At 46.9% G+C, this 71309-nt stretch overlaps 1 protein-coding gene across 1 annotated transcript; it reads left to right on the top strand.

Moving 5' to 3' along the window:
- The first annotated feature begins 31297 nt into the window (after positions 1–31297).
- Positions 31298–59578, top strand: LOC130153710 (heat shock factor protein 5-like). The gene is given in 9 exon segments (XM_056348955.1): positions 31298–31509; positions 32189–32862; positions 35600–35974; positions 39217–39314; positions 44318–44585; positions 44588–44835; positions 49546–49705; positions 55613–55790; positions 56545–59578. Coding segments are annotated over 9 exon segments (2253 nt in total). The 3' UTR covers positions 56585–59578.
- The last annotated feature ends 11731 nt before the right edge of the window (positions 59579–71309 follow it).

Genomic DNA, 71309 nt, shown 5'->3' with positions numbered 1-71309 from the left:
TGGGTATGGTGTGCGTAGGGTTGTATTTTGTATCCTATGGTACGTCTTGTGTTTTCTGCTGGGCTGTTTGTAATACGTGGTATGACGTATTGTATTTCAAGTCTGTTCTTTCCAGCGTGGTATGAGTCGTGTTGCATTGCGCTCGCACCACCCCAGAGGAGATGCTGATAGCGTTGCTCCTGGAGAGCCCCCAGTGGCGCCGCCCCGGAGCAGCCCTGTAGCGCAGCGCCGCAGGGGAGCGATTGGTGGCAAAGCGCCTCGGGAGCCCCTCGTCGTGCCGCAGTGGAGCAGCCCTTTGTTACGCTGCCGAGGAGGAGCCGATGGTGGCAGCACCCTGGAGGAGCCATTTGTTGCTTTGCGCTGGAGGAGCCCGTGCTAGTGCCGTTGCGCAGGCGTCCTTGTTGTCGCCCCGTCGGAGGAGCATGTCTTGGCGCCTCCCCAGAGGTTGGCTTTGTGCCGCCGCAGCAGAGCAGCGGTTAGCAGGGAGCGCCGGAGGAGCAGTTTGTTTGATGCCCAGCTCTTCTTGGAGCCCCTTTGGTGCAGCGGAGCAGCTGTTGGTGGTGCCATGCTGGTGGGGCCCTTGGTGGTGCAGCATTGGAGGAGCCCCTGATGGCTTGGCGGCAGAGGAGCCCTTTTGTCTTTCCGCTCTGGAGGAGTCCTTGGTTGCGCAGCCCTGGAGGAGCCTTTCTTTGTGCCGCCCCGCAGGAGCCGCTTCTCGTGCGGCCTGCTAGGGCACCTGTGTCAACTTATGTTGGAGGAGCCCTGCATCGCAGTGCCCCACGGGAGATCTTCCTGACGCTGGTGATTTGGTACGTACCCTAGGGTAGGTACTGTGGGTCTGGTCCCTGCCTGTGGTATCTCCTGTCCGGTCTGGGATGGTGTCGCATTGTAGTTGGCCTGTATTTTTCTACTGTGGTACTTGTATTTTGTATTGTAGCATATGTATTGTGTGTATGGAGTCGTAGTTCTTGTACAGTGTGTGCTGTATGGTATACATTGCATGGGATGGATTTTGTTTTCTGTAGAGTATTTTTTACTGTCTGTTCAGTATTCTGTGTATTCTTTGTGCTGTCTTTTATTGTGCAGGATGATTTTGATGGTATGTATTCGTGTTTTGTTTTCTGTTGTATGTTATATGTATTGCATAGTACCTTCTGTTGTGTGTCGTTTACTGGGTTTTGTCTTGTTTTGCCTGTATTTTCTGGTACGTATTGTCTTTTGCGGTATTTCCCGCCCAGATTCTGTTTCCTGTCTTGTCTTTTGCGTCTGGTTTTGTGCGCTGTTTCTGGAAGTGTCTTGTGACATGCGCTATGGTTTGTAATGTACTGGCTCCTGCGATTTCTTCGGTGGTGTGTGTCTCGAGGAGAGGCTGAGGGAGCTGGGGTTGTTTAGCCTGGGGAGCCCTGCATCGTGCCAGCCCCAGAGGACATGTTCATCACACAGCCCAGGCCGTCTCTGTGGAGCCTTTTGTCGCCCTGCGCTGAAGGAGCCCTGAATGGCGGCACCCCGGAGGAGCCCTTTGCCAGATGTCACCGGAGGAGCCTGTCATCGCCGCATCATTGCGTTTGCTCTTTTGTATGGCGTTTGGTTTGGTGTATTTGATTGTACGGCATCTTCTGTGTCTCTTAAGTGGTCTGTACAATGTCCTTTGTCGGGGATGGGCTGTAGCAAGGGCGGGGGGTACATGGTGGAGCGTACTGTAGTTGGTTTTGTGTTCCGTAGTGCGTCGTCCTGTGTCTACTGAGTATTGCATGATCTGATCTGGACTGTATTTTGTGCTGTATGTATTGTTTTGGTTTTGCGTGGTTTAGTGCTTATTGTACTGAGGGTCTCTTGAGCTGTATCTTGTATTTCCGGCCTAGTGGGTATGGTGTGCGTAGGGTTGTATTTTGTATCCTATGGTACGTCTTGTGTTTTCTGCTGGGCTGTTTGTACTACGTGGTATGACGTATTGTATTTCAAGTCTGTTCTTTCCAGCGTGGTATGAGTCGTGTTGCATTGCGCTCGCACCACCCCAGAGGAGATGCTGATAGCGTTGCTCCTGGAGAGCCCTCAGTGGCGCCGCCCCGGAGCAGCCCTGTAGCGCAGCGCCGCAGGGGAGCGATTGGTGGCAAAGCGGCTCGGGAGCCCCTCGTCGTGCCGCAGAGGAGCAGCCCTTTGTTACGCTGCCGCGGAGGAGCCGATGGTGGCAGCACCCTGGAGGAGCCATTTGTTGCTTTGAGCTGGAGGAGCCCGTGCTAGTGCCGTTGCGCAGGCGTCCTTGTTGTCACCCCGTCGGAGGAGCGTGTCTTGGCGCCTCCCCAGAGGTTGGCTTTGTGCCGCCGCAGCAGAGCAGTGGTTAGCAGGGAGCGCCGGAGGAGCAGTTTGTTTGATGCCCAGCTCTTCTTGGAGCCCCTTTGGTGCAGCGGAGCAGCTGTTGGTGGTGCCATGCTGGAGGGGCCCTTGGTGGTGCAGCATTGGAGGAGCCCCTGATGGCTTGGCGGCAGAGGAGCCCTTTTGTCTTTCCGCTCTGGAGGAGTCCTTGGTTGCGCAGCCCTGGAGGAGCCTTTCTTTGTGCCGCCCCGCAGGAGCCGCTTCTAGTGCTGCCTGCTAGGGCACCTGTGTCAACTTATGTTGGAGGAGCCCTGCATCGCAGTGCCCCACGGGAGATCTTCCTGACGCTGGTGATTTGGTACGTACCCTAGGGTAGGTACTGTGGGTCTGGTCCCTGCCTGTGGTATCTCCTGTCCGGTCTGGGATGGTGTCGCATTGTAGTTGGCCTGTATTTTTCTACTGTGGTACTTGTATTTTGTATTGTAGCATATGTATTGTGTGTATGGAGTCGTAGTTCTTGTACAGTGTGTGCTGTATGGTATACATTGCATGGGATGGATTTTGTTTTCTGTAGAGTATTTTTTATTGTCTGTTCAGTATTCTGTGTATTCTTTGTGCTGTCTTTTATTGTGCAGGATGATTTTGATGGTATGTATTCGTGTTTTGTTTTCTGTTGTATGTTATATGTATTGCATAGTACCTTCTGTTGTGTGTCGTTTACTGGGTTTTGTCTTGTTTTGCCTGTATTTTCTGGTACGTATTGTCTTTTGCGGTATTTCCCGCCCAGATTCTGTTTCCTGTCTTGTCTTTTGCGTCTGGTTTTGTGCGCTGTTTCTGGAAGTGTCTTGTGACATGCGCTATGGTTTGTAATGTACTGGCTCCTGCGATTTCTTCGGTGGTGTGTGTCTCGAGGAGAGGCTGAGGGAGCTGGGGTTGTTTAGCCTGGGGAGCCCTGCATCGTGCCAGCCCCAGAGGACATGTTCATCACACAGCCCAGGCCGTCTCTGTGGAGCCTTTCGTCGCCCCGCGCTGAAGGAGCCCTGAATGGCGGCACCCCGGAGGAGCCCTTTGCCAGATGTCACCGGAGGAGCCTGTCATCGCCGCATCATTGCGTTTGCTCTTTTGTATGGCGTTTGGTTTGGTGTATTTGATTGTACGGCATCTTCTGTGTCTCTTAAGTGGTCTGTACAATGTCCTTTGTCGGGGATGGGCTGTAGCAAGGGCGGGGGGTACATGGTGGAGCGTACTGTAGTTGGTTTTGTGTTCCGTATTGCGTCGTCCTGTGTCTACTGAGTATTGCATGATCTGATCTGGACTGTATTTTGTGCTGTATGTATTGTTTTGGTTTAGCGTGGTTTAGTGCTTATTGTACTGAGGGTCTCTTGAGCTGTATCTTGTATTTCCGGCCTAGTGGGTATGGTGTGCGTAGGGTTGTATTTTGTATCCTATGGTACGTCTTGTGTTTTCTGCTGGGCTGTTTGTACTACGTGGTATGACGTATTGTATTTCAAGTCTGTTCTTTCCAGCGTGGTATGAGTCGTGTTGCATTGCGCTCGCACCACCCCAGAGGAGATGCTGATAGCGTTGCTCCTGGAGAGCCCCCAGTGGCGCCGCCCCGGAGCAGCCCTGTAGCGCAGCGCCGCAGGGGAGCGATTGGTGGCAAAGCGCCTCGGGAGCCCCTCGTCGTGCCGCAGAGGAGCAGCCCTTTGTTACGCTGCCGCGGAGGAGCCGATGGTGGCAGCGCCCTGGAGGAGCCATTTGTTGCTTTGCGCTGGAGGAGCCCGTGCTAGTGCCGTTGCGCAGGCGTCCTTGTTGTCGCCCCGTCGGAGGAGCGTGTCTTGGCGCCTCCCCAGAGGTTGGCTTTGTGCCGCCGCAGCAGAGCAGTGGTTAGCAGGGAGCGCCGGAGGAGCAGTTTGTTTGATGCCCAGCTCTTCTTGGAGCCCCTTTGGTGCAGCGGAGCAGCTGTTGGTGGTGCCATGCTGGTGGGGCCCTTGGTGGTGCAGCATTGGAGGAGCCCCTGATGGCTTGGCGGCAGAGGAGCCCTTTTGTCTTTCCGCTCTGGAGGAGTCCTTGGTTGCGCAGCCCTGGAGGAGCCTTTCTTTGTGCCGCCCCGCAGGAGCCGCTTCTCGTGCGGCCTGCTAGGGCACCTGTGTCAACTTATGTTGGAGGAGCCCTGCATCGCAGTGCCCCACGGGAGATCTTCCTGACGCTGGTGATTTGGTACGTACCCTAGGGTAGGTACTGTGGGTCTGGTCCCTGCCTGTGGTATCTCCTGTCCGGTCTGGGATGGTGTCGCATTGTAGTTGGCCTGTATTTTTCTACTGTGGTACTTGTATTTTGTATTGTAGCATATGTATTGTGTGTATGGAGTCGTAGTTCTTGTACAGTGTGTGCTGTATGGTATACATTGCATGGGATGGATTTTGTTTTCTGTAGAGTATTTTTTATTGTCTGTTCAGTATTCTGTGTATTCTTTGTGCTGTCTTTTATTGTGCAGGATGATTTTGATGGTATGTATTCGTGTTTTGTTTTCTGTTGTATGTTATATGTATTGCATAGTACCTTCTGTTGTGTGTCGTTTACTGGGTTTTGTCTTGTTTTGCCTGTATTTTCTGGTACGTATTGTCTTTTGCGGTATTTCCCGCCCAGATTCTGTTTCCTGTCTTGTCTTTTGCGTCTGGTTTTGTGCGCTGTTTCTGGAAGTGTCTTGTGACATGCGCTATGGTTTGTAATGTACTGGCTCCTGCGATTTCTTCGGTGGTGTGTGTCTCGAGGAGAGGCTGAGGGAGCTGGGGTTGTTTAGCCTGGGGAGCCCTGCATCGTGCCAGCCCCAGAGGACATGTTCATCACACAGCCCAGGCCGTCTCTGTGGAGCCTTTCGTCGCCCCGCGCTGAAGGAGCCCTGAATGGCGGCACCCCGGAGGAGCCCTTTGCCAGATGTCACCGGAGGAGCCTGTCATCGCCGCATCATTGCGTTTGCTCTTTTGTATGGCGTTTGGTTTGGTGTATTTGATTGTACGGCATCTTCTGTGTCTCTTAAGTGGTCTGTACAATGTCCTTTGTCGGGGATGGGCTGTAGCAAGGGCGGGGGGTACATGGTGGAGCGTACTGTAGTTGGTTTTGTGTTCCGTAGTGCGTCGTCCTGTGTCTACTGAGTATTGCATGATCTGATCTGGACTGTATTTTGTGCTGTATGTATTGTTTTGGTTTTGCGTGGTTTAGTGCTTATTGTACTGAGGGTCTCTTGAGCTGTATCTTGTATTTCCGGCCTAGTGGGTATGGTGTGCGTAGGGTTGTATTTTGTATCCTATGGTACGTCTTGTGTTTTCTGCTGGGCTGTTTGTACTACGTGGTATGACGTATTGTATTTCAAGTCTGTTCTTTCCAGCGTGGTATGAGTCGTGTTGCATTGCGCTCGCACCACCCCAGAGGAGATGCTGATAGCGTTGCTCCTGGAGAGCCCCCAGTGGCGCCGCCCCGGAGCAGCCCTGTAGCGCAGCGCCGCAGGGGAGCGATTGGTGGCAAAGCGCCTCGGGAGCCCCTCGTCGTGCCGCAGAGGAGCAGCCCTTTGTTACGCTGCCGAGGAGGAGCCGATGGTGGCAGCGCCCTGGAGGAGCCATTTGTTGCTTTGCGCTGGAGGAGCCCGTGCTAGTGCCGTTGCGCAGGCGTCCTTGTTGTCGCCCCGTCGGAGGAGCATGTCTTGGCGCCTCCCCAGAGGTTGGCTTTGTGCCGCCGCAGCAGAGCAGTGGTTAGCAGGGAGCGCCGGAGGAGCAGTTTGTTTGATGCCCAGCTCTTCTTGGAGCCCCTTTGGTGCAGCGGAGCAGCTGTTGGTGGTGCCATGCTGGTGGGGCCCTTGGTGGTGCAGCATTGGAGGAGCCCCTGATGGCTTGGCGGCAGAGGAGCCCTTTTGTCTTTCCGCTCTGGAGGAGTCCTTGGTTGCGCAGCCCTGGAGGAGCCTTTCTTTGTGCCGCCCCGCAGGAGCCGCTTCTCGTGCGGCCTGCTAGGGCACCTGTGTCAACTTATGTTGGAGGAGCCCTGCATCGCAGTGCCCCACGGGAGATCTTCCTGACGCTGGTGATTTGGTACGTACCCTAGGGTAGGTACTGTGGGTCTGGTCCCTGCCTGTGGTATCTCCTGTCCGGTCTGGGATGGTGTCGCATTGTAGTTGGCCTGTATTTTTCTACTGTGGTACTTGTATTTTGTATTGTAGCATATGTATTGTGTGTATGGAGTCGTAGTTCTTGTACAGTGTGTGCTGTATGGTATACATTGCATGGGATGGATTTTGTTTTCTGTAGAGTATTTTTTATTGTCTGTTCAGTATTCTGTGTATTCTTTGTGCTTTCTTTTATTGTGCAGGATGATTTTGATGGTATGTATTCGTGTTTTGTTTTCTGTTGTATGTTATATGTATTGCATAGTACCTTCTGTTGTGTGTCGTTTACTGGGTTTTGTCTTGTTTTGCCTGTATTTTCTGGTACGTATTGTCTTTTGCGGTATTTCCCGCCCAGATTCTGTTTCCTGTCTTGTCTTTTGCGTCTGGTTTTGTGCGCTGTTTCTGGAAGTGTCTTGTGACATGCGCTATGGTTTGTAATGTACTGGCTCCTGCGATTTCTTCGGTGGTGTGTGTCTCGAGGAGAGGCTGAGGGAGCTGGGGTTGTTTAGCCTGGGGAGCCCTGCATCGTGCCAGCCCCAGAGGACATGTTCATCACACAGCCCAGGCCGTCTCTGTGGAGCCTTTCGTCGCCCCGCGCTGAAGGAGCCCTGAATGGCGGCACCCCGGAGGAGCCCTTTGCCAGATGTCACCGGAGGAGCCTGTCATCGCCGCATCATTGCGTTTGCTCTTTTGTATGGCGTTTGGTTTGGTGTATTTGATTGTACGGCATCTTCTGTGTCTCTTAAGTGGTCTGTACAATGTCCTTTGTCGGGGATGGGCTGTAGCAAGGGCGGGGGGTACATGGTGGAGCGTACTGTAGTTGGTTTTGTGTTCCGTAGTGCGTCGTCCTGTGTCTACTGAGTATTGCATGATCTGATCTGGACTGTATTTTGTGCTGTATGTATTGTTTTGGTTTTGCGTGGTTTAGTGCTTATTGTACTGAGGGTCTCTTGAGCTGTATCTTGTATTTCCGGCCTAGTGGGTATGGTGTGCGTAGGGTTGTATTTTGTATCCTATGGTACGTCTTGTGTTTTCTGCTGGGCTGTTTGTACTACGTGGTATGACGTATTGTATTTCAAGTCTGTTCTTTCCAGCGTGGTATGAGTCGTGTTGCATTGCGCTCGCACCACCCCAGAGGAGATGCTGATAGCGTTGCTCCTGGAGAGCCCCCAGTGGCGCCGCCCCGGAGCAGCCCTGTAGCGCAGCGCCGCAGGGGAGCGATTGGTGGCAAAGCGCCTCGGGAGCCCCTCGTCGTGCCGCAGAGGAGCAGCCCTTTGTTACGCTGCCGCGGAGGAGCCGATGGTGGCAGCGCCCTGGAGGAGCCATTTGTTGCTTTGCGCTGGAGGAGCCCGTGCTAGTGCCGTTGCGCAGGCGTCCTTGTTGTTGCCCCGTCGGAGGAGCGTGTCTTGGCGCCTCCCCAGAGGTTGGCTTTGTGCCGCCGCAGCAGAGCAGTGGTTAGCAGGGAGCGCCGGAGGAGCAGTTTGTTTGATGCCCAGCTCTTCTTGGAGCCCCTTTGGTGCAGCGGAGCAGCTGTTGGTGGTGCCATGCTGGTGGGGCCCTTGGTGGTGCAGCATTGGAGGAGCCCCTGATGGCTTGGCGGCAGAGGAGCCCTTTTGTCTTTCCGCTCTGGAGGAGTCCTTGGTTGCGCAGCCCTGGAGGAGCCTTTCTTTGTGCCGCCCCGCAGGAGCCGCTTCTCGTGCGGCCTGCTAGGGCACCTGTGTCAACTTATGTTGGAGGAGCCCTGCATCGCAGTGCCCCACGGGAGATCTTCCTGACGCTGGTGATTTGGTACGTACCCTAGGGTAGGTACTGTGGGTCTGGTCCCTGCCTGTGGTATCTCCTGTCCGGTCTGGGATGGTGTCGCATTGTAGTTGGCCTGTATTTTTCTACTGTGGTACTTGTATTTTGTATTGTAGCATATGTATTGTGTGTATGGAGTCGTAGTTCTTGTACAGTGTGTGCTGTATGGTATACATTGCATGGGATGGATTTTGTTTTCTGTAGAGTATTTTTTACTGTCTGTTCAGTATTCTGTGTATTCTTTGTGCTGTCTTTTATTGTGCAGGATGATTTTGATGGTATGTATTCGTGTTTTGTTTTCTGTTGTATGTTATATGTATTGCATAGTACCTTCTGTTGTGTGTCGTTTACTGGGTTTTGTCTTGTTTTGCCTGTATTTTCTGGTACGTATTGTCTTTTGAGGTATTTCCCGCCCAGATTCTGTTTCCTGTCTTGTCTTTTGCGTCTGGTTTTGTGCGCTGTTTCTGGAAGTGTCTTGTGACATGCGCTATGGTTTGTAATGTACTGGCTCCTGCGATTTCTTCGGTGGTGTGTGTCTCGAGGAGAGGCTGAGGGAGCTGGGGTTGTTTAGCCTGGGGAGCCCTGCATCGTGCCAGCCCCAGAGGACATGTTCATCACACAGCCCAGGCCGTCTCTGTGGAGCCTTTCGTCGCCCCGCGCTGAAGGAGCCCTGAATGGCGGCACCCCGGAGGAGCCCTTTGCCAGATGTCACCGGAGGAGCCTGTCATCGCCGCATCATTGCGTTTGCTCTTTTGTATGGCGTTTGGTTTGGTGTATTTGATTGTACGGCATCTTCTGTGTCTCTTAAGTGGTCTGTACAATGTCCTTTGTCGGGGATGGGCTGTAGCAAGGGCGGGGGGTACATGGTGGAGCGTACTGTAGTTGGTTTTGTGTTCCGTAGTGCGTCGTCCTGTGTCTACTGAGTATTGCATGATCTGATCTGGACTGTATTTTGTGCTGTATGTATTGTTTTGGTTTAGCGTGGTTTAGTGCTTATTGTACTGAGGGTCTCTTGAGCTGTATCTTGTATTTCCGGCCTAGTGGGTATGGTGTGCGTAGGGTTGTATTTTGTATCCTATGGTACGTCTTGTGTTTTCTGCTGGGCTGTTTGTAATACGTGGTATGACGTATTGTATTTCAAGTCTGTTCTTTCCAGCGTGGTATGAGTCGTGTTGCATTGCGCTCGCACCACCCCAGAGGAGATGCTGATAGCGTTGCTCCTGGAGAGCCCCCAGTGGCGCCGCCCCGGAGCAGCCCTGTAGCGCAGCGCCACAGGGGAGCGATTGGTGGCAAAGCGCCTCGGGAGCCCCTCGTCGTGCCGCAGAGGAGCAGCCCTTTGTTACGCTGCCGAGGAGGAGCCGATGGTGGCAGCGCCCTGGAGGAGCCATTTGTTGCTTTGCGCTGGAGGAGCCCGTGCTAGTGCCGGCGCGCATGAGTCGTTGTTGTCTCCATGTCGGAGGATCATGAAAATTCCTTCAGTATCACAGTCATTTCTTGGCATGCAGCCAATGGAAGACCTGTTTCATGTAGTTTTCTAAGCAATAGGGAAATATACCTTTCATTATAAGTACCTTAAAAATAAATGCAACAGTGTGTACAAAATCCACCTTCTTGTGTTCGTATTTTGGCCAGAAAAAATCAACCCGAAATCACAATAAAGCAATTTTTTTCTCACTTGTCATTGAACTGCCCCACTGAAATGCTGCTTATTTTCACAATCTGTACATGCCTCTGACTTTTTCACCCACTGGCAACAGCTGGGTCACTTGTCTAGTTGCTGAGTCTTTTCAGACTTTGTTTGGATTTGGCCCTTAGTTACTGACCCTCAATGGCTTCACTCCAGCTGGTGGCCTAGAAAAGGACACCTGCTAAGCTCCTTTGATATGTTGAGCCTTTTCGACACAAAACTGGGGGGGGGGCAGCAAAGGTTCCTGTTTACCCTGTCTACTCTTTCAAATACTTTGTTGACGTAAATCTTAACTAAGCTTAATTAATTCAATAGTATGTCCTGTTAATTTGGTTTTTTTACAGATTTGTTTGGGGGCATTTTTCCCCAGGTGCTTCTGAATTTTCTAACTGATGTTTTGACATTGGATCTGTGTGAATCTCGGCATTGGCCCCGATAGCTTTACATTCTCACATCAGAGCCAGTTTTGTTCTGCTGTAACATTTGGTTTCCCTCAGTGCTGGCATTCCCACTTCCCCGGCTGCACTGACACTGAAGTGCTGGTTGTCTGCAGAGGCACACTGGTGATAACAAGGAGGGGCTTTTTCATTTTGTACTAATGTCATGTTTACATTGGTAGCAGGAACATGGCCAGTCCAAACCTGTTACGCTGACAAAGCAGGTTGCAGTAACACAAAATGTCTGGAATTTGTAAGTTCACCATGCATCTAGGAGACCATAAGGCTGCTATGATGATACGCCAAAACTACACCTTGCCTTTTTTGCAGAAGAGGAAGATCAGGACTCATGTGCTGCTGCTCTCCTAGAAGAACCCTCTGAGAAAGAGGGACTACTTGAGAACCTTGGCACTGAGGCCAAGCCTTGCACATCTGGCCTCCCGGGAAACATAAATATGAGGTCCCGAAGAGCAGTCGGAAAGCTTTAACCAAAATACAACACAATGCAAGAAGTCTTGGCAGGGCAGGCAAGTGACAGGGGAGCCACCTGAGCCGTGCCAGCAGCAGCTGCTCAAGGTAGCCCCAGAGGCTGCTCAGGAAACCACGGCCCCAGCATGGTGGGAGACAGCCATGAGGCCCGCTGTCCTGGTGGGGTAGTGTCCGTGCTGAAGTTGGAGTTACGGGATAGCATTTTTAAGCTGGCACTGTGGTGATTCCCCACTCTTGGAGAGAGTCTCGCCACCAAGTGTCCTCAAGGGTAGCACAGACCTTATCTCAGATAAAACATAATGTAAGAAAAGGATTCTGTAATACTTCTTATGGAGGATCAACATTTTAACAAATTCTTTCTCCTAGTTGTCATTTTTTTTTACTGGCTTTTCATTTTCTTCGTGTAAGTAGAACAGTAACAACCCCACCGAGTTCTGCTGGTCCATAGGTGCTGGTGATGATTTTGTACAGAGCTCTCTTGCTTTAGATGGCTTTTGTTTCAAGTAGTAGGAGCTGGTGATCTGGGTGGGTGCTTTCCTTCTGCAAGCCCCATCTCCAATATCTCCCCGTGCAGACGCCTTCAAGGGCCACAGTCCTGGCAGTCTGTCAAGAACACTTCTTAAAATTGCTCCAGTGAGTTAAAACAGATGGCATGGGCAGATGCGGTGATATTCCCCAAAAAGGGGAAACCTTGTGCCTGTAAGACAGCCAGTTTGGGAATCTGTGTGAAGGGCTAGGGTCTTTTTTAACATACCAGGCTATATTCATCCACATCTTTTTTTTTAAAAAAAAAGCACCACTTTTTATTACTTAATAATAGTAATAAAAACTCTAGCAAGCAGCAACAAAACAATCCACTGCGTTTTATTCTGAGCCTAATGCAGCTGGTCAGGGCTGGGGACTCTGCAATCCTGGCACACAGCACCCTGTGCATCACTCAGCAGAGTACAGAGCTGGCTGTTTGGAGGAGCCCAGCCTTGCGTGCCTGGCTTCTTCCCCTAACACAGTAAGAATGATTCCAGTATCGCCTGGGCCTCCTTAGGCACCCAAGGATCTCAACTCAGCTCAGTTAATCACACCATTCACAGCAAAACTTTCTAGAAAGTGTCTCCCTTGGATCTGGGAGAAATAATCCCCAAATGGCAGTGTGTAAAGGATTAATTTAACTTCCAGATTCCATTTTCCTCGCATTAGCAAAAATAAAGCTTTTGTGTTGTTTCTCTTAACAGTTAAAAATTAGATGCAGGAAAAATAAAGAGAAACGTTAAGCTCTGAATTTTTTTTTTTTCCTCCGTTTACATTTTGGAAAGACAGAACTAATTTGCTCTCCTATCTGCTGTGTATCCTGCGGCTGAACTAATCTTTTCTATGCCCTAGATTGTTTTTAGCCTTGCTTGCTTATTACTGAAAGATTTACTTTCTAGGACTCCTTTTAATTCCATTTGCTACTACACTGCCTTTTCTCTTAAATGTAGGTTTTTTGTAGTGTCCTTTAAAGATTCTTGGCCTTTTCTAACCTGAGGCAAATTTATAGTAGCCTAATCATTAATATAATAGCCTAATATAGTAGCCTAATCATATAGTTTTCCTAATCATTAATGATCTTCCCAGCAGGATATGTTCTTTGTCTTCTTCCTAACATGATTCAGGACACATTCCGATTTAAAGTGCCCTTACGCTCTCACCTATTGCAGAAAAGCTGAGCACAGCCCTTTGCTGACGCCCAGCAGCTTGTGCTCCCTGCTGTGCCCCTCTGATTTTTTTTGGTTGATTGTCATTTCATGGAGAGCTCTATTGTCCCCCCAGCCAGGGATACTGCAGCAATAGCAAACCAGGGCTTCTAGTTACTCCCGGACGCCTGCCTTCCTGCCCCCTCTGCATCTCCCCAGCTCTCACAGAGGAGGGGTTGCCAGTGGTACCTTCTTCAGGCAGGGCACATCTGCAGCTTCCCATTGAATACCCTCCTTTCCTTTGAAAGCCCTGCCTCTTTCTGGCGGGTGGGGTTTGCTCATTTCCGTGAGCGCTTTTACAGGTGGTGGTGACATGGGAAGGAAAGGGACATACAGTGCTGGAGGTAAAGAGCTGCTCTGCTTCTGTTTACACCGTGTTTGTACAGCTGAGGTGGATACAAATCATGGGCGGTTTTGCTGGAGAACTTTGCCAGGGATCTAACTGACCGCCTGTTTGGGAGTCCCAGAGCAGCACGTTCAGTAACAGGAGATCGCTGCGCTGCCTGCCCTTGCCGTTGCTCTTGTGCATGCGGCAGTAAATACCTCCTCTGCACAAACACTCCTGGGATGGGAGTGCAAATACGAACTGAGATGGTGGTGGCAGTTTGATGTCATTCGTGTACAGCTGCCCAGTGTCAGATGTACTGTGTAACACCAATGGTACCCTGGGGCTGGGTGCAGCGTGGTCCTCGCTGGCATGTGGGTCAGGCAGCTGTGTTGGACAGACACACGGCATCCCAGCCTGTGCCCCGGAGTGCCTGCTGCCCTGCGTGCCACCGTGCAGTTTGGTTTGGCTCTTCAGTGGCAGGGCATTGAAGAGCTCTTGCTGGACTCTACCTATTTTAATTGCTGTGCCTTGTAGTTGTTACTGATTTGCAGTTTGTAATGTGCAGCAGAAAGGCTTCATGTAACTGGGCTGTTTGTCCCAGACAACCTACTGTTTTCTGTTAGTGCATTGATTTTCAAAGATGTGTTAGAGGGTGCTGTCAAATAGGGTTCTGTGTTCTAAACCAGAATTTTCCAATCTCTCTAATGCTTTTGAAAGCATTCAGAAAGCACACTGTTTTACTGTAGTCACCATTTAGTTTAATATCAGATAGCTGCTCGGCTGTCTCCGAGGGGGTGAGGCAGCTCTTCCAGCAGAGCAGAGCATGAGAGCCAAACTCCTTACAAAGCGGTCACGTGTGCCAGTGCATCCCAATCTCCCTCGTATCTCCTTGCAGTGAAGGGCAAAATTGCCAAGTGAAGGCTGTGATCCTGGCTTGCCAGCATTTCTCACTTGAGCTGCTCACCTCAAGCTGTTTGGCGTGCCAGCGTACTGAACTTCTGTCACTAGAGCCTCCTCTTGATTTTACTTTGTCAAGCCTTCAAAATCCCACCTGAGGTTCTTCTTACAGCCAGAAATGACCATGACACAGAATAAGTGAGTTGAACAAGCCTATAGGGTAAGTCAGGGGTGAAGCTGGAATGAATACCCAAGCGATCTGCTTCCCAGTGCCAAGTATACTATCTCCTGTGAAAAACTGCAGACCGAGAGGTCACACTGGAATGTTAGAAAGAGTCATTTAGGATGTGGGTATGAAACACACAGAAGACAGAAAAATCCCTGCAGACCATATGGAATTGGAACATATGGAATTGGCTTTATAGTTAAATAACCTGCCAAAGATGGTGGCAGTAAAAGGAAACCCCTTCACCTTCTGAAGGTGTTGGAGTTGAGCATAATCATTCCTTTGGGGTGCTGCTCAGCTGAGAAGCAATTAGTGTCTGAATAAAGACTTAAGCAAGGGTGAGGTAAAGAACACGGCAATGCTCATGAGGTTTCAGCACACAGACATCATGGACAAGGAGATCATGCTCTGGGAAAAGTCAGGTGATAGTCCCTATCCCATTGGTAGCCCGTTGAGTCAGCCCCTCCTTTCCCTGCTCTTTCATGCAGTACAGCAGCAGGCTGAGTCCCCATTGTTTTGCAAAGGGTTCTTCACCACTGGGTTGTCTCCCGCATCATTATGAAAAACAGTTTGGATAATTTTACATTTCATGTTAAATGCCTGCCTTTCATTCTAAGAGCACGCTTTCTCCAGTACAGCTGGAAATTTTGGTTCTGGTGGGTCATCTAACACATATGTTTGACAGTTAAATACAGTGAAATAACCTTTATTCCAGTCAAGACATGCTCAGCTGCAGTAACTTTCTACCATTATTTAACATAAGAGTGAGATAAAGTCAAGTCAATTTGCAACAAACAACTGTTTCCTTGTAAAAGTAAAATAGTTTGATCCTCTGCATTGCCAGATATCACAGATAATGTGTTGAATGTAGGGAAGAAGATCGCTGTGATTATAAAACCCAGAAAAGCAAACTTACGAATTGCACTTGGAAACTGCTCTGGACCACTGACTTAACCAGATTAACCGTTTCTGACTGGATTTTCTTTAACGAAACATGTCAAAGCACCATCATGAGGGATCTTGCTTTGCCTTTAGCCAAGTCTAGTAGCAAACAATGTACTGAAGGAGTCCCAAACCTAGCAGGGGCACAGGAACACAGGCTGCCCACAGCCCTCTTCCAACAGCATCCCCTGCTCCCATGATGGGTGTGTGCCGTGTGCCGTGTGCTGTGTGGTTCAGTTTGTTGGGCAGTTTGTGGCAGCAGGACCTCTCTCAGCCTCCAATGTGAGATTGGAAAAAGGTTTTGTGGCTTCACTATTATCTTTCATACTTTCACACCAACCTGAAAACTCTGGTGTCTACACTCAAAAAAGTGCTGTCCTATCTTTCATCGGCTTACTGGGTGTGGACTAAAAATGCATGATTCCAGAGGACTCAGGAATTTGGGTATTGATGACTGTGTAGGATACTCTTTTTCAAGTAAAAGTGTGATACATTGCAACTTGGTTTACCTACCCACGGATAACAATTCCAATTTTTCTCTAGAAATAAATATTTTACAACTATGAATAATTCATAGGCACTTTTCGTGGAAGTTAATCCAAGACCTTACAATAAAGATCATTGCAGCAAAGTGCTGTGCAAACAAAACCAAGGATGGCTCAGAACTCTGCTTGTTTATCTGACCATCAGAGGGAGTCAGGTCATTAATATAATTTAGATTAATGAATTGTTGATATTTATGAACATATCATAAATGGTTTCTTTGCTTAAGGGCTTTTTGGCTTTTTGCTTTCTTATGTGCCTCTTTTATTGCCATTAAGTTAAAAGAACAAAACCGCTACCAGCGGTGACTACAGACTACCACTCAAGGCTTCAGCATGCCTGTTCCATAATAAATAGAAACGGTTCAGGTGCTGGAAGTGTCGGTGTCACACTCAGTAGATCCCTTTACTGTTTCCAGCTCACTGGAGCTCTTAAGTAAGCGGCCTGTCAGTGTGCCACAAGATGTCTAATTGTGCATCCATGTCTCCATTCATTGTCATTGGAACAGATGCAGAAGATCATAGCTGCACGTAGAGCTGCAATGTTACGGTTGGAAACTAACCACAGAACCATTATGGAGGAACTGCTGGAGGAGAGAGCCTGCAAGATTCAAAGTAAGCCAAAGACAACCCAATGGCTACAGAGCTGTTCCAGAGCAGGAATTCGTGCTCTAGATTGTGTGAGCTTGGATTGTCTTCTTCCAGAATAGATGATACAGAAAATCTGTGTTGGTCTAGTGCTTTCATGGGGGGTGGACCACCAGGTTCACACCAGGTTCATGCTAGGGATGGAGGAGAGGTACGTGCAGCATGTACAGCATCTGACTTGGAACTGAGACTACCTGAGAGATCTTTGGGCCAAAGATAAGGCTTTCTCCATGGAACACTAAACCTGGAGTCCAAACTCCACCTCATTTCACACACAGACTTTTCTCAAGAGTCTTATCCTTGGGTGCTCAGGAGGCTGGAGCTCACTGAACGTCTCTGAATTTAGGTGCTTAAATGCCTACTACACTGCTTCTAAAACCAAGACTCATTGTTTTCAAGTAGCTAAAGTCTGGCCATGCTGATAGACCAAAGCTAGCGCAAATCTGCCCCTCAGCACTGCTGTCTTTATTTTGTGTAACGTTTTTCCGTGGGATTTGACGCTGCAGACAGAGCTGTTTCCTCCCTACCAGTTCAGTATCTAAATACATGTCTTTGTACATGCTTTAGCTGTCGTTTAACAGTTACCTGTACGGTCTCTCTCTTTTGCTTTACACATAAGTTTAAGGGTCTAATTTTTAAATAGCTTTATTAGGTTTTCCCACAACATTCCCTAAATCGAGCCATACTGCTTAGCTTTGCACTGCGTTAATTAGAGACACAGTCCGGAGCATAACGTGAACTAAGAACAGTTTATTCCCCTCTCCTGTAGGCAGAGATGGTATCTAGCATACCATTTCTAAATCAACATACACAGTTTTGCAAATAATAAAAGGCTCCTCTTCCCTGCCTGAGGATATCCTTGCCTTTCCATTTGTGTTGGTGTTCTCTGATGATAAAACTTGGCTGTGGGTTAGCAAGGGTCTGGTGGCCGGTTTGTGCTCCCTGGTCCAGGCGTGGCTATGAAATGCCCTCCTGTGCATGGAGAAGGCACTGCAGCAGCTGCGGGCTAGTGAGCTGTAAAGAGAGCGCTAGAGCATGAGTGTTATTGCTGCTGTTATTGTGGCTAGTGAGCAATGGTCAGAAGGCGGAACCCCATGGGACTGAGGGTAAAGACACCAAAAATAGAGTGTCTGTATCCTAAAAAGCTAGGTGCTACTGCTGTGCTGAGTGACAGTTTGATGTCACTGGTTTGGAGATCAAACTTTATTCCACTTTGGTTATTAAACTTTTGGTTGTTACTGAGTCCAGGGTGAGTTGTCCTAGCAGTGAAACCTTTGATCGTGTAATATAAATGGAGGACTTTTCTGCCTTCAGACTCTGTCTGTCTCACTAACAGAATGAATCTCCCAGGTCATCTGCCACAGCTCCTGGAGAAGCACTGTCATCTACATTTTTGCAGCCTGAGTTGCTGGCCCCCATCTCACTCTCCCCAAAGAACTTGCAACCCAAGCTTTTAAATATATCTAATTCAAAAATTTAAAAATCTTTGATTTGGGGATGCTCACCCTGAGCTGGGTCAAAGTGACCCTTTTCAGATCAGAACCCTGGGAGCCAGGAATTCTGTGCAGTTCTGAAAAATCAGAATCTGGTCACATAGATATAGAGATACCTGCAACCAGTGAAAGATGAGGAAATCCTGATCCTCTAAGGAATTCACCTAAGTTCCCAGAGCCTTATCAGTTACTATCAGTTTCCAACTCGGCCTCCATGCCCTAGAACTGCATCTGAATTGCGCTTGGCTCACAGTGTCTGCACTCCCGGACCGTGGTTTGCTGGGCTTCACCTAGCAGTGTCATGTCTGTGCATCTTCCCCAGAACTGAATGCTGCTCACCATCTGGAAAAGGCACAATTAGAAGAGAATTTTGAAAAACTGCCACTGTCACTCCAGGTCAGCAGTTTCATTGTTTCCCACTCCTGTAACGATGTGGTGGAGCAGCTGCCGGGGCAGCCCCAGCCCCCTCACCAGCTGCCAGCACACCAGGCTGTTGCTTCTTACCAGCTATAGTACCCCTTGTCCTCTGCCTGTCCAAACTGGGATCCAGCAGCAAAGGTGCCCCCTCGGTCTTTTGCCTTTCCCCTTGGCTGGTTCAGCAAGATACTGTCTGAAAGAGTAGAGAGGGCAAACCTAAAGGGATGAAAAGGCAGCTGGATAAAGCAAGGAAATGTCCTTTTGACCCTGCTGGTTGCTGGCCCAGCCCAAGGAGCACAGTTGAGCTCTTCCCTGCGTGGTGGGGAGGGCTCTGGCACCTGCGGTGGCTGTGAGCGTCACCTTGTCTGCACGGTACCTTCCGGCAGGGACCCCAAGGCTCAGGAATGGTGACCTCTCCCTGCCTGGCCCTGTGCCTGTGCTTTAAACTCTTCCCTGCTGCCTGAGTGTGGGGGAGCTGGTCCCACGTTGTAGAGACATCTCCACTCCCGCTGGAGAGCAATGCAGTCACTGATGAGGGATGTCCCAGGGCTGGCCCTGCTGTGCAGTCAGGCTGTGGCAGCCAGGGTCAGCCCGCCACATCGTGTCCCCCATTCCGCTATTTAACACCAAGCTCATCTTGGCTTTTTCAGTCCTGCTGATAACTCCATGCTGTTTGCACTCTCTAGATGAAGAATTCCCAAGAAGTGGAGAGCAGAAGCATGCCCCTGGGGTTCACACCAAGTTTGAAAATCTCGTGTGAACAAGTAAAGGTGCTGCAGCAAATAATGCAAGCTTTGTTTGATTTCATAGGCAGACATTAATTACAGTTTTTAAAAGCCCTGACTAGCACATACTGTTGCACGCAGCAACTGTCACTGCCTTCCTCATGCTGCTGTGACAGCTCAGGGCATGTCAGCAGTTTTGCAGTAAGCACTGATGTAATGTTACAGCCAAGAAATGACATACATGAAAGATAAGAATATCAGTTCCACAGCAACTGTGTGTTTACAGGTGTTGTATAGAGAGAGTTAACAGGAATGCCTTTGATCGTAACAGAAATAGGACTGCTTAAAATAATGCGTTGTTTCTGTGTGTAACTCCGAGATGAACCGACAGTCATTTGAAGTCCACACCGCTAACTCATTGTTGCTTGTTACCATGTTAGAAGCCTAGAAAGGTGAAGGAGGCAGGGATGGGATATCTGCCACCTCATTCAGACTCTAGGGACCACGCAAATAATCTCTTTCATGCCTCTGTTACAAATGCCAGCTTCTTAAGGAAGGGCATGGTTGTTTCTCATCCAGCCGAAGGTGCTGGGGTGATTTAGCATCAAAGACATTTCATGAACTAGTGCCAGCCAGCGTGTCATGGTTTAACCCCAGCCAGCAGCTAAGGCCCACACAACCGTTTGTTCAGTACCCCCCAGTGGGATGGGGGAGAGAGCCGGAAGAGTAAAAGTGAGAAAACTGGTGGGTTGAGATAAAGACAGTTAAATACGTAAAGTAGAAGCCGCACACGCAAGCAAAGCAAAACAGGGAATCCGTTCGCTACTTCCCATCGGCAGGCAGGCGTTCAGCCATCTCCACGAAAGCAGGGCTCTGTCATGCATAATGGTTACTAATGGTTACTCGGGAGGACAAATGCCATAATGCCAAACGTCTCCCCCTTCTTCCCCCAGCTTATATACTCAGCATGACGTTCGATGGTATGGAATATTCCTTTGGCCAGTTCAGGTCACCTGTCCTGGCTGTGTGCCCTCCCAATTTCTTGTGCCCCTCCAGCCTTCTTGCTGACAGGGCCTGAAAAACTGACAGGTCCTTGACTTGGTATAAACATTACCTAGGAACACCTGAAACCATCAGCGTGTTGTCAACATGGTTCTCACACCACATCCAGAACACAAGCCTGCACCAGCCACCAAGAAAATTAACTCTGTCCCAGCTGAAACCAGGACACAGTGCCGGCCAGCTGCAGGCATTACAGGGATTTGAGATTCCCTGAGGCACTGGATTATCAAAACACTGGGTGTTCCAGTGGCCTTCTGTAACAACACACCACCTTGCAGGGATTTCTAAGCCTTGTTCAGCTCCCCTGGTGGTTTCTCAGCACAGATTGACTTGTATGAGTGTAAGAGGGGCGATAGCATGGCTGGTGTGTTCGTTGGTGTGTCTCCCCTCCAGGACCAGACAGACACCCTCACCCTTCAGAACCAACCTCCTAAGGCCAAAGCAGAGCGATCTGAAGAGGCTCTGAAGGAAAAAAAAAGGAACAACTGCAGGTAAATGGCAACTGTAACTCTACAGTCACCAAGATCCATCACTAAGTATGACTCACATCACACGATTCAGTGGATAGCAATAGGATCCTGCCCCAGATCTTGAACTTTGAGGAGGAGTCAGAAATCTTAGTCTAGGGCCGTCATTTTCTGATTTTATTTTTCTTTATTCTTTCATCCAGCATTTGTAGCTCTGTTTCCAAAACATTTTGTTAACTCCATCTAGTATGACCTTATTGCTGTCTATTCTTCTTTCCTTTCTTCCTCTCTTTTTTCTTAATTTTTTTTCACATTTAGATTTCTTTTTTTTTTTTTTTTGTACCTTCTGAACCAAGTTCTTTGGTATCCCTGCGTTCTTTCATTTTTTCCTGAACTTGCAGGGAACAGTCCTGTCGTATGAAGTATATATTCAATTGTTGTCTGCTGGGGATGTGCTGTTTTTTACAGTGTGTGAGTAAACACACGCTGCAGTTGTCTATCTGAAATGAAACAGCCCTGAAATGACCCCCAAAAAGTTTTCTTTTAACTCAGGGCATTTCATCTGGTTCACAGCACAATCCCATGGGCAGTTGTCTCAACATGATCAAGGGGACAGAATGAGAACTCAGAGCCAGCTTAATGAACCTTGGACACAATCAGTCCTCACTTAATAGCAGGTCTCCGTTTAGTGTGTTGACAAGAGATGCAAAGTCAACAAGTTTAAATCTTCCCTGAGCAGTGGGTTTTGGTTCATAATTACCTGGTGAACGGAGCCTGGTGCTTGTTACCGCTGATCTCTTAGGGGATGAGACAACAGGCCTGTTAGCATCCTGACCTTTTTGTACTTCTTTCTTCACACCTTTAGGGGAAAAAAAAAAAAAAAAAAAAGGAAAAGGTAGAAAGAAACCCGTTTTATAATTCTGTTTGCAACTGTGCAGAACTATGTCACTAAGATACATACCAGAATGGCAAAATACCAGTATTTCATCCATGCACACCCTGGGCTTTGCACAGAATGATACTACACAGTACTTCTGTGTTGGATATCAACCTGCCCCTTCTGCAAGCATGACTGTGTGCATGTGGCTGAGCTGACACGCACAGCACTAAAGAAGGTCAGAAGGTGCCTTACACACTATCTGGGTTCTCCAGCCACCTGCACGGTGGCAAATGCCATTAAGGCACAAACAGCTACATAGGTAGCCCATCCTATCTGTTCTGAGCTCTGTGTTCTCTCTCTTTACCTTGCTGTGCATCCTCATCCTGGGCTGGAGGAGAAGCTGAGTAGGACTATGCAAAGCTGACTGAAGTTACCTGCAGGGCCCTGCTCTATCAGCTTCTTCTCCAGGTTAGGAAACGGCCTTTTCTGGTGGCCAGCTTTCCCAAGAGGGTCTCACACAGGCAAGAGACGAGCTTCTGCAGAACCAGAAGCAGGCAGGCTGTGTCCGGGCTGTGCTGGATGTGGCGTGCCAGACAGGAGAGGGGGTCTCTGCCTGTGCACTAACTCAGCCAGGGCCAGAGAGGTGCAGCACAGGCAACGCACAAAACCGACAACACGCTGTGCAGGATACAACAGGGACACATCATTTTCTTGATGTCCACAAGGCCGAACCAAAACCTGGTTCATGCTCATCTGCGACCCAGGCACGTTCCAGGCTGTCTGCCCTCCCTCCTCTCCCCTCCGTGTGTGTAGCTCTCCACATTACTCTTGACCTCTGCATTGATCCTTTTTTTCTGCAGCCACTAATTCTTCCCACTGACCGCAGAATGCCCCAGAGCTCTTGGATTATGACCTCCAGAAACTTTGCGCTAGCCTTTCCTCTTCCTTTAGTTTTCCAGAGGGAGGCAACTGGGTGTCTGTTATTATCCCTCCCATGGCTGGAGCTCTCTGGTTAGGGGCTTAGGGTGGTCTGTCAGTTGTCCAGGCTCTGCAGCCGCCGACTGCCTCTTGTACCAGGGAGATCCAGCTTCATCTGGAAGCCAGAGCGGCCACCCAAGCTCAGCCCACCCCTCTCGCCCACCCACAACTCTCATCAAAATAGCTTTGGGGACCATGCTGAGTGCAGGAACGCGAAAGACCGGCCCTGCTTGTTTGCCCGTGATGTGACAGTCAAGCCACGGGATTTCATGTGGAAAACACCAAGGAAGTAAGAAGAAAGAGCAAGGAAAAGCAAATCTCTGAGACGGTAAGGTATTTTTCTGTTTGCTTTCCTTTTTTATCGTTAGTGTTTGTTGGGGGTTGCATTTTAGTCTGCAGGACTGTGTCACAGCCCCCGGACACACAGGAGAAACAGACACTTAAGGCAAACAATGTTTGCCTCATTAGCTTGCCCTTCTCTTGAGTAAGTTCACAGACGGCTTGTAAGAAAATGTCAACGTCCCACAGAATCTGTAGTATCTGAAGCAGGAAAACAAACTCCTCTTTTCTTGCTGGTGCTTAAAGACAGTGACAGTCCAAAAACTAATGCTCTCTTCCATTTGGCTTAATGCATATGTGGTACGTCTATTTCAATAGTGGAGAAAAGTGATAATTTTATAGGGAGATCAAAGCTTCAGGCACACTTACTGCATGACTAGTTTTCTGCTCTTTCCAAAGCCACAGCTAGTCACAGTTGCAGTATCAGGTGCATCATTCACCCTTCCACTTCCGTCTGCATCGGGACTTGCAAGCAGTGAGCTGCAGACACAGCATTTGCCGTGCACCGAGCTTCATGTCTTCTAGCACCACATCTCAGCATTCCCTTGCAGAGTTCTGCGAAGAACACGTGCACACCCACCAGCCCCGAGCCCAGCCATCTGCAGGAGGATAGCACAAGAGAAAGTCTAAGACCCTCTCTGACTCCCTTCCACCACTCAGAGGCAAATCACACCATCAGTCATCAGGGGCTGGTAAAGACTGAACTTTTCTTCATACCTTTACTTTGGTCCGTCTCCATTTTCTCTGCTGTTTATAAATTTGACATGTTGAGGCTACCGCTCATTTGTGATCAATACCTTTCACAGTGAAGTGACTAAGAATATAAATTTCTTGTGTCTGCCACCTACTACACTGTGCTTTACTACAGAGCAGGACATAAAACAAGTTTATGGTGCCATTTTATCACTAAGGACCAAGTGAAAGCAACCTGAGATGGGAGCTGTGAGAGAAAAGCAGAGCTTGTTTTATAAAGTATAGTTTATATTCTTACAGATTTGAGCATTACTTTTTCATGGCAATGAGGCTTTGGGTTTCTTGTGTTTCCAAATTAAAAATATGATGCACAAATGGGCCATACACCAAACTCCTCTGTAAATTTTGCTATGGCAAATGTCAAACAGGGACAATGGTAGGGAAAGTGTGTTTTCCTTTCGCTTTCAGGAGTAACAAGGGGCATATAAATACTTAACTACTTTTGGGTTTGGGACATTTTCAATAAGGAACACCTGGGGAACTAGTTCAGCTTCTTAACCTTAAGCACAAAGCAAGGAACAATTCCACGGTTAGAGCTCAGGCAGAAGAAAACAGAGCAAAGAGGCAAAGAAGCCCAGCAAGCCCCACTGTTCCGCAGGGGGCAAGGTGAGGTCTGCGGAGAGCAGCAGGAGCCACAGGCAGGTGCAGGCAGTGGTGCCTGGCAGGGGCGGCTGCATGGGCGACATCGGCCCTGGAAGGTGGGAGATCAGCAGGGCGAAGGTGGAAATAGTATCTCGACAAGGACAGAGGAGTAGGATTAATAGTAAGAGTGGGAAATGAGGATAGCCACCCTCCTTCAGTTTACAACATCAGGAGAGCTCCCAAGATCTGGTAGGGGCAGCAATGCAGCAACTGGGGAAGCGAGGAGGGGCTGCGTAGCAAGGGAAGAGCCAGCGCACCTGCTGGGAAGGGTACGGAGAGAGGGGCACATGCAGCTAGCAATTACTCAACTTCTCCTTCACAACTAGAAGGGTCCTGGTGGCCTCTCTGTGGCCCTCATTAGCAGGGAGGGATTTGGGAAGCATGCAGCTAGCAAAAGAAAGGACAGTCCGCAGGAGCAAACCGTTCCCGTTCTGCTGAGCTCAGCAGCCACAGGGAAATCTTAGCTGCTTCCAAAGCTTTCAGTGAGCAGGAGCGTGCTGCGGCTGGACTAAGGCTTCCAAACAGAAATGACCTTACGTGTTTAAAACCTGTGTCTCAGCCTGAACTTTCTTGGCCTCAATATACAGCTGACGGGTCTTTTTGTAACTTTGCTGACTGGGATATCATCAGTTAGGCACAACATCTGCTGTCGCTTAAGAAGAGAAGCTGTTCCAAGTGTCCTGAGGGGAGCAGACCATAAGAAATGGCTGCACGGTGTCTAACCCTGTGTCCTGTTGCCAGTCGTGGCCACCAGCAGGTGCCTGGGGATGCAAAGCCTCCAGTGACACCTCCTGGTATGCACTCTTGCCAAGAATGTGCAGCTTATGGACCTCTCCAGAGGGATTCAGGAAAATCTTTGCATTTATTAGCTCAACAGAATTTCCTGTCCAGGCTTTTACACAGTGTCCTCTTGAGATCGTGTAAATGGCCATCATTCATAGCATCCTACAGCAAGGCTTTCCACCAGTTTAACTACATATTGTATAAAGATTCACCCGGTTTTGTTCGGTGTGAACTTGCCTCCTGCGAGCTTCATTGGCTGAACCCTAATTGTCCCACAGGGAAAGAAAATAAACAATAAACTTCTCTGGCTATTTATGCTTTTATATGCCTCTGTCACATATTGGAGCTTTTCTGGGCTGAAGAGTCCTGGTCTGCACAGTCTTCCTTCACATGGAAGATACTCCATACCCCTGATCTTTGCTGTTCTCCTATGAGCTTTTTCCCACTCTGTCTTTATGAGATGAGGCAAATAAAGCAACACATTTAATAACTGGGTGTTGCGACGGAGGGAAGACACAGTCGCTCAATATGAGTGATCAGCAGACTTCGTTTATTGTCCCTTACAGTCACCTTTTATGCCTTGTTATAATTAGCTCATATATATTACAAAAGTTAAGCTCATTATTGGTTAGTTGCCTAAATACCAAGCCCGCCCCTTGTTTCTCTTCTGCAGTTATCTGTTCCCACCTGCAACATTCTTTTCCCACCAAAATCTTCCTGTTACTGTGTAACAAGGACAGCCAAAGACAGTGTATTTTGCTTTACTTCAGATAAGCTGAGAGCGATGCGCATTTTTGTCCAGCCAGCTGGACTATGTCTATGTGACCCTTTTCAGCTAGCCAGTTATCCACAACTGGGTGCAAAATACATCTAAACAGTTTCTCAGTTTTGTTAGCAGCTTCTGCAGTCCTTGACAGTTGCTCCATCCTGAATAACTTCATATTATTTGTAAAGATCGATACCTCATCTGTCATTGATACCTACTCCTAAGTTGCTCGTGAAGGCGAAAAACAGCCTTCTGACCATTTACTGAACGTTTACCCTTATCTTCTGTTCCCTGTCTTTTACCCAGTTATTTAACCATGCAACTGCCTTCCTCCTTATAATGTCTGAATTTCCTTAAGAGCCTTTGGTGAAGGACCTTGCCAAAAGCCTTCTGGAAAACCAGCAGTCAAGCCCCTATTAATATGCTTGTCAACTCCTAGAACCTGCAGGTTGGCGAAACAAGACTGCTCATCACAAAAGCCACACGAGTCTGGCTCAGTATCTATATAATGGTCCAAATCTGCATTAGATACAAATTAAATTTCTAATACAAAACCAAAAAGTCCCAGACATTTGATGTGCGGAAGGAAGAAGACAGAAACAGGGCAGTCAGTAATACTGTTGGAGAAGAGTGCTTCAGCAGAGATGGTGAAAAATTACGGAGGATTAAGAAATATTTCAGAGGGAAATAGAAGTAGCAGTGATGAAATTTAACTTGGAGTAAGTAAACACACATTAGCCTAAAATAATCCCATACTTCAATTACTGAGCACAATTACTGTGCTCTAAGTAGGCAGAACCTCTCCATAGGAGCAAACATAAATAGCAATATCGATTTCTGCCCAGCCTCCACCAGAAGTTAACAATACAGATAACGTATTTTTTAAATGAGCAGAGGAAAATCAAACATATGACATCTTTATATTCTTCAATGCTACTGTTGTATTTGAAATTATTTGCTAAAGCAAAGATTTTAAGACAAAGGGACTAGCTGAAATGGTAGCAGGAAAAATAAGCTTTAGAGGTCCTTTTACTGTAATATTTAGCAGTGTCAATGGAGAGAAAGAAAAGGAAAGATGCAGCGTGTTTTACAGTTATTGGGAAATATATTTAACATGTGTAAGTAAACTGTGGGATTCACCGCTGCAGGAGGCAAAATATCTGTGATGACCTTGAATGATTAAATGACACATCCCAAAATATTGTGAAGGAAATCACATGGGCAAGGCCACAAACAGGAGTCAGAAAAAGATATTCCACATTAATCTGTAATATTAGAGAACTGACTAACAACAATAGGAATTATTGGTCCTTGAGGAACTTTTCACTGGATGGATCAGAACATGGTGTGTGTGGGGTGATTTTCCTTTTGAAAATTGCAAAGTAATAAATATGAAATGTAAAAAAATTTCTATTTTTCAAATGCTAACTTAATCCCCCCTAAATTATAGAAGCAGCTAAGCCAAGCAATGTGTGATCAGCCAGCTAGCTGTCTGCAATATTTATGGGTGTCATGGGAATAACAGTAAATGTCAGAACTGAATGTATGCTGTCATGGCCACTAATGCAAAGTCACAGCAACTTAATTCTTCCGGTCTTGTTAGTGATACAAGGCTTAAAATGGTTTTAAATGCATTGGGAGAGTTCTTCGTTAAAAACCTTATGAATGTCCAAATGCTGGCATGTTTAAAAGATTTTTGGAATAACGTATCATGCTAAACTGTCTGAGAATGGCTATGCATCATTGTAAGTATCAGCCTGGCTTATTCATCTCCCAGACACTGTGAATTTGGACAATGAAGCCAAATCCAGAATTCTCATTTTGTTGTACCTGCCCTGACTTCAGTGGAGGACCTTCCTGAGCATGATCACAGCATTAACTGAATACAGGAAATTAAGAACACATTCTGCGTGATGGTGAACGCCTTAACTTGGATTGATTTCAGAGGAAATTAACTTTAGGAAGAGCTAAGAATCCTCTAGGGATGACCTCTTTAAAAAAACCAACCACCAAACCAACCACGACCCCCCAGCCCCCGAAATACAAAATCAGACAAAATTCCTGACAATATGTATGTAGAAGTCCTGATTTGGTCATTCTACAACCTTGGCGAAGAGTGAGCTACCAACTCTTCCTTGAAGATGATCATACTCTGATCTCATAGCCATTGATACATGAGAGTTTCAAAGATGTGTAAAGAGAGCAATGAATTTCACTGCAACAATGATGTAGCCAGGAGATAGCTTTTAAGGACCAGATTATATGAGCATGTAACAAAGCCACTGACTTCCCTATTGTCATATTTTGTTTGCCATTTTACATATAGTCATATTACAATAACGGTAATTTTTCATTTCTGTGATTGATTTGTGAGGAACAAAACTTTGGGTTTATCTTGCCTGAGGTAGTTCAGATACTTACCCACCTGGATCTGAAATATCTATGCTCTTACGATCCAGCCACTTGTCCTACATCTTGGGAACACTTCAAAATTTTTCCAAATTATTTCAAAAAAGATGATCTGTGTGAATGGATAATTACAAGAGACAGCCATGTAAGGCTTGTCCTACCCTTAAAACTTTTTGTATCAGAAGATGCTTATCTAGCCAAACTGCTTTGCAACTCAGGCTGACCAGAGCACACCCGTTGCTACCGTAGCTCAGCTGACAGATAGTCTCTTTATGAAGCTGCATTAGCTTGGTGGATTAGGACCACCAACTAAATTCCTGCGCTCTGCACCCCAAAATCATGGTAGTAGTGCATGAATTTTTGGGAGCATGAATTTATAGAGCACTCGTCTTGATAAACATCAAAGTCATCAACCCTCTTTCCTCCACAGACAATGGAGCCCTATGCTGGGAGCCCTCACCAGCATCTTCTGGTTCTCAAATGCTGAATTAGGGGGGCTGCCTGTCCTTGGAGCGAGTGTGCCCTGGGCTTGGGGGGTGTCACCTCAGTACCCTTCCTGTCCCCACCCCCACACCCGCAGACTGCTCACCCATCAGACCCCAATTCACAGCACAGAAGGGTGCTGTCTGCATCCTGCTGACCCCACACCAGGGAACAGCAGGGAGTGAAATGAAACCGGTTTTATAGAGGGTGCAATTAAAGGAAGCAAGAAGTTCATCATCCCCCTTTAACAGGTGGTGAGTTTAGGTAAGCTGCTCTGATGACAGAACTGCTGTGCAGTTGGATAGCCACAGAGTTCTGAACTTTGTGGAAGATAGGTCTTTGGTTTACATTTTGGTCACAAAGGATTTTTCTTCCCACTGACATAGAGTCCTTGCCCTGACATACAGCAGACAAGCTAACAATAACATTTTTGTTCAGCTCTGCCGAATCAGTTTGCAAAATGTATAATTTACATCGTTAAGTTGGTAGGGTTTTTTTGTACTATATATATGTATAAGCAAGAGAAATGTAGAAAACTAGGAGGTTATTACAAAAGGTTGGAATGGAGGTTAAGTACTGGCAGAAGAGGATTATGAATTTCTGGCAAAGGCCCACCTTCTCGTCTGTACAATGGACAGATCTCTGGTGTCCCGCAGCAGGGAAGGAGAAAGAAAGCTAGCTGCAGAGAAAGGCACAGCTGTGAGAGAGGCACACACCAGAGAGTAACTGCCATGGTACATGGCAAATAGGGGCGTGCGGGCTAACAGCAATTTGAGTTCACATGGGTGAAAAAGAAGGAAAGCACTGGGTTCATATGTCAATGATACAAATTAGTAATAAGCTATTTGTTCTTGCAGCTCCCATCACCTTTGGCTAATAACAATCTTTGACGATTTAAGTAACAATTTAAAGTCCTCAGGACCAAATTTAACCCACTGACCAAGAAGTGGCAAATGAATCCACTCTTGTGGCTGAAGTCAAGAATGGCCAGTGGTACGAAAGGGACCGCTGTTTCTTTGTGTTAGTTTTAGGGAATCATGCTCTGCATTTCAGTTATGGACTACGTATTGCTGGCTCTGCCCTGAGTTACGGATGATACACTAAAAACCTCACCTGTCCCACCATCAGGTAGTCATGGTCTTCTGGCACTCTTGCTGCACAAGGAGAGAGAAACCCAAATTCATTTCACTGAAGTAATGCAAAAGACAACCTCAGGAATGCCAAGAAGAATTTATTGTGAAATGGACATTTTTCTGGATTTTTCAGATTTGCTTTACTTAAGTTTTAGCTGTTTACACTGAGCAACATAATTCTTAATAAGTTATTACCGAGGGGAAAAAAATTGCAAAGCGTCTTGGGAAGATGACAGCATGAGCTTACTAGAATCGTAGACCATTAATTCCTTGGGTAAAGCAGCATCCTTCTGTGGTGCTGGATTTCAGCTTTGATGACAACATTGACAAAATTTCTGCTTCTGGTTTAATTTGAAGTGTGAAACTCTGTTAAGCAACCCCACCCAAACATCATTTTCCTCACTTCAGCTATGCAGAAGAGCAGAGGGATTTTGCTTTCAGTTTAAAAATAGGAACAGTTTCCCATCAGTTTATTCAATTTTGTTCCCTTTCTGGAACTTACTGCGCTTTTACTTGCCTTGGTGGTTAGGGGCTGTGCTGTAAACCAAAGCAATAAGGACAACTTTAGTTAAAGAAGAGGTTTGGTTTTGTACCTTCTTGCTAAGAAATCTTACGACAACTCCAAGATAATGTATTTTGAGGTCACAAAACACACAGGTGCTCAGTCTTCTCACTACTGTCTTGCTTTGAGGGCAGCCAAGACAGAGGAATGTCGTTTTCTTCTGCCACTGCTGGTGACCTGTGGGCAAGATGCAAGCAGAGAGAGAGATCACCGCACTCTTCCTTCCCTGGCTCCCTGCTCTTCTTTGCCTGTTGGTTCATAGCAGATTCCTGTTCTGCAGCGGTAAGGATGGTTCTGCTGGTTCCTGCAGTCTGCCTGCAGTCACAGCTGACAGCACAAGGCTGAGAAGAGGGCAGATCTGCACCAGTGCAGCTCAGGCACCGCCTCAGAGCTGTGCCAGCGCACAGTGCAAGCACTCGCAGTGACAAAGGTGCCGCTTTAAGAGTTCTAGTCTTTGTGAATGTAGCTAATCTTGTTCTTTTTTCCTCTCTCTTTTCTTCACACACACGCACCCCCCCACACCCTCCCTTAGCCAAGTAACATTGTGGTACCCAAAACATCCTGTGGCAATTAGTTCCCCGGTTTCCCTGTGATTAAGTACCTGATTTGATTTCTCCTGTTTGAAATCCTCCATGAGTCGTGCTTGCCTCCTTTACACTAACTACAACTTTACTACCTATATTTTTATATAACTGCCCCTCTGAAGATTCCTTCTTCAGTATTTCCTTCCGCTGAAGCTAGTTCTTACCCTCGCTGCTGATTTTCTCTGCCCCATTTTAACTCCACTTGATCTGTTCTGGCGTGGGGATCAGAACTGCACAGGTCTGGGGGGTTTTGGGGCAAATGTGACACAATTCCCGATTTGTTCCGTGTTCCTCTGCACTCCTTATAAATTCGCTTTTCCTTTTGTGAACTGCCAGTGGTTTTTAAGCCGACACTTTTGCTCTGCCGGCTGCATTCCTCCCGGAGGGGTACGCACCAGCCCGGGGTGCCCCCGGCACATGGAGCAGCTCCCGAGCCCCCGCCGCCCGCGCCCCTCTCCGTCCCCGCCGCCCGCACCCCGCGGCAGCCGCGGCGCCCGGGCAGGTCCGGCTGCTCAGCAGAACCCGCCCCCGCCCCGCCCCGCCCCTCCCTGGGATTCGATGTTGTGTCACGTGGCCCTGCGGCCCCGCCCCCTTTCCCGCGCGCGGTCCCGGGGCGCCGGGCAGCCATGGCGGGGTGCGGGGTCGCGGAGCGCGTGTTCCCCGCTCTGCCCCGCCTGCAGCCGCTTTCCACGGCCCGGCGCCCACCCGCGCCGTGGTTCAAGGACGTCCAGGCTGCCCCCGGGACGGCTGTGGGCTGGCAGCGGGGCCGCCCCGAGCGGCAGCTTTCGGCCCCGGGCCTCAGCCGCCCGGTCGCTCACGGAAGCTACGGCAGATGCTGGTGGCAGCGGAGCTGAGGGGCCGGCGGGGTGAGGGGACCGGCGGGGCGGAGGGGGTGGCCGAGGGGACCGGCGGGGCGGAGGGGGATGGCGGGGCGGAGGGGGATGGCGGGGCTGAGGGACATGGCCCGGCTGAGGGGACATGGGGAGCTGAGGGGGATGGCGGGGCTGAGGGGGAGCTTGAGGGGGATGGCGGGGCTGAGGGGGAGCTTGAGGGGGATGGCGGGGCTGAGGGGGAGCTGGGGGGGGGCGGGGCAGAGGGGGAGCTGAGGGGGATGGCGGGGCTGAGGGGGAGCTGGGGGGGATGGCGGGGCTGAGGGGGAGCTGAGGGGGATGGCGGGGCTGAGGGGGAGCTGAGGGGGATGGCGGGGCTGAGGGGGAGCTGAGGGGGATGGCGGGGCTGAGGGGGGGCTGAGGGGGATGGCGGGGCTGAGGGGGAGCTGGGGGGGATGGCGGGGCTGAGGGGGAGCTGAGGGGATGGCGGGGCTGAGGGGGGGCTGAGGGGATGGCGGGGCTGAGGGGGGGCTGAGGGGATGGCGGGGCTGAGGGGGAGCTGAGGGGATGGCGGGGCTGAGGGGGGGCTGAGGGGGGGGCCGGGCTGAGGGGGGGCCGGGCTGCGGCCGTGCCGTGCCGAGGGACCGGGGCGCTGCGCGGACCAGCGCCGCGGCGGGGCTGAGGGCCGGGGGCCGCGCGCGGCGGGCAGCGCCTCGCAGGCGGGGCACGGAAGCGGAGGCCGCGCGGGCGGCGGTTGAGCGCGCGGCGGTTGGTGCCACCTACCGACACGGACGCGTCGCAGCAGCCCGTCCCCGTCGGTGCCGACACCTTCCCCGCCAGGCTGTGGCGGCTGGTCAACAGCCCGCGCTGCCGCTCCGTTCGCTGGGGTGCCTCCGGCCAGGGGCTGGTCATCAACCAGCCGCTCTGTGAGTGCGAGCTGCTGGGCGCCGGGCCGGCCGTCGCCGCGCAGCCGGGTGGCCGTGGGGCAGCGGCAGCCGCCGGTTTCTTCAAGACCAAGAACTTCAGCAGCTTCATCCGGCAGCTCAGTCTCTATGGCTTCCGCAAGGTGGGGATGTTGCCGGGGAGCAGTGTGGTGGGGCCCGGGCCTGGGCCGGGCCCAGAGGGTGGACAAGGCAACGGTGGCAACTGCACCGGGCCCCTGCATCGCTTCCGCAGCCCCCACTTTCGCCGCGACCGCCCCGACCTCCTCGTCCACCTGAAGCGCCTGACGAAGGGCAGCAAGGCGAAGATGGCAGCGGGCCTGGATGTGACCAGCCGCCCACCCAACCGCTTCCAGCGCTTGCCTGGCACGCCACTGAACGGGCAGCCGCTGCCTCCGCCCTCGACGCTCAGCAGGCCTGGTGAGTCAGAGTGGGCCATGTGGGGCCTTGGTGGGTTTTTGAGAAGCGCTGGGTGGCATGGGATTTGAAAATCAACGCTCTCCTGAGGGAGAAGGGTTACCTGTCCTTGCCGGTGGCATCTCAGTTCAGCTGGTGTAGGGAAGCTGTTGTTGTTTATGCAGGTAGATCTGCTGCCAGTAAGCATGAGTAGCATGGTTCACATGTATTTCAGGCTGCCTGTAGACTACAGTACAGTCTCCATTGCGTGCTACACTAAGAACACCCTTGCTCGATCTCTGTGGAGCTGGCACAGCTCTACCAGATGAACGTTGCTGCTTCTTGCCCGTCAGTAAGGATGCCCATCAGTAGGGATGCTTAATATGCTGTCATTACATGTGTGTGAAGCAGTGAGTCGTGTGAAGTGATAACTAGAGCATCCTGTTAGTTTTGTGCAAAGGAGACGAGACCTGGTAGTAAGATTTTTGTCAGTTGTCTCCTGAAAAAGAATTCACAAGCTACGTAGTTTTTAAAACTGATTGAATGAGTAGGTGAGAGCTAATTAGAAAATAATACTGCTGAAAAGCCCTAGAACGTGTTTTCTTTCTTTCTAACCCTCTTTGAGAGGATCTGAGTTTTCCCAAGACAAGTGTGAGCCCTCAGGATTATTCCACAAATTTTGTATCGGCCCTAAAGCTTTGTAGTTGGTGCTGTGTAAGGAAGATGTGAATATCTTGCTTTGCAGTGCTCTTGGGCTGCTGCCAGAAGAGCACTCCGGCTTCCCATTCCCTTGGTGGCGTGTTAACTGTCATCTTCCTTGCAGCTGATACAGCAACGTGTTGGTTCAGCGCAGTGATCGGAGAAGACTTTAATAGCCTGGCTGGCTCTTGGACCCGAGTGATGCACCCCATGGGTGCAGAGCTGTAAGGCGCGGTGTAGGAGGAGCGGCAGGACTGTGCGACCAGGAGAAGGGGAGAAGCAGTTGACGGTACTGCTGTCTGCAGCACCGGCTGGCCTTTAGAGCAGAGTAGGGTATCCCCATACTCTTAGTTACTGTGTCAGGGTAGGAACTGTCATCTAATTCAAGTGGTGTTTTCCGTGATGTGTGTGGAACTGCACGTGCAATACCAAGAAGACAAAATGAAGCATCTGAGAAGGGATGGAACTTATTTCAGTAGGGAGGCTAGGAAACATTTAAACTAATGATTTGATGTTAACCTTGTTAAGGCGAAGATGAGTCATTGCAGACTTCAGTGACGTGGTTTGTCTGATGTAATGCAGACCATTGGTAAAGGAAATTATGAGAAAGAGATGACTTTCATTTTTTGTCCTCTGTTTTTATGGCTGCAGTTTCAGAGTTTTTGCTCTAGGAGTCTCATTTTCTAGAAAGACAGAACAAGGAAAACATTGGGGTTTCTATGCAGTCAAGTTCTGACAGGCTGACAATGCACTGTGCGCTCTGTACTGACTGTTTAGGGGCACGTCTGTTCCCAGTGTCTTGCAGGGTGTAACGCTCTGTTAAACATTCAGGAACAATTCCTGGACAGCAACTGGAGGTTGGTAACTTGGCATCCCGTGGTGTCTTGTTTACGTGTTAGAACTAGATAATCTTCATGTCCCTATCCAAAGGTAAAATATAAACAAAAGAATTTTCATACCCCTGTTCCTTCTCTGTTTATAAATGGTGAAAGTACTGAACAGGAAATAAACGGTCCTATACATTAAGTCTTAGCAAATCTTCAGGGTCAGCTGGTATTTGTTTAGTGATTCTTAATGGTTAAATGTGAACTTGCAGAATAATGACTGTATGTTACTGATTTCATCAGAGGAGTGCAAGAGGTAAATGTGAGGCTATTTTTAAAAAAAAGTCCTTTTGGGTGAGAATTGGAAACTACAGGTCTGAGAAAGCCTGGCTTCTAGATAAACCCTATTGACGTGAACCATCCTGAAACTTGTAATTCTCATGGCTAAATGCAATCCTGCAGGGGAGTCACAAATGCAGTAGTTCTTGCAGAAATCAATGAGCACAGGCGTTTGCGGTGTTACTGTCAGTGTTTCCACAAAGTCACCAAAACAGAAATTGAGCTGTCATGGTATAAAAGCAAATACCATTTCATGAAACAGTAACTGTCTGAGAGAGGAAACTATAAAATAATAGAGAAGAATAAAAGGACTGTCTAAGAAATAACAAAATGGCAAAGACTGGGATATTTTAGTCTGCACTGAACCAGTTGAGCTGAGAAAAAATTGGCTTTGAAATTTTTTTCTTGACCAAATAAATGACTTGTCATAAAGTACTTGCAAAGTCCATTGGAGGATTTTGACGTTGCCCTTCCCTTAGCCGTTTGTGAGCTGTCAGTAGTGGAGTTTGGTCAAATCTTGCTTTATGATGTCCCTTTTTTAGAATGTATTGTCTGATTTAACACACCGTACTTTCAAAATTGCTTTTGTTTGGTTTAGTAAGTTACTACACATTTTGATTTATAGCACATTTCTAAATATGGGTAACTCGTTACTGCCAGTTTAAGGAGATTGAATGCTACGCAGACACCTCTGGGTTGGCGCTTCACTCGTGTGCCACACAGCAGTTAGTGCATGCTCGGGTCTAAGAGTACAGTCTCCTTTCTGGATTAAGTACGCTGGAGCAAAGGTAGTCTTCCCAAATCATGTTGTAGAGCCTTGGCTCCTCATATTGCCTTTCTTTGCCTGTGAAAACTCCTTTCCTTAACACTTGTTTCGCTTTATTTTGTACCCACTGCAGGACTGCTGACTGTAGGACAGTTTCATCAACTTTACGGTCAAGGTGTTTTCCCTCCTTACTCCTACATGGCAACCTCGTGCCAAGCCCCCAGCACTTTACCAGCACAAAGATTAGATCCGACTCCAGTCCCTTCCACTTGGATCCAGCAGGGACCACTTGGGTTGCTGCCAGGGCAAGGGGCTTCCCCAGCTTTTCCAGATAAAGGGGCTGCCTTTCCTGTACTCCAGACACTTCCAACGGGAGCCACGTACACCCTCCAGCCTGTGGCTTCTCTTCCGCCACTTCAGCAAGGGACTCAAAGCGTTGCCGCATCCATTGCAAATTGCAGCAGCTCTGCATCTTCAGTGCCGTACTCACAAGCCTGCTATCCAACAGGTATGAAAAAAAATTTCTGCATTTGCTTTTCAAAAATAGATTTTAAAGTGAGACTTTCCAATATTTTTCTACAATACTCCGCCATGTGTATATCTCAAGTGAGAATTAGAAAGTGTCAAGTCTAAAAGGAAGATGGACCTAAAGCAAAAGGAGTTTCTGTTTGGTATTCGTGCCCTTCCTCCAGATTTTGTGTGTCCCCTGGTGATTTTCTGGATAGCCTTTCTGTTGAGGTGAAAGGGCGAGGAGAAGAATATTTGTCCAATACTAGTCGGTGTGAGGCTAACTTTCATTTTTGTTTTTTTAATTAAGCAAAACTTGGACAATGATATTAAAGCACTGAGACCTTGTTAAGAAGTAGTATCCTAGGCCTTGGTCTCATGTTTTTCCAGGTTAAGGTTTTAAACTCAAAGATCAGTCAAAAGTATTGTGCAGAACAGGGGTCCTCAAACTTTATAAACAGGGGGCCGGCGCGCGGATTAGATGGCAGGAAGTCATCTGCGTCTGCTTGGTTTCCCCCTCCAACCCCCGGCGCGGGTGTGGGTGGTGTGGGTGTTCTGTAAATAGGGGGGGCTGGATTGAGGACCCTGGGGGGCCATATCCGGCCCGTGGGCCGTAGTTTGAGGACTCCTGGTGTAGAATATTTCATTCTGCTCATACTATTTTTGTATCTACATTTTTTTTCTTGCTTAGCTTCTTTATGTTGTATTTTTTTATGCACTGAAAACTAGAAAGTACAAAAGTCTTGGCTCCTTTCTTTTTTCTAAATTATTTCTGCCACAATTGTCAGTCTCACTTAATCACTCAATTGCAAAGTAAATCAGTCTCACTGAAGTGTTTTTATTCTTCAGAAGAGGAGTTGAAGCAAATTACTGTTCTTTTCCTTGCCCTTACCTTGAATGGGAAAAATCACATGATAGGGTATTTTCTGGGGAGTGGTGGTGTATTTGTTGTGGGTTTGTGGTGTTTTTTTTTAGTTTCCCTAAAACTTCTGAAATTCAGAACAGTGACTCTTTCCTTGAACAAACTAAAGCTCAGTTGTTATTCTTTCCTTCTGCCTGCTCCTCCTTTGGCAGCCGCACCTTCACAAAGACAGCTATCTATCCCTGTTTAGAAATCCTACACAGTGAAATCATTACATCTTTTGTGCATGTCTTCTGAGACCTCTGCTGAGAACATTTCGGACAATAATCAACAGTTTCTGTAACGTCATTTTTGTCAAGGAAGGGTTCTGAGGAGCTGGGCATTTCTTGTAGACACACTTAAATGTTTAAGAGACAGGCAACTTCTGCCACGTGCTCCTTGCCTTGTGCTCCTTATGCAAAGATTTCTGTGGTGGCCAGAGTGTGGAGCCTGCCTTACCAGCTGCTAACTATCAAGTCTTCTCCCAGGAGCAGGTGTCCTGAGAGTCATAGAATGGTTTGGGTTGGAAGGGACCTTAAAGATCAGCAAGTTCCCACCCCCCTGCCATGGGCAGGGACACCTTCTATTAGACCAGGTAGCTCCAAGCCTCATCCAGAATACTTGCTTAATTAAGGTGGGAGGTGGGAGGTGGTCCCCGCTTTGCGTTTCTATTGGTTACAGAGCATAGGCTGAAACTCATCATGATGAATTGTAGTTGTCTCTGTCTCAGCTAAGGCCCCAGCCCTCTCCCGTAGTCAAGGGAAGGAAAGGGGCGTCTCGGGTGCGATTTCACGTAGCTCGGTTTAGAGTTTGTCTTGGGGTAAGATTACTGGTGTCCTGGAAGTGCCTGTTTTGAAGTACTGCCTGTAGGGGAGCTGAGGGAGACCAGCGTAGATTTAGACATGAATATGGAGATCTCTCTCACTGGATGACGCTCGTTGCTTTAAGTTTAAAGGATAACTTGGCTATGTTGCTCAGGTAGAACCTTCTGGGGTGGGAGGTGGGTGTGAGAACGCAGTGAAAACATACCAAATTTTGCAAGGTGTAATCAAAACTAAAATACAGAAACTTAGGGAATCTGAGGCGTTTGAAACCTCCAGTGAATTAATTAGCGTTTCTGAGAGTGTAAGTGACATTTCACTGGAGTATGATAAATCTTTTAATTTTCACTGTCACTCTAGGACTGTCTCAGCGGTTTTACTTCTGTGCCTGTGTATCTCTTAATCTCTCCGCTATCCTTTCTTCTATATATTATAACATACAGAATGCTGAAAGCGTGTTTCTTCAAATGTCCACATGAAAAAGTCTGGTTTCCTTCATCATGAAAGCACAGCAGCAAGATTAGTTTGTTTGGAAAGTGATAGTTAACCTTAAGATATGTATTTAGTAAGTGAGAGAACTAAAGAATGTATGTTCAATCTTATTCTTGACTCTCTTCATTTCACTTTTGAAGTCCCATTAAATGAAATCAAAGTAGAACTTTGTCAAAAGATTTCTTTTTGTGTGTATTCAAACTTGTTTGTTAACTTCCGTGACAAAAAGATTTCCCTGGTTTTTCATTATGATTCTTATTGAAAAGTCAGTAACATAAAATACGCTCATCTAAGTCTTTTTTTCCCCACTAGCCTTAGACCATAATTAGTTTAAGGATTTAGTTCTGTTTACTTTCAACTATCTGCAAAACCTTTGACAGTAGTAGAATCGCGTCAAAGAAATGCGTTGAAGCTTTATTATCCGAGAGTGTCTAATAATGAAAAATCAGTCATGGAGAGCATGTGAGAAATATTAGTTATTGGTGCCACCTGACAGTGCAAGTCCAGTCGCGCCTTTTGAATGCATCTGTGGCTGTAGGGTTCATTTACCTATGAAGACCTTTCTGGTGAGTGGTAGTTTAGGAGTAGTCATGATATTCTTCGGAATGATACACTCTTGGTTAAGATAATTCATTTTCTTTGTAAGTCTTAAAATTCACATGGTCACAAGTGTGTATGAACACCTAGGCTCAGCTATGTGAATACGCTTTCTGTGGTGTATTGTGACAAGAAACTCAAGCAGCCAAATCAGAGAGGTGATACTAAGACACAAAAGACTCTGATTATGAGGTTTCTGCATGTATGTGTGTGTGTTACCAATTTTACAATATATATTTTTAATACATCTATACATATCTTAAATATTTTTAAGGTTAAGAAATTGGTCTTAAAATGACTTGGGAGGTAACAATAAATTTCTGGAATGTCGTTTACTGTGTGATTATTGAAATGTTTAATCAAAGTAAGCAATAGAACTGCACACCAGACACAAGTTCCGGCAGTCTGATAGCTGTGTTTGAATTCTTGCAGCCACACCGCAGAGTTGTTCAGCAGCAGCCCACACAGATCCTCTGGCTGGCTGTGCTGGTCCTACTGCTTCAGCGTGCACCCACGACAGCTTTCTCCAGGTGAGCGTAGCCTACTGAAAGGAGGTGAAAGAGAAGGAGACTGTATGAATGAACTGCAGGTTTATACACTTGTGAAATTAAGGATATAAATTTGAAAACTGATCTGCTTGATGAAGTGAAAGTGATGTGGTTTACAAATACCTATTTCAAAGAACCACTGAATGTTAAACGGGTAGTTTTGTAATTCAGGTTAGGTTTCAGGGTAGCAGCATAGTGGGTGTCCTCATCAGTGGAGTGTTTTTGCTTGACTTCACCAGAATCGCTTTTAGTTAATGAGCCTGCATTTGTATTTGAAGAATGTTCTTGCCTGGACAAAAAGAGATTCTTTAATATTATGAAAATACTGAGAAGCAGCTCCACTTCTTTGTCCCGGACAGCTTCCTGCAGTCCTGAGTTTGATTTGATGAACGAGGAAAACTAAGGTGACTTTGTGGAATGGGCCCCACCTCGGAGATCTCTTATTAAAGATAACTCCAGTACTTCTTGTAAATGCTTTATGTAATTTTAGTGGAAACTGCGCCTTATTTGGAGGGCCTGGCTTATCAGATATCAGAAGATCTGAAGTAAAAATGCAAGAGCTTCCTTTTCTATTACAGCATAACGCATATACTTTTTTCCCCCTCACAGAGGACAAGCGAAGCAAGTTATGCTTATGCGTGTTGAAAAAGGGTTGACCTACCCAAGCTTGATCATCCAGTTTCCTGTCTTGCAAATATCAACCTTTCTCTTTTATTCGTGACTTCTTTTAAAAAATAAGCTTATCCAAGATGGGCAGGTTATGGCCAGGGTAACACGTTAGTGTAAGGCTATAAATAGCCAACAGCCAGTCATGCCGTCGATATTGTAGTATTTATTTTTCGCACAGTGCATCTTTGTCCTCTCACTTCCATTGTGAGCTGCTTTTTTCATCCAGGACATGAGGATCCATCTGAGCGATGGGCAGTCACAATTAAATAGCTTATCTCGGAAGGCCGAGATCCATGGGATAGTAAATCATTTCAAAGGAGTTGTCAGAGGTGGTGTTGTGGCTAGATTGAAGGATAATATACAGTGTCCAAAGGGTCTAGTAAAAATCAGTTGTTTGGAGAAGCAAGTCCATGGGCGGCATGTGGAGTCAGAAGAGCTTTCGGCCACTTGCTAGTGGTTGCTTTGTTTCCTGGAAACCCCCAGCAAAAAGCTGCCGAGCATCTGGGCAGACAGAAGGCCAAAGGCAAGCAGTGCCCTGTATCAGTTCCACCAGGTCAGTAACCGGCTGTCTCTGAGCAGGGTAACACAGCTATCGTACCGCGTGGATCAACGGGACTTCTTGAGATTTCCGAGTCTTAGCATAGCCTAGGTCATTTCTCCTGGAACGTGGTGACAGGCTGTGCAGGTGGTACAGAAGACAGCAGTTTGCCTGCGGTTCTTGCTGAGCTGTGGGGAATAATCAGTTTGCCTTTTGTGTGTTCTGGGGCATATACTTCCCCAAACTTCTGCTGGGGGATGTGGCAAGCTGCAGTACTGAGCATCCTGCCCGGCTGGTGTACTGATCATCCATCAGTAACCACTTGCACAAATCCTCAAAAGCGGTAAAATTTATCAGCCCTGGCTGACTAAGCATTTTTATTGTTCTTCACAAAAAATAGAACTATTGCATGGTATATTTCCTATCGTTCCACTCGATACCTTCTACCAGTTGCAGGAATTCAGTGCGATGCTGTTGAAGTGTGGTTTGCGGGGCGTTTTAGGCTGTTTGGTCACGCTGTGTGCTGCTAGGTAGGAGTGGCAAAGCCTATACGAAACTGCTGGACCAGTCCCGAAGACAGCGAACCGTATCGGCACACTAGTAGTCAGCAAGCTGGTTACCAGCCCCGTTTCTGTTGGATCCAGACGGTGCTTTGTGGTCTCAGAAGGAAAAGCGGGCACTCTTGGACAAGGAAGCCTAACCTTGTGCTGTTCTTACTGGGTCTTGCAGAGAGCATCACTTTTAAGTTTAGGAGAGATTTAAGACAGGTGGAGTTTCTGGGTCTTGGGGGCCAGCTGCTGGGCTTGTACAGTACGCACCTGAGCTGCTGAAAGTGTTAGGTGACCCTGCCTGGAACATGGGCAGACCAGGCCGGTAACTAACTGGTTGGTTGGCTGCAGTTTGCTCTCCAGGAAAAGCTACAGAGAATTACTGCATGGAATGGCAAGGGGACATAGGTGGTTATACCCAGACATGGTGGCTGATGATGGTGTATCTCACCAGGTTTCTGAAATCGGGGTTTCAGAGGTTTGTATTACACTCTCATCACGGTTGGTTACAAAACAGGGAGCTCAGGTACAACTTCTTACCCATTTTTTCATTTGGGTTCTCTTAAGTGGGGTTTGGATTAGTGTGATGAATCAGTATCCTTGGGTAGGAATGAGTCTTTTGAGAGACCTCCTGCTATCTTCTGCAACAGCAGTGCTGGCAGCTCACAACCATTAGCTCAATACTTCCCCGCTGCTTTATCATAGATGTGAACTGAGGCTACATATGGGATTTCAGCGATTTTTTTTTTTTTTTTTTTTTTCCCTGCCCCCACCTCGTTTTGTTTTTTTTTTAATAGCAGCCCTGCCGTTTGATTATTGCTATTACCATGGTTATTAAGCTGTCGGTATTTCCTTGTGGAACTGAAGCAAGAGGTAACGGGAAATGGAAGAAATAAACGTGCAAGAAAAAAGAACAACTTTCTGACCTTAAAAGCAGTCCTAAGTAGTTTGCTTTTATTTGTAATAAGGAATGATAATCAGCCATGTTATTTCAAAAAGAAATCAAGTCTGAACTAATTCCGATTGCCCAAGCACTCAAGCCAGATTTGTGTAGTCCTAGCGGTCCCTGAAAAGGTGTGGTTGTGCTTTAATTCCTGCACACGCTACGCTAATCTTGTAAGTGAAATGCCCGTCTTCTCTTTCACCACTTCTGCTAAGTTAGACCATTTTTCCTCTTGAGCTTGAATGACCAGCAAGCTATTAGTCTTTCAGGCCCTGACTTCTCAATCTTTTATCGGTTTTCCTTGTTTCATTGCTGCCTCCCCCCATCCTTCTCCAGGTGAACTAAAAGGATTTAAATTGTAGCTTTGTGTGGCCCCTTTCTCCTGTTGGAAATACACACGAGATCCTGTAGTGCATCCAAGAGGACAATATGTGCTATAACAGCTTCAAGCTGAGGTCCCCTAAGAAGAGGCAGAAAAAGCTTCAGTATGGGTGGGTTGGTTGGTTGGTTGGTTTTTGGCAGGGATGATCTTATTCCTGGATGGTTTGGTAATCCAGATCTTACTTAGAATCCTGACTACTTATGACACTAAACAAGCAATGCAACAGAAATGAAACACCTTATTAACATTTTAAAAAAATAGAACTGAAAAAAAAATCAAATGAGAGGAATAATGTTTGAACCTATCTCATAAAAACATAAAGGTGGCTTAGCCTTTAATGAAAAGATTTTGCTTAACTAAACCTAAATTTCTCAAATTCCAGGTTTTATTTCCCCCTCCGTTTCCCCCCACCCTCCACAGTTTGTGGCTATCTGCAAACTGGCACATCTACACGAATCCACACTAGGACTTGCCTTCACACACCCAGGAGACAGGATCTCATCTCTTTGTGGTATCTCCATCAGGGAGAGACCAAGTCCTTCACTGGCATTTGATCTGATACGGCTTTCCTAGTAGGTGATCCTGTAGCTTCCTGTTCTCTAATTTACTCGTCTCTGGAAGTAGCTTTTCATTAACCATGACCTCAGCTAAAAGGTCTAAGGATAGTCAGGCACTAAGGACTACTCCTTCATACTGGATCTCTTCCAAAAGAAGGCTGTATTTTAAATAGACCTGAGTTTCTGTTCAACATCATTGTATGACTTGTATTTGTCAGAAGAAATGACCCTTCTAGTGTCCTTTGACTGAGTCACCTCCAGAAGAAGTAGCAGTACAGACACTGGCTGTTAAAATGTCATCTATCATTTCACTTGGGTAGGACTTGCTGCTTTGGAAAAACTCTTTCATTGTCTTCATTCTGTTTTAAAGGTTATTCGATATATAGGAATGCTACTAAAAAAATCATCACTGGATTGCTGATTGTGTCCTGTCGTCCTGTGATGTCATTACAGTGAAAAATTTTAGTAGTGTTCAGACGTGATCTGTGATGGCAAAGGCAGTCTCTGTAGGTTCTACAAGAAGTGTTTCTGACCTGAAATTCTGTCGGGTTTTTATGCAGATCGATGCAGACTTTGGGTTGTGCCTCTGTGGGACATTGTCATGACCGGAGAGTCCAGATGTGAGGCTGTGACAGGCAGGGCAGTTTTGCAGTATTTGCTTTCACCGGTATTTGAACTCCCACTCATCCTGGGACTGGGGCGTTCCTGGGGGGCACCCCTTGTGTAGATGTGCCTATGGACAATCACTTGAGGAGGAAAATGGTATTATTGGTTAAGAAGCGGTGAGTTCCTCAAGTTGTGTTGTCCATATGCACATTTACAGCATGTGGACCTTTTTCTTTTGCTTAAAAATGTTGTGGTTTATACTGATTTTTTTATACTACAACAACAGGAATGCTTGAGTTTTAGAAGGAACTGAAGGCGGGTGGATTTTCTCTCTCATTTTCTATTACGTATGTGGCACGTGAAGAGGGTGGTTCTAGTGTACCCCCACAGGTCCTACTAAGACCAGAAGTCTCTGATTTGAATGCTTGGGTATATTTAACACCTGCGGTGCAAAGGGTGTGCAGACAATGCATCTGCAGGCATACACCAGCTCCTAGTAAGTAACCTTCTCTCCAGGATAGACCATGAATAGAAGAAAGGAAGCGTGCCAAGAGTAAGGTGGTTAATGAAAACCAAGACAAAGCAGTAGCTTTTTTCTTTTTTCTTCTGGTTAAACTTGCTATTAAACTGAGAATAACGGACAATCTTTCAAGCTTTTGGATAAATGGATAAACAGAATCAATACACATCCTGTCATGGTAATTTTTTGATACACAAGTTCACTGTATTTTGTTTTTTCCAGAATCCTCCAATACAGTCATCTTATGAAGCTGAACTGATGCCGTCTGACTGGCTATGTAATATATCTGAAGAAAACAAGAAGGCAGAAGTCAGTCTTGAAGCCACGTTTCAGGTTGCCGCTGAGGTGCATTCATCATGCAAAGCTGAAAAGGTGGGAGTGGCACCTGTAGAGAGCCAGTATTCGATCCTGGAGTTTAATGGAAATCAGGCACCGCCTGTTAATAGTTACGCACCACCTTCAACTGAGGAAGGCCAGCTGGAATGTCTCACTCTGTAACTTCAGACACATCATTTCTGGTGGAAGCAGATGGAGCACTGAATTTGTCTCCATTACAGCCTTCTGACATTCTTTGTGCTGCCGATCCCACTCTGTCTATAGAAACTGCTGCTGCTGCTAAAATACTACAAGAACTTCTGACCACACAGGAAGCAGATGAAAAACGGAGCAAAGAACCAGATCACCGCCCAGCTGAGTTCTCCCTCATGTTTTTTCAGGAAGAATTGTTCAGTCCAGAGCAGGTAAGGGGAGGTAAACCAACATCTTTCTTGAGCTAACTATATTTGATAGTAATGCTAGGGTCTGGACCGGTAGCTTTTCAATATTCTTGCCTGCTTAAGAACTGAAGGCTTCTTTAATTAAGCTTTTAATGTACAGTGAAGGGTTTGCTTGGTAAAACAAGATATAAAAAAGAAGACGGAATGAAAAAGTATCCCATGTTTCCCATGTTAATGAGCATGACATGTGTCAGCCTGTTGGCCAAGTTAGGGTGCTCATTTGCATGGGAAACATGCGTAGTGCAGGTGTGTTCGTGGTGATGAAGTGGATGCTTTTTTAGGTTGTAACATACCATCTTTAATCTCCAACAAAGAAGAGTATTTTGAGAATTGCTGCTGGAGGCAGATTTTTGCTTAAATTTAGATAAACGGTTAGATTGTTTCTGATAAATAGTTGTAAGTTCTGTTTTCTGTGGAAAGTATAGTTTATTGACATTTGACTGGTATAAAGCATCTTCATTGGTTTATACTTTGTGGTGTACAACAAGTTGTAATTGTACTTCGGTCTACCTGTACCTGGTCTTCCCGGTATGTAAAATTGTAAGTCTCATGAGGGGTGAGGGGCATTCTAGATGTTACTCTGTTAAGGCAGCAAATGCGTGCTCTGCTTTTTGTTTTGTTTTGTTTTGAAAACAAGGTAAGCTCAGGAGATTGACTGCATCTGTTTCTGCTGCATGAGACCTACCTTGCATGTAGGCACTCAATCTCATTTTTGTGTGTGCATTGAAGCTACTGTCTTATTGTTCTGTCGGTAGCTTGACGCCTTCACTGAAGTTTCTAGATCGGAAATCATCAGCTGGCGCAAACCTCCCGTTGTTGCTTTCAGCGTTATAAAGATTAGTATCTTCCTCTTGGGTATCTTTCTAGAAAGGGGTGTGTATCCTGATCAAGCCTCTGCATAGCTCAAGCCTAGACTAGACCGTTCTGCTCAGTACCGTGTAGGGAAGAGCACATCCCTGTGCTAGTGCATAGAGTTGGCAGCACTCCTTAATTGGTGCCCACTCATTATATTAAGTGTTGACCGCACTTTAAATGTTGTCAGTTTTAGAATTTTGGAACTGCATTTTTAGAATGATAGGTTGTCCCTTGTTGAAGGCCTTTGGAGTCCGTGACCCGAACTTCCTTGTCAAGAACTGGGGGAATTAAGCACACGAACCACGTAGTTGTTTGGGAGGGAGGTTTTGTATATTTGTGAGAATCCTGATGTTGGTCCTGGACTGTAACGGGTTAAATAACTGGCCTCATTTTTTGAGCAATTGAAAAGCAATTCAGGGACTGTTCAGCGTTTTGTTTGACAGATTCCCTCTTTCTGTTAGAACTACTCTTCAACTAGTCTCCTCCTCCCAAAGTCGGGAGAGGGAAGGTTAACTTTAACACCCTACTTGTCCAGAGCCTGGGGTCATGGCAGGTGCAGAACTCTCCAGAGGAGGCTTCGGTGCCTGTACTCCTCACATCAGGCTCCAGCACAGTTTTCTTCCTCATCCCTGAATCTGGAAGCACTCAGGCTTTCAGTGGCTGTTGGTACCATGTGTTTTAGAGCAAGCTTATGACAGAATAGTGGGCGTGCACAGAAGACCGCTCTATTCCTCTCTACACAAGCAGAGGGGGAGCAAATTCCTCCACTGTTCATACAAGAGCATCAGAACAGCTCTGCTGGGTCAGATCAAAGGTTTGTCTTGCCCAGCGTCAAGTCTCAAAACAACAACTGTAACCTGATGTGTAGGGAAGAGCAAGAACAAGGAGCGCAAACAGAGCAGGGCATTCCTGCTTACACATTCCAGCTACTTTCAGCCGGAAGACTTGCGATGATACTGTGTACTTCATCTTGGGTTTCTGCTCTGTGGACTGAAGTCAGCCCTTGAAACTGTCGGTTTTAGCATACGGGACCTTTTGACCAAGCTGGTACTGTTTTGTTTTCTGTTTCGTTCACAGTATTTCCCAGCATTTAATTACTCTTGTGACCAGCACTGAGCCTTGAACTGTCTTCCTTGTAGAAGTAACAGTTTAGTAGAAACCTGCTTTATTCTGTTTTCCCGATTTCCTAAAAGACAGCAAATTAAAGAGCAGCTCTTTACATGAAAAGAGTTAGTACATTCAACAGTTCAGATCCAGCGTTGTCCTCTCAGCCTCAGTGAATTTCTGTCCTAGACTTTTAGAGGCTTTGGCCTTCAATGGGCACCTCTTATTCCACTCCTACTCCTAAGAAATGTTTTATTTTCTTCTTAAAGTGGAAATAGAACATTTCTGTAATGCTTGATCAAGAGGAATTTGCCTCTGATTTCGTTCAGTCTCCTTGGCAGCATACCTATGTGAAGGCTGAAACGCTTGCTTTCTTTGGGGAAGGTGAATCCAGCAAACCCCGTTCATGCGAGTTGCTAATTTTAGTACCTCAGCTTCCCATCATGGTTCCAGCTGGGTATAGGTATAGTCCAGTCAGTGTCTCGTAAGTCGTGTAAGTAGTGAGATGCAGCAGTTTTGGCGTTTTTCAGTAACTGAAGTGAAAAGGCAAAACTTTCACGTCTGTCAGCTTTGGTAGCTTTGCTTGATTCTCTGCCAAACAATGTTTTGGACTCTGAAGTTGCAGAAGTATTAGACCTGAGTGGAGGGTCTGTCCACAGGTGCGGTGAATCCATGGTCAGAAACATGTTCGCTTAAAAGACCGAACAATAAAAAAAAGGGATAGCTTGGGAACCAGACTTGTGTGGGCTAGGCTGATGCTGTTAGGATGAAAATGGTATTATTACCTATTACATTAGATTACTGAAGAGTTGGTGTGTAAGATTCTATAAACACAGTGATAAAAAGAAATCTGAAAGGGGTGCTGTGCAGTATGACTGCTCTTCAGTTTCCACACACGCAGCTGTAAGGGTTAAAATTGGACACAGCATTGGAAGTACAGGTTCACCAGTGAGGGGGAATGAAATTTCCTCAGTTTGCTGGCCACGCTCGTCCCGGTGTAGCCCAAGGTGTCGTTAGCCTTACTGGGCACTGCAGCATCCCCAGGTCCTTTGCAGAACTGCTAGTTAGAGTGTCTAGACTACTTTCACCACGTATGCTAGTAACAGTTTCTTGATAATGGTTATCCCAATATGCATGTTACTTGTTTTTTCTTTATCAAACACTGCAATTTGGTATCTACATCCCCTGCCTGGTATTGCTTTTCATTAGTCTCTTCTTTTTAAATAATGAAGTTTGCAGAATTGTTTCTAGAGCAGTTGTCCGGTGGAATATCCGGTTTAGAATGCTTACCTGAGAAATCTTCCCTTCTCTCACTACTTGATGAAGGCTGCTCACTGATTTTTCTAGAACTTGCTATTATGGAAATGTCACCAGGAATAGAGAAGTCATCATCACTCGTGAGACTTGGATTCTAGCTGGTGAAGGTAGTGACCTACAGCCTGCCTGCCTTCTTTGTTTTTGTGCCTGGGAAGGAGTTGTGGTTCAGACATCAGACAAAAGGCACTGCTAGCCACGTGTTTTTCACGTGGCCTTGTTAACAGTACTAAAGCAATACATCCAGACAGCACATTTCAAAGAGGAAAAACCGAGTCAAATGGGTATCCAGCAAGTGCAGGAGGTGTGTGGGAGGGAACTAGTTCTCCCTGGAGTACTCCATTACTGTATTTGCACAGGCCTTTTTGAATGTTATTATACAACTTTGTCAAGCAATGTATGTGTGTTTCTATTGATACGTATACACATAGCCTGTTATATACTCAACATTGAGTAATGACAGACTCAAGGTGGTGAGCATGATTTTTGGAAAGACTATCTTATTACCAGGTGTGACCTCTTGTCTTCTGTAAACTCACACATAATGGTTTTCAAAAGCTTTTTTTCCCCTTAATAGAAGGAAACATTGCAGGCTCTGAGCAGTCATTCATCTTTAGGTTATTGATGTATAAGATATTTGCAGAAGAGATGACTATTCTAGAACAGGTGATACGGTGAAAATTTTTCTGTCTAAAGGTAGATTCCAGGTGCTTAACTTTGGGCCTGTACTGCCTCAGTGAAAATGAAACAGAACTTGGTTGTCCGGGTCTTTTTTTTTTTTTTTTTTTTTTTTAAGCTACAGGTTTTTGCCACATGATCATGGAAATGTACCAGTTTGCCAAATGGTTGCCTGCAAAATACATGTAGAGCAGCAGCAGAGGGCTCTAAAAAGCAAGCAACACGTTGTAACTTAACGTCTTAACGACTGGATGGGGTGGGGTGAGATTCCCAACCAGAAATGTGTGGTTCACGTGTGGTTCTGCATCACACAGCTCTGTCAAGTTGAGCTAGATCTGTCGTTATTATTACACGTGCTGGTAAGAATGAGTGCACCTATATTTCTTCTAGCTTATTTCTTCTAGCTATTTTAATAACTGAGGGAAAAGTTCAGACTGTGGGGACATGTACCCTAACTTTGTGTATTCTAGTTTTCTGATCTCATATTTTGCTTAATATGATGTTTTGTAAGAGGTTGTTTCAATTTAGCAACCTTAATTCTGAGTTAAAAACACTTACTATGTCAACTGTCTAGGCAGTGTTCACCACCTGTTAGATGCCCTTTTGGAGTGGAGAAGAATAGCTTTTATTTTGTTTTATTGGTTTTATATTAGTTTTATTATAAGATAACATTGAGTGATCTTTGGTTTTATTTCTTTTGGTGTTGTGTTGTGTTTTTTTAAGGAGAATACTAGTGTTAAAAGTGAATCCAGGACATCGGAGACAGAAGAGAGACAATTCACTTCAGGAGCTGAGCCTGTGAACGAATCTGTAGAACAGACAGATTCATCTGTAAAATCTTTCTCCTGGAAAAGACGCAGTTCAGACACAGGCAACTCTCTCGGTAAGAAAGATTCTACGTTTTCTCAGAGATTACGGTGACAGCTACTCTGAAACTAACTATTACAGAAAGGGGAGAGTAGAAGAATTGTTGTCTGCCGTGTAAATACCTCATTGTTCCTTCAGTTAAAATACTAAACTTGTACAACCTCTTAGTGTACTTATCAACACACTTCAATAGAGACATGTATGCTAATTACTCTGATGTGGGAAAGGGTATAAATTATGTAAGTAAATAAAACTTGAAGTTCTGGGAGTTGTGCCAGAAACCTGGATGTCACAATATTGAGATTAAGTCCATAGACGTGTTCGCTGGAGGGCGACAGTGCTGTGAAGGAAACACTGAGTAATGAGGTAACTATGGAAGTTCCAGGGGCAAAACCCACCAAACTGATGAAGCTAGTGTAGAAGTCTGAACTCTTTGTCTCAGATCACTGAACACATTGTACCAGTCTGGTAGTGTCCTGAAGCACATGAGAAAAACAAGCCACAGAGTATCTGAGGCTAAAAACTTCACAAATCTAGTAACTGAAGGGAAAACCTAAATGTCCACAGATTAGAGAGACGTAAGAGGACACAAAAAGTACTTGGGATCCATTCTAGAGGGGAATTTGGTTCAGCCTGCAAGTCTCTAAGAAGCTGTTTCCCTCACAGCTGTTCATCAAAGAGCCGATGGTGGGGTTTGAAGAGCTGTTGCTCACTTCAAAGGGTGGTTTCTAGATTCCAGATCATGATGCTAGTTAATAGTTCAGCTCATAATGCCCATCAGTTTCAAACATTTAAGTAAGGAATAAAGTCTTTCTGTCAGGAAGCTGAGAAAAAAGGTGGGATGCCACCTTGAAAAAAGACAAGCTTTTGTTTAAAACACATAATCAAGAGTTCTTGTTCAATTACTTCCTGGTATCACAGATAACTAGCAAACTTCTCAGCTTTCATATCTGAAGCAAAACATTTGCTTAACGTGCCAGTTGTAAAGTTATGTACAGGAACATGTTGGAAAGCATTCCCATGGGATTGTTCCACAGGGATGAAACACTGTTATGCTAACGCTAATTAGCAACGATTGGCATAGTCTACTCTCTGGGAAATGTGACGGTCATCCAGGTCTGCATTTCCACTGTTGTACCTTTGGGGCTTGGTGTGCGTGTTAAGGGTAGAGATAGACAGCACACCTGAGCCAAACGTGATCAGGCTCAAGCTAGCCCAAAGTCAGTTGGGTGCATGATAGAAGCCTCCAAGCTGGCATAGCCTGTCGGCTGCATGTCAGCTGTAAGCCTGAAGCAGGCAGGCTCAAGTGCAAGCTGACTTCTGCTGCTCTGACTACACCTTTGTCTGTCAGCACCTCCTGTCCTCTGTGAGACTCTGGAAACAACTTCTTTTTTAATCTCTCTGTGCTAAAATGCATCACGATGATTTCCAGGTGTTTCTTGGCAACTTGCCCTCTGAGTGTGATGGAGTCCTCTCTGTTTTCCTGTTTTCCTTTGGGCACTCCTTTGCAAGTTTTCTGAGCCTGCAGTTTGATACATGCACCCTGCTGTGAAAAAGGCTCTTCTTCCATCTATTTCAGTAGGCTGTTTTTTTCTATGTTAATGTCACTTTTCTTTAACATCACTTTTCTTTGTTACGTGGTGACACCACGTTCTAGATACCACACAGCGAGAGCCAATATAATGTGGTACATTTCAGTGACTGGGAGCAGCTCTGAGCCCAACCCGAGCTGTTAATCTGTAAAAACGCACCAAGAATCAAACCCGCCTTTGTGGAGAAGGCATTGCTTCCCTCCAAAGAGTGGACTGGACTTCTTTGCATTTCACAGCTGTTCTGTAGCAAGAAAAGACAAGCGTCCTTTCCCTAAAACACCGTCCCCAGGGTTTCCCTCCGTAGCTGCCAGCCCATCTCTGCAGCACCATAAATCACTGAGATGGGTTATCTGCTTCCTTCAAATGGAAAACCAATGTATTTAACCAGCCTTCTCAGCTAAATTCTAGTTTACCAGTTTTAAGAACATTCTGCCCAGCAGAATCTAGATGAAAGGTGTCTCTAGTTCATTGTCCTGTCTCCAACAGTGTCTTCGGCATTTCTGTACCATTAAGCAGAAAAGGCCTCAGTAACCTTCAGTTGATTTTTAGAGTCCCTTTTTGAAGCTGTGCAAACATTTAGCATCCACTGTGGTTTTTGTAAGTTAATGTCATTAATGCAGATTAACTACACAGCGGGTGAAGAACCCTCCTCTTCAACTACTTCTGAGTCCTCCCGGGAGCCAGAGTCTGCTACAAAGGGTGCAGAACTTAACTCGGCGCTAAGATACATCATTGCAAATGATTACGGGCTGTGTCATCTGTTCCCTTCCCACTCTTTTTCTTGAGAGGCGATGGGTATGGTGCTCTAGCTCCTGCCGTGTTTATCACACGGAGGTGCAAGGAATAGGTCACCTTTCAGGGACTGCTTTTTTTCAGCCCCAAGCTCACTCTTAGGACATAGATTTGAAGGTGCTGATGATGCGTCTGCTTTTCCCACTACTTTCTAGCTGAGCTTGTCTGTTAAAATGGGAGTTTTGAAATAAATCTGTCCGCTTTTGTTGGCAGCATACACACTTGTAACAGGAGTCCTTTTGGACTTCACAAAGGATTAAGAGGAACTCTGTAAATACTTTGAGTCTCCTTCCCCATCTCCTCTGCATTGTGCTCCACAGGCACACTCAGCTCGTGAGCACAGCTATACTGGACCTAATATCTGTGGCTTGTGCTTCCTCTTCTAAAAGAGCACGGGAGAAGGACCAGATTCTGATGGGAGGAATTTTTGTTTGCAGCCCGTCTTTCTGGAAATAGGCATCTCAGAATGGAGCAGGGGGCATTTGTTACTTGTGGATTGAAGCATTTAAGCTGATGCTGAGACATTAAGCAAAAAATCTTTCTTTCTCGATGGCTGACCATATATTTTCTGTGAGTCGTCTAGTCCTGCAAATAATCTGATGACTTTCTCTGACTTTTTTTCTTTTTTATGCTGCAAGGTGCCCTAGACATTTACCACCCACTCCCATGCCGCTGCAGTTGTGTCACTGTGTGTTCTCTCTCATTCCCTCCAAGGTAAATAGATTTCTAGGTGCAATTGCTAAGGGCAAATCTTCATTCAGGCAAGGTCTCCCATGCTGTCATCTGTTCCCTTGAACTGTTTCCTGCACCTTCCAGCCAAAAATACTGTTAATGTTCATTTAGTTTTCCTATCCGGTCACAGTGAGATCTCTTCCTACAAAGGTGTTAAGAGTTAATGTGGGGACAGGCCTGGCCCTGAGCTCTTGAACATCTGTGTGAAGCCCAAAGCGAAGTTGCTCTCGGGAGTCCGAGCGGCAGCTGCTTGCTCCAGCTCAGTTGCCATTACCTTGACGTCATTATATATTCATTGAAGGCATTTCAAATTGCCTGTCCTGGCAGTCTGCTCTTTGGGATGAGTGGGTGTCATACCCTGTGTCTTAACTTGCCATAATTTAGAGGTGCATTGTTACAAGCCCCCTCATTTCTCCATCCCTATGCGTTTTCAAGATGTGTTCCCAACAGAGTCTGCTTTGGCAGGAGACAGGTGTCAGAAAGTGCAAAAGTGGTGCCTATTGGGCAGGAACTTTGTAGTACAGAGAACGAACAGAGGCTGGAAGATGTGAATGTGTTTGTTTAGAGGTTAAATTTCTTGTGGGTGATGTTTGCAGTGGTAGCGCTGTTGTGACTTTATCGGGGTACTTGTTCACTTTCTTGACCTGCAAGATCTGGCCATACGTGGGAAGTATCTCTGTGTTGCTGTGGATCGAGGTAACTGTCAAAAAAGGAGCCTCTTGTCTGTCCTCTCTGTGACGCCACGAGTTTTTTTCTGGGATCCTGGTGCTGGCTGTGGTGTGCTTTGAGGCAGTTGTGCCTTTTCTGGGTAAACAAAGGGATATGGCACAAGCAGGTCAGGCCTTTCTGTAGATACTGCCAGGGGCTTATAGTAATTAATGTTTGGCTTTTGGTATCCATGGTGGCAAAGGCATTTCTAAATAATACATACTGAAGAAGGGGAGCACTTTTCTTATAATCTGCTTTGGGGTTTTATATTTAAATTTTTGAAAAATTGGAAGAATTCCTGTTTCTTTAAACAGTAGGCCTCAGGTGATCAGGTTATAGTCTGACATTGAAAGCATATTTTATAGTACCTGATAGAAATGCAATTGCTCTGTATGCTGCCAAGGGAAACATATCCAAGCACTGATACGTACTCAGTGTTCCCTTTTCTTCCTAGATCTCCGTCTACCGGTGGATGTACCTCGGAAGCGGGGGTGCTTTCTGGAGGATGAAATAAGAGAGTGAGAAGTGGGTGACAAATGTGCAGCAGCTGCCAGCTGGATTCCCCTGTCAGACTCCAGCAGCCGTGGAGCTTTGCCCACAACAGCCACTTTGGATCATTTCAGCTGTGTTTAAAAAAAAAAACAACAAACCCCAACAAAACACCAAAGACCACACACAAAAAAGCCCCAAACAAAACAACAAAAAACCAGCAAAAAAACCAGCCCCACACCACTCTATTTTTTGCTTTCTTTTTAACTTGGTAGGGTATTGTTCAGTAGGCCTCTTTCATTACGTTTTCTACCTGTCAAGTTATAAAGCACCGAGTGGTCAGAGTAATTAATATGAAGTAATTCCTTAGCTGTTTGTATTCTTTAGATTTGGAAAGTCTGAACTTTACAGGAACCCTTAAACACTTTCTTGAGACATCCTTACTGGGAAGCAGATGGGTTTTAGTGCTCTGTTAGGAATCTGTTTCACTTATTTATTTATCTATTTAACGTTGTTGGGAGCTACAGTATGCTCGGCATAGGTGGTGGTTGGTGCTCTCGCTGTCTTTGCTTGCAGTCGTACCGTGGCCCTTTACTGGGGATCGTGTATGAAACAAAAGCATTGGAAAGTCGCAAGATTCTGGGTCTGAATGGGTCTGAGATTTCAGGAGAGCAGCTAAAGGAAAGATGAGCTAATTTTCTAAGTGATTAACCAGGAAACCTTCTTCCTTCCTGAACCAGCTCTCTGTTTCACCAGCAAGTGTATGTATGTCACAGCTGCTGATCTTTTACGTTCCTGGGGAATTCTTCTGGTTTAATAATTTCCTTTTGATGCTAATGGTATCTGTAATGATAAGTTATTTATTATTCTAGTACTCTGTTCTAATTATGTCTTGAAAATATTTTTTAAACTTTTAGAGGAAGATTGTACTTATGTTGATAGCAGATCTTAAGTTTTTAATAGCTATACATTTGTGTTCATGTTAAAATACTGTTTGAAGGATAAAGGGGGCACATCCTCTACTTGTGGTGTTCAGGAGATCCATGTGGAAGAGCACCTAAACCATCCATGTAATGGCTTCATGCGTGTTCATACGAGCCAGCCCTGAGCAAAACGCACGAGAAGGGAGCAGAGAAGCTGTCAGGACCGCCTCGGCTTGTGTAGCTCCCAGCTGTGGCCGGGATGTGCTAAGGGAGCACCGGGCAGTAAGATGAACTGAGGCGAAACCTTTCCTTACAGCTTCTGTAATAAGATCTTTCTTAACCAGTAGTAACTTCTGTAATAAGATGGTTTGTAACAAGATACTACTTTTTTAAAAATAACTTTTGTAATAAGATGTTTTGTAATAAGGTATTTTAAATAAGTAGCACCTTCTGTAATAAAGATGTTTTTACCGATAGTCTTGTTACCGGGAGCAGGGTGGGATGTGGTTTCCCGTGTGTGCCCTGTTGTACCCCTGCCCAGGCAGGGTCGGCCTCAGGTGATCAGGTTCTAGTCTGCCGTTGGAAGCGTATTTTGTAGTGCCCGACAGAAATGCGGTTGCTCTGTACGCTGCCGAGGGAAACATACCCGAGCCCTGCTGTGTACTCAGCGTTCCCTTTTCTTCCTAGATCTCCGTCTGCTGGTGGACGCCCCTTGGAAGCGGGGGTGCTTTCTGGCGGTGACAGATGTGCAGCAGCTGCCAGCTGGCTTCCCTTGTCAGACGTGTAGCGATGTTGCAAGAAATGGAGCTTTGGCACGGCAACGGGTGTCGCATCGGTGTTCTCTCCGTGTTCTCGATGACCAGGGGTGAGTGTGTCACAGCTGGAAGAAACAGCTGCTTCCTGTTCCAGCGGTTCTCGCTGACACGTGTATCACCCAGCGGCCGCTGCCCGGCGGAGCAGTTCCCAGGCCGGCGGCCGCTCTTCCTTTGCACCCCGTCCCAGTTCCTGCGGGGCGGCTGCGGCAGCGAGGGGGGGCGCCCCGCGGGGGGGGCGGTGCGCGGGGCTCGCGCTGCTGCGGACACTCCGCTCTGCTCGGCCGCGCTGCCTGCGGCGGTGGGTGCTGCCCTTGATGCTGCTGGGGGCTCTGGGCTCCGCTGGCACCTGCCTGCCTGCTGCCTGCGCGCCACCGCGGGGACTGCCTGCTGGCTTTTAACCCTTTGTTATTAGAAATACCGACTGGGGGGGGGTGTGGGTTTAAAAACAGCGACCAGACATCACCAGACCCACGCAGTTTTCTGAAGCTGCAGGAAATAACTCTGGCCCAGGATTTACGGCCCAGTTTCCACCCGCCCCGGCCCTGGGCTTCCCGGGCTGCAAGCACACGTTGCTGGGCCAAGTTGAGCTTCTCATCCACCAACACCCCACAGTCCTTCTCCTCAGGGCTGCTCTCCATCCGTTCTCTGCCCAGCCTGGTGTTGCCCCAGCCCACATGCAGAACCTTGCACTTGGTGCTTCTTTCCTACTTTCCATTAGATCTAAAGATGTGGGTGACCTCCCTTCTACGGGACATGCAGCAAGAGCACTATGTCAAATCAAGGTTCTTTCTCTTTGAGTTTCAGATTTTTTTCACAGATTGGTACTTGCGTAATGGCTGCTTAGAAAAGAAATCTTTGCCCAGAGGAGCCTGCTGTGTGGCCCAGCCCTCAACGAGGTGTTCAGGCCTGGACATAACTTTTAATACCAAAGTGCAAACCAGTTCTGTTTTGATGGAGTTCTGAGAGTTCTGACACCGTTTAGGTAACAGCATGAAATGTTGGCATGTGGCTGAACTTTGTTGATTCCATAGCTGGTAAATATTCCCTGGTCAGCCTTCCAAAGGTAATCTGCCCAGGGGGATGCAGGAGGCTCGGCAGCAAGTAAAGCAGGGCTTTGCAGGGTGGGGGGTGGTTTCTCATTGAACGTGTCCTCAGGGAGACTGACATGTTTGAAGCAAACGGGAGGCTGGTGGAATAGGTGCACACAGCCAGTGTGCGTGTTGTAAATAGATGTTATGATTGCTAGCCTTAGACTCTGTGTTAGCAATTACTATATCCAAATATAAAAAAATTGGAAAATATCAGAGCTGCACAACAAAGGACAGCCCTGGGAAGCACAAAAGCCGGGAAACAAAACCAGTGCATTTACAGGTACCTTAACTCTGCATCTTCGTGTTATATGGTTTGCTGTTAGATGCTGGCAAAACAGAGTGTATTACTTCTGGAAGAACTAAATTCTGCAGCAGAGTAATAATGGGTGCTGCTTATCGTATGGAGCCTTTCCCTCTTTGTAGACAAGTCAGCTAAGAAGTTAACTGTATTTGTGATTGCTTTTGCTAAAAATGGTCTGGCGCTGGAGGCTGTCCCAGTGTGCCTCCCCAGCCGAGGGCAGAGCCGTGTCTTTTTGCTACTCTAACGTTGTTCCTTACTTGATAATACCGCTGTAAGGGTACCCAGTAATTCACAAGTGGAGCTGCGACCCTTTGCAGCCTGGGATCAGATGAGAAGATGCCAACAAGTGATGTTGCAAGGTGGGACGAGTGCTTGCCCCTGTGTCTCTCTCACTTTCATGCACTCTTCAGCCTTTGCCCTCAAGATCGAAGTCTTTTGGCCAGGAGGCTCGGTGAGGCCGTGGCTGCTTCTGGAGTGCCTTGTGCTGCATGAAAGGGGAAGAGATGAGAAGCCCTACGCTCAGTTCCTCCTCCTCCTTGCTCATAGTTCAGGAGAGAGCGCAGAACCCAGCTGGAGTGTGTGCATCCCTGTAGGGACTCTGTAACCGTAAGGCTGGTAGACTTCAGAGCTTTGGGAGAGCAACTCTGAATTCATTGGGTCACAGATCTATACAACTTGCCACCAAAGGTACCACGTGATCAGTTTTCTATACAAAGTGTAATTTAGCTGTTAGGCAAAGCAGAAGTTCAGGTCTCCATCTCTGGGTCCTCAGTGGAGATGTACAGCAGAGATGCAGGAGCCTCCAGGCACAACAGTGAATTGTGTAAAACAACGCCAAGGATGCAGTTAACTATTCAGCTGACTGCAGAGGCAGACGGGCACTGTATGCCAGCCGCTCCTCGTTATTACTCTGTCTGCACAGCCACCTTGAGAAGACCTTGGGACTATGTTAGCGAGAGAGCTCCTCACAGACGCTCAGCATCACCTTGCCTTGTTCATGCTGCAGTGGCTGTCGGGGCAGCAGCGGGAAACCAGCGGGCGTTGCTCCAGCACCATGGCTGAGCGCTCAGTCTCGGGCTCTTCAGATCACGCCAGAGTGAGCCAGGAGTTTAGTTGAGACTTGAGAAACGAAAGCACCTGTAGACGTGCCTCTCAGCTGGGAACCTTTAGGTGACAGCTGTGTAAACCCTCTCTCGGCTTTTTCTTGTTTCAAGCTAAGCTGTTTGGCTTTGCGTTGTGGATGAGCACTTTTACAGCCAGAAAATAACAGAGAGGTTACTTGATGCTTTCTGGATGATTGCTGTGGGCTAAATGGCATGTACTGATGGTATCAGATGCACTTTAGCCTTGTGCTCCAAACGAATCTGGGAGTAAAAACTCAACTGATAAACTACAAATGCACCGCATACTCTGGCTTTGGGTTCTTGAGTAAGTTCTTTACTTAAAAGTAAACTGAGGCTCTCTAAAGAATAATTTTGTCCACATATGTTAAAACACGATGGCACCTTCTGCCATTCCACTTTCAAGAAAGGAGCTTTTTCCTTTCCCCCTCCTCCTCCTCCTCCCCCTCCTCCTCCTCTGCGGTGCGCGGCGGGCGAGAGGCGCGGGCATCTCCTCTGCCGGGCAAGCTCAGCCGGCAGCCTCTGCACTGCGAGGCCCAGCCAACTCGGGCGAGTCGCCAGAGCCCCGGCGCGGCAAAGTCCCTTCAGTCCCTTCTGGCCACCCTGTCCGGACTGCGCGGCCGGGCTGAGGAGGGGGGCGGCTCCCCCATCTCTCCCTCCCTCCAGCTCCCGGGCAGGACGAGCAAGCCAGCACCAGTGGGAAGCGCGCGCACCATCATGTCAAAAAAAAAGAAAAATGGACTCCGAGTGCGGGGTGTTCCAAGAAAAGTGGACTTCTGATTATTTTTTCAGGGAGTACAAAGAGCGAGCTGTTTGTCTGATATGCCAGAATTCAGTGTCTGCGTTCAAGGAATACAATTTGCGTCAACACTACGAAACTCAACATAAAGATAAATATGATTCTTTGGTCGGACAAGTGAGAAAAGTTAAAATATTAAGACTGAAACATGGGTTGACAACTCAGCAAAATACTTTTGTGAAGCAAAAGCAGCTCAATATATCATCACTTTGAGCAAGCGATCAAGTTGCCAAGCTTATAGCATGCGCTGGCAGAGCATTCATAGAGGGAGAATTTGTTACGTGTTTTGGTAAAGCATTTAGAAGAAGAATTAAATTATTTAAACTAACCCTGGTACTGAATTGGAAATTATAATTGAAAACCATACCTGCATTGTGGCAAAATACGTAGATACACTATTCATGGTGGGTGGGTGGGGTTTTTTTGTTTCGAATGATCTACGCAAGTGAGTAAAGTGCTTCATATGTGAAACTGTATTAGGAGTCATCTGAAAATACTGAGGAAAAATAAAATATTGTGGAGGCAATATTGAGGCAAAACCCATCACTCGGATGCCTGGAAAAGGCAAGAGCACGCCTGCAGTCCAGGCAGTGAGGCTGTGAAGAGGCTGTGTAAGGGCACTGGTGATGACTAATACGTTGTCCTCTCTAGATGCAGACTTGTGTGGTTTGCAGCAAAACAAAACAGCACGTCAGCACAGGATACGGATGCATTTCCACAAGTCATGACAAAACGAGCTGGTTTGCCTTTACAATTCATTTATCAAAGCCGCGGGGGTCCCGGTCCCGGTCCGAGCCCCGTGGTTCCCGGTCCCGGCCCGGTCCGAGCCGCAAGGGTCACCATCCCGGGGTTCCCGGTCCCAGTCTAGGTCTCGAGCCCTAGTCCGGTGAGTCCCGGTCCGAGCCCGGGGGTCCTTGTCCCGGTCCCGAGCCACAGGGGTCCCGGTCCTGGGGGTCGTGGTCCTGATCCAAGCCGCGGGGGTCCCGGTCCCGGTCGTCCAAATCCCGAGCCATGGGTGTCCCAGTTCCAGTCCTGAGCTGCGGGGGTCCCGGTCCTGGTCCCGACCTCAGAGCCTCGTCCCGGTCGCGGTCCCGAGCCGTGGGGGCGCCGGTCCCGGCGATCCCGGTCCCTGTCCCGGTCCCCAGCCGCGGGGGTTCCAGTCCCTGTCCCAAGCTGCGGGGGTCCTGGTCCCGGTCATCCCGGTCCCGGCGGTCCTGGTTTCAGGCCCGGCCTGAGCTACGGGGGCGCCTGTCCTGGCTGTCCCGGTCCCTGTCCCGGTCCGAGCCGCGGGGGTCCCGGGCCCAGACATCTCGGTCCAGGTCCCGAGCCGCGGGGGGCGCCAGACCCGGCTGTCCCGGTCCCCGTCCCGATCCGAGCCGCAGGGGTCCCGGTGGTCCTGGTTTCGGAACCAGCCTGAGCCCTGGGGGTGCCGGTCCCGGACCCGGTCCCGAGCCGCATGGGTCACGGTTCCGGGGGTCCCGGTCCAGGTCACAAGCCGCAGGGGTCCCGGCCACGGGGGTTTCGGTCCCGGTTCGAGCCGTCAGCCGCAGGGGTCACGGTCCCAGGGCTCCAGGTCTTGGTCTCGCTGCGAGACGCAGAGGGTCCTGAGCCGCAGGGGGTCCCAGTCCTGGTCCCTGATCCAAGCCGCGGGGGTCCCTGTTCCGGCCGTCCCAGTCCTGGTCCCCGTTCGAGCCGCGGGGGTCCCAGTCCTGGTCCCTGATCCAAGCCGCGGGGGTCCTGGCCCAGGGATCCCGGTCCTGGTCCCAAGCTGCGGGGGTCCTGGCCCCGGAGATCTTAGACCTGGTCCCGGTCCGAGCTGCGGGGGTCCCGGTCCCGAGGGTCCCGGTGCCGGTCTCTAGCCGCGGGGGTCAAGGTCCCGGGGGTGCCGGTCCCAGTCTTGAACCGCTAGGGTCCGTGTCCCCGGGGTCCCGGTCCCGAGCCACGGGGGTCCGGGACCCGGTTCAGTCCTCAGCTGCCAGGGTCACGGGTCCCAGTGGTCCAAGTCCCAGTCCTGAGCTGCGAGAATCCCGGTCCCAGTCCCGGTCCCGGTCCCTGTCCGAACCGTGGGGGTCCCAGTCCCGGGGGTCCGGGTCCCGGTCTCGGTCCCCAGCTGCGGGGGTCCCGGTCCCGGGGTCTTGGCCCCAGTCCCGGTCTGAGCCGCGGGGATAACTGTCCCTGTCCCGGTCCCGAGCCGCGAGGGTCTTGGTCCCGGGTGTGGCGAATGAAGAGACGGGACGCCGCTTGATGCAAGCAAGTGTCCATTTATTAGTGATTTTCTTACAATTATATATGTTTCTACCTTCTACATATTACACACTGATTTAACCAATCTTAAGCGTAAAAAACACTGATTGGTTAATATTTAAGGCACACCGTTAGAACAATAGGTACTTACTAGTTTATCTTGACATAGCAATAATTTCTATTCCAAAGTTGGGGAGTTTCTTTCTACGCGGCTTTCTTGATTACATATTGGCGCCATCCGTTCCCTTATCTGGCTACTTGTTTCTCTGTCCGTCTGGTTGCCTCCTCAACTGTGACGGCTCAGGGGTCTGCAGTTAGCTTGTTCCTTTGCTCCCAGGGCTCGTGCCCTACAAGTTCTAACAAGTCTCTGTTCATCAGGCTATCAGTACTTGGACTCTTGTCCTTGAGGCCTTGTCCTACATCTCCCCCTTCCTGTTGCACAAAAAGAACCCCTGAAATCGAACAAAAACAAGGCACAAGTAGTAGAACAAATAAAAAAACAACTAAGACATATTATCAATGTCAAAATAACCCACTGTCTTTGTTCCGTACAATTTTACAATTTCCCCTTTTTGTTTTTGAACAGCTAGTACCAGGTTTGCCATGTTCTGCAGGGCCCTTGCAAACATGACAGCAACCAAGGTAATAGCAAACAAACAATACTGCCAATTGAGTGAATGGATGCCAAAAAAGGCTGAAATTTTCTCAGATTTTGATAAAATGTTGCTGCAATGGGGCGCCTAAAATCCACGCAGCACATACCATCAAAATCCTCACAGCCATGTCCTTGAACCAACAACAAAAAGCAGTGGCAATTTTGACTCACATTCTTAACTGCCTACCAAACAAGGTGATTTAACTCTTTAATGCTTTCCCTGCTGTTACTCTGGATAAGAGAAGAACCGCTGCGACACGTTCCCATCATAGCCTCCTACTACATTAGCATCTACAGAAAGACAATTATCGACATTCAAAGTGTAAACAATATCAGCTTCTTTTGGATTAACATTATACATAGGTGGAAGGGCACACCAAACAAGAACTGGTTCAGTCAAAAAGTTCGAAACATCGCATGCCTTCTCTGAACATACCTCGGGGTCATTCCCTTCATTCCTTCTCTTTTTTTATGCAAAGAGAGACACTTTTACCATAACAGAGAAGCCCCTATTTACATCTCTGAGCCCGGACACAAACCGCAGCTGTATGCTCCACCAGGCTCAGGGCAGAAATCGTTCATGTAGTTACATAGCTATGTATCGCTACAAGCATGCAGACACCTATTAGACACTAGATAACCATGTTTATCTTTCCTAGTCTCCTTCACAATACCCAGCTGTTCTCTCATCTCTTGTTAGGTCAAATATTCTCCAGCTTCCTCTCCTACATCTCTCTTCAGACATTCTCTATCCTCCTCTTTTTTGCTTGTTAATTGTGACAAGGCAAAGGGTGTGTGTAGCTGGGTGACCACGACCTGCTTTAAGTTACAATCAACTAAACACTGAATACAGAAGAAAAAAGCATGGGAGACATAAGGCAAACATCAATAAGGTGGTTAAAGATAATTATAATTAATCCTGTAATACTTTTGAGTCAGGGCCCAAAGTTTCCCAGCCGTGAGAAGAGACCAAAGGCCTCCAGCCCCTGGCTCTGCTGCAGATCTTTGTTTTAAGGCTTTTGAGTTTTGTATACTTTTGTGAATTAATTCACAGTGGTCACTCAGATTCACGTAACACATCCTATCAAAGTCTTCACACTTGTGTCCCTGTGCTAATAATAAAAATCAATAGCAACTCGGTTCTGTAGCAACATATGATGGACAGAATCAACATCTGTTAATAAGCCAGGAAAAAAAATAGTATTTGTAGTATTACTTTGTTTAGCAAGCTAGCAGCCTAATTTACTAAGCAAGTTAAGAGCGTGTACTATTCTTACAGAAGAGATTAGAGAAGCAAAAATGTGTTATGCTGCATTCCAGAACTCAGCCTGAGAATTACAGTCCGCTGTGAGTTCTGCGTTACAATCATTTGACACATGTTGGGGTTGCGATTGTGAAAGCTGCCCGTTTACAATTTTCATTGACATTATCACAGCTAGTTGTTTTAAAAGCAACCCTTGAGCTTCCTGATGTTCGACTTGTTGCAAAATATTCTGAAGCCAATCAATCAAGTTAGTATTACAGTTAGTGACTCTCTAGGACCCTGCAAGACTGTGGCAAGACTCCCGCATCCTGACTGCCTTAATAGCCATTCCTTCATTTGCAAACAGCTGTCCCTGGGATACCTTGCCTGAGTCACAGAATCAGCACAGTTAATTGCTCCAGCCAACTGCTCATAGTTAACAGCAATTCCCCGATTAAGGTTTTCAGTCAAGGCCACTACACATAGCTCACAAAAATCAGATAACCACATCATATACTGTATCAGTTAGTACCATACAAAGCAATGACTTCCAATCATGCAGTGTGAGTGTATAAGGCTCTGCCATCGCTTCAAGAAGGGACATAGCAAATGTATTATGAATCCTCCCTTCCCGCACTGCTTTGCTTAACTCTTTAACAGCCTCGTATTGCACAGGCTGCCACTCTGCAGGTTGATTTGTCTGACAAAATACTGAACATGCCATAGCGACTCCCAAAACCCATCACTGAAGTGTTTCCCACTTGCATTCCTGCCACCAATCCCTCAGACTCCCTTTCACCCTCCCCAAAAATACAATCAATGCATCAGGAGAGACAAGGGGGTGGGGGAAAGGTCTAGCTCCTTTTCCAGATCTACAGGACCTGGATCAAAAGGTTTCTCAGGGTCAATAAAATCATTGTCCGAGTTGTCCTGTTCCCGTGCTTGGTCCTGTGTTGTGAGGGTCGCTGCAATCAGTGACAGAAGCTTTGGGGGCAGAGGAGGTGTGGACGGAATCGCTATCGCTGACAGTGTCTTGAGAAGAGTCGCGCTGTCGGTGGAATTTACAGCTTCCTCTGGTTTAGCACCGTTAGTAGAATTAGTCCACACTTGGCAAAGAGTGCGACGAGCGAGGGGAAGCATGTGGCCGACTCAATGTGAGTGATAGAGCAAGCTTCAATTTATTATGGCGCGATTATGTCTTATATACAGTTCCAGTTAATTATGCCTCCAAATCATCTGCTGATTGGCTAAGCTCTAAAGGATTACATTTTCATACATCCTCCTATTTGCGGTTTCTGCGGATAGCTAACTACATATATTTTTTTTTCTCTCTTATCTATGTGAATTCCTCAAAGTTATTTACAAGGTCAGCATAACCTTATCTCTCTTCCCTTATTAGCAAGCCTGGTAATTCTCCATTTTTAGCAAGCCTGGTAATTTTCCATTTCTAGCAAGTCTGGTAATTTCTCGCTGCGGCCTAGCTTGGTTCACTCCAGACTTATGTCAAAAAGCTGTATCACACAGTCCTTCTATGGAACCGTGGCCGTTCTCTTTCGTCCATTCTGCAACAATTCCCCCTTTTTCTTTTTGGACAAGGAAAACTGGTCCAGTTACACGCTCAAATAATTTTCGAATACAAGAGAGAGCACAGCTTAAACATATAAATCCAATGATAACAATTATTACTATAAGCAACACACTTTGCAACAGTCTTTTTAACCAGCCTCCTATCCCAAGCCAGTTTGTTAAGCTTTCAAGGCCAAAAAATCCAACATCTTGTTGAATTTTTTGAGAATGTTCCATCAATTGTTTGATTTCTTTATGTATGGAGCTTGAATTATCTTCAAGGTCCATACAACACATGCCTTCAAAATCTTCACAGCCATGTCCACGTGCTAATAGTAAAAAGTCAATGGCCATGCGGTTTTGCAAAACAGCATGTTGAACAAAAGTTAAACTATCAGCTAGGTCTGATAAAACTCTGCTGGTGAGGTTGGCTTGTTTAACCACCCAACAAGACAGCTTTTCTAAATTTTTGTGGGCCCGAGCAGCAGCGGCACCTGGGATAAATAACGAAGCAAAAAATACCTCCCATTTGTTCCAAAGTTGAACGTTATCATCACAGGTGTTACCAAGGATCTGGGAAGTGTCTCTTCTCCATCTCACTGGATTTGATTTGTTAGGATGAATATGTGGTAAGGCTAAACTCAGACGACCGATGGTACATGGACCACCTACAGGCATTGAGGGTATTCCATTCCATGCTCTATTACCACAAATAAAAAACAAACCAGGGGGTAATTTCCTAGGATATAATACTCCAGGTGCAGGATTAGACAGATTTCGACTGGTATGGTTACACCAAACACTCCAATTAAACTGATTCTTAATTGGATATACGGGAGTGATAGCAGTTGTACTACAAGGCATGTTAGAGGCTTCACCAGCACAAGGGTACCGGGAAGAATTCAAATATACACAATAAGAGGCATTTAGTGAATCGACTAGTTCGATTTCTTGAGGGCTAGGACCAATAGGGAGTTTGTCATCTCAGTTATCAAATTTTTCAAAAAAGCTGCTCATATTATTACCTCGAGCCAATATGGTAACTTTTGGCATCTGGTTAAGAGACTGGTTAAGGGCGATCCAATCTGAGTCATTTAACGGCACACCTACTAAACAAGTTAAAAAGGGTACGCTAGGGGTTGACAAACTTGCACAAAACGTGGTTGTGTTAATAGCTCTACTTAAAGTTACCCATACATTTTCTTGCAAATCAAACAATGATTTAGGCACAAAAGCTACAACTACGACAACAAAATTAATTAACACAACAATTCTCAACATTATGCTTAAAATATAGCTAAAACAATATTAATAAATCAATCACAAGTTGACATTGGTTACTGGAGCATCACTCACTGCTGCTTTGGTGCATTTTGCTGGGATCCACTGCGGCCCTGTGGGGGTAAGTACACACATATAACCTCTTCCAGCATACTTTACTTCTGCTGGCCCTTTCCACAAACCAGTTGAAAGATCCCTGTACATAACAAACATTGGAACATCATCTTTACATGTTTTAAGATACCCATGCAGGTGATTCTTGCTGTTCTGCAAATATACATAGATGATTCAACACAAAAAGAACTTTAGCAAGTCTCTCTTGTACATCTGTAATCTTCTCAAACTTTTGTAAATATTGCTTTAATGTCTGATGTGTTCTTTCAGTGATTGCTTGTCCCGTGGGAGAGTGAGAAATACCTGTAATATGTCGCACTCCCCATGCTTGACAAAAACGTCTCATTTTTTCACTGGCATAAGCAGGGCCATTATCAGTCTTTATTGTCTGTGGCACCCCCATGACAGCAAAACAACTTGTTAAATGCCTTATTACATGGAGTGCTCGTTCCCCTGTTTGTGCTGTAGCCCATACAAATTTACTATATGTATCAATTGTAACGTGTACATATTTTAATCTGCCAAATTCAGCAACGTGAGTGACATCCATTTGCCACAACTCTCTGGCTTTAAGTCCTCTGGGGTTCACTCCGATACCTAGTCCCGGTCCATGATGACTGCATGTAGGACAAGCTCGTACAATTCCTCTAGCTTCTTCCATTGTAATGTCAAATTGTCGATGCAGTCCCCGCGCGTTTTGGTGAAATGTGTTGTGTGATTCTTGTGCTTTAACAAACTCGCTTAGTGGAGCTGCTACAGACACGAGCTGGTCAGCGCGCGCATTCCCTTCCCCCAAACCTTCAGACCATTTATGACTTCTAATATGTATAACGCAGTAGGGTTGCGTGCGCTGCTGTATCGCTGACAACAGTTGCCTAAGGAGTTCAAACAGCCGTTGACTTTGCACTTCTTTAAGGCGAGCATCTTCAATTCGGCTTACGATTCCAGCAACATACATCAAGTCCGTTACAATATTTAACCTCGCATGTATCCATTGGGTACATACCCATACAACAGCAGCTAGCTCTAAAGTTTGTTTTCGCAGGAAGGATTTGGTGGTGCTATTGATTGTTCTCGTGCCATGTTGCTGCTGCTTTTCTTGAGCGTTTCCCTGCATCCGTCTAAACTGTGATAGCATCCGCTAAGGGTCGCTCACTTCGTTTCGGACGCTTTAACCAGTCATAATTACTAATCCATTTTAATATAGGTGCTTTTAAAGGCTCAACTTTAATCTCCAGAGCTTCACTTAATAAACTTAACTGTAAAGCTGATGAATTCTGCAACCACCACTCCAAGTCTTCTCTGCGTATTGGTAGATACACGACATTTGGCTCCATTCCGGTAATTTGTAAAATTCGCGTTCTTCCTTTTCGAATGATTTCTGCCAAATTTTGCGTTTTTTCTTGGATGGTAGTCTTTGGTTGCATTTTGGTAAAGATCCACTCTAATACTCTCACAGTCTCCCCCTTTTTCTTTTTGCACCGTGTAAGTGCACCAGTAAAGTGTGAGGGACCATTTAACACAGTGAGGTCTACAGGAAGATTAGCGTCAATTCAATCTACTGCACGCTCTACAACCCGCTCACTGAGTTGTTGAATCATAACTTGTTGATCCTTAGAAACAATAACAGGATTAGATGGATCTGTTCCTTTTAATAAAGGTCGTAACACGTCTAGTTCATCATTGGTGATGCCTGCTACTGGGCGTAGCCATTGGAGGTCACCCAATAACTTTTGAGCATCATTGAGGGTATGCAGATCTTTACAAATGGTAAATTTTTGTGGACTCACTTGTGACTGAGTAATATTCCAGCCAAGATATTTCCATGCGGGTGAACGCTGGACCTTTTCAGTTGCTATGACGAGATTTTGCGTCTCTAACTGTCGCTGTAAAAAGGTCTCCTGTTGTTCAGTGAAAGGCTGTTTTTGAGCAAATAGAATATCATCCATATAATGGTAAATAATAACATGAGGCCATGCTTTTCGAATAGGTTGGAGAGCAGCATCAAAAAATAGCTGACACAGGGTAGGGCTATTTTTCATGCCTTGTGGTAACACAGTCCATTCAAATCGCTGGTCAGTTCCCTCTCTGTTAACCGATGGCAATGTAAATGCAAATCGTTGAGTGTCATTGGGGTGTAGCTGAATTGTAAAAAAGCAGTCTTTTAAGTCAATTATTAATAAATGCCATTCGGTGGGCAACATAGCAGGATTAGGAAGACCCGGTTGTAAGGCTCCCATTGCTTGCATTTGTTGATTCACTGCTCGTAGATCATGTAAAAGCCGATATTTTCCTGATTTTTTCTGGATTACAAATATCGGTGTATTCCAAGGACTGGTTGACGGTTTAAGATGACCTTGTGTTAACTGGTGTTGAACTAGCAAATGTGCTTGTTGCAGACTTTCCTTTTTCAACGGCCACTGTCCGATCCAAACAGGCTCTTCTGTTAGCCATTTCATGGAATCGGGAAAGTCCAATTGACAGTGACCGTTCCTAAAAAGTTGAATTTGTAGTAAGTAGTACTCCTAATTGATTCAACACATCTCTTCCGATGAGTGCATTCACTCCACTAGGTAAGGGCATAACAGTAACATGTAGTATCGCTGTTTTTCCATCTATGATGATTTGTATTCTTTGTTGACTGCGCTGAACAGGCGCTATTCCCCCTACTCGTTCAACTCCTCCAGGGACGTGTTGCAGTGGCCAATAAGAAGGCCACTGACCACGTGCGATGATTGTGATATCGGCACCAGTGTCCCAAAGTGCTGTCATGTGTTTTTTATCAGTCCCATGTACAAGAATAATTTGGGCGAGTGGTCGTCGGTTCATAGGTACAGTCAACATCGCTAAGCCTCCTGTGGATCCAAAACCATCTGTCCCACGATCGTGATTGGAGACTGCAGACGTTTGCTGAGTTAAGTGTTGGAGTGGTATTAATTGAGCAATGCGACTACCTTTAGGAATATATAGGTGGAAAACTTGTTTGAACAATTATAAAAATTTCTCCTTTATAGTCACAATCAATAAGTCCTGGTAAAACAAAGAGTCCCTTGAGGCCACTGGAAGAACGACCCAGCAGCAAAGCTCCATGAGGTTGTCCGTTTATCATTATAGGTCCTTTGATTCCTGTGGCAACTTTCTGTGGACGATTATCAAGTAGAGTAATGTCTATTGCTGTTGCCAGATCCAATCCGAGGCTCCCTCGGGTTGCTGGTCGTAAATTTGTGGCTGGTTGAAGGCAGGAGGTGTTGGTTGTTGGTTGGGGAGCTGGCTGGGGACAGTCATCGGCATGCAGGTTGCTGGAGCCGCTATTGGGGTCGGCGCGCCGCGACTCCTGGCGCTCCACTTCCCGTTTCCCGAACGCCGGCAAGCTGCGGTATTATGATTATTTATTTGACAGTTTTGGCACCATACTTGGCGTTCTCGACACTGCCAGTGCATATGACCCGAACGTCCACAACGAAAACATATATAGTCCCTTCGATGGTGTATTCTGTCTCGACGTTCATCCGGAGGTTTCAGTGGAGCGAGGGCTGCAAATGTTTGCTGCTGAGCCTTAACTAATTTGTCCCCTACCTCTCTAAGCGCTTCAACTAACAGAGCTTGGGGTCCTACAGGAACTCTGCTCATTCGCTCTAACATGGTTTCAATAGAGGCATCCAGAGGAAGAGTAACTAAAATGCCTTTTGTATAAGAGTTACAATTTTCCAGCACACATTGTCTTAACAAAGGTCCTTTCATAAAGTCAGCCATATCTGCACGATTAATAGCATCTGTAACCCTATCTACAAAAGAGGCAAAAGATTCATCCCTTCCTTGTTTGACTGACATATATGAGGGCGTAGCTTGTGTAGTTTTTAAATGATCATTCGGTGCACGAGGCATATGTACAGACAGTTCACAAAGTTTCTGCCAATGGGCTTGCCATAACAACTGTTGTGATTGTTTCAAAATGAGTCTCATTATATTTTTAATGTCTTCTGGACAAAGCATTCCGCTACTCCAAATATAGTTTAACATTTGCCTTGCAGGTTCGCCATGTAAACCTGACTCATTAACTGTACTCCGTAACTGATTTAATATTTTCCAAAGTATGATGTTCTCCTGTCACTACTCCTGCATTATCAACAGTGTAAATTACTGGATAGGCTTGATGATTAATTTGAGCTACGACATCAAAGTCTTTTTGTTCCATCGCTTCTCGGACTATTTTGTCCCAACCGACTCGAATTAGTCGTGGCTGCGGGTGAAGGCAAGGCGGTTTAAAAGTTTTATTAGCTGAATCAGTTTTTAACTTCCCATCGTCTGCCCCCTCATTTTTGTCACTTGTCTCCTCCTCAGTTTCACTTTCTTGTGATTCTCCCTGCACCTCCTCTTGAGGTGGTGCCGAGGGACAAGCTTTTTCTTCCGGAGGAGGAGGGGGAGGAGGATGGTCTGAGGGTCGGCGAACAACAGGAACAGGGATTCCCGAGGCAGAGGGGGTAGAAAAATCACCTCCTGCCGTAAGACACCCAGCAGCCGGGTCAGACCGTTCGAGTCGGCTGGAAGCAGCTGCTGCCATTTGTTTTTCAACTTTATATCTTTTTAAACAATTAATAACTTCTCTCCAAGGTTTCATTAATTTCTTAGCAGCTTTATCATCATCAATTACTGAATCCCATAAACAATCCCCATAATTACGCCATTCTTCTACTTCAAATATATGCTCAGGATCTGCAAAATATGCTTTTGCTCTACCTAATGCAATTAACGCGGCCAGATCTTTTAAAAGGCCTACTCCCCGCTTTTCTAAAAAGCATTGCAAAAGAGCGAGTGCTACCTCTTTTTCCATAGCGCGCTTTAAACAGTTCTTTTCCTTGATTAAGATGCAGCCTTTTCCCTGGGTAGTCACTCACGGACGGCGAACCTTTCCTTGATTAACGTTTGTTCAAGCACGGATCGGGTACGATGCCAGCATCAGTCGATCTTTGCTCCCTGGTCGCTGCTACCAGTGCTTCTCTGTCCTCACTGTCCGGTGAAGAACAGGGATTGGGGGTCTCTGTTCGGGCGCCACTTGCGACAAGCGAGGGGAAGCATGCGGCTGACTCAATGTGAGTGATAGAGCAAGCTTCAATTTATTACGGCGCGATTATGTCTTATATACAGTTCCAGTTA

This window comes from Falco biarmicus, chromosome 8, assembly GCF_023638135.1.
Source record: "Falco biarmicus isolate bFalBia1 chromosome 8, bFalBia1.pri, whole genome shotgun sequence".
NCBI classification, from domain to species: domain Eukaryota; kingdom Metazoa; phylum Chordata; class Aves; order Falconiformes; family Falconidae; genus Falco; species Falco biarmicus.
This window is presented reverse-complemented; position numbering and strand designations above follow the sequence as displayed.